Source organism: Chrysemys picta, chromosome 15 (assembly GCF_011386835.1).
Source record: "Chrysemys picta bellii isolate R12L10 chromosome 15, ASM1138683v2, whole genome shotgun sequence".
Classification (NCBI taxonomy): Eukaryota; Metazoa; Chordata; order Testudines; family Emydidae; genus Chrysemys; species Chrysemys picta.
In genome coordinates, this window is record NC_088805.1 from 3858352 (window position 1) to 3928542 (window position 70191).

Sequence of the window (70191 nt, forward strand, 5' to 3'; positions counted from 1 at the left end):
AATTTGCAAATGAACTGAAGCTCAGCAGTTTCTCTTTGAATTCAATGAGAATTCAGTTCATTTGGAAATTTGACACCATCAGCTCAGGATTAAACAAAGACTGTGAATGGCTAGCCAACTACAAAAGCCATTTCTCCTCCTGTGGTGTTCATACCTCAACTGCTAGAAGAGGGCCTCACCCTCCCTGATTATCTCCAGACTGATTCTTGCCTGCATATTTATACCTGCCTCTGGAAATTTCCATTAGATGCATCTGACGAAATGGGTATTCACCCACGAAAGCATATGCTCCAATGCGTCTGTTTAGTCTTTAAGGTGCCACAGGACTCTTTGTTGCTTTTTACAGATCCAGACTAACACAGCTACCCATCTGATACATATTTACCAGGACACCTGGTAAAATTACTTGTACTCAAACGAGTTCAATGGCAATCAGTCAGAACTATGCAGTACAAACGTTTATATTTTTGTACAGCAAGCACTTGATTTCTCCAGGTTTAACCTTAAAAATCTTGATTTGTACAAAGGCTCCACATGGGCAGGTAGCATTTTGCCCAGTAAGTCTAACTTCCGCAGGTCCCTTTGAATTATTTCTCTTTCTTCGCGGCTCCTACCAATTTCATACCATCTCCATATTTAATGCCCATGGTATGTCTACACTATGAAATTAGTTCCAATTTATAGAAGCCGGTTTTATTGAAATCGGTTGTATACAGCCGATTGTGTGTGTCCCCACATAAAATGCTCTAGGTGCTCTAGTCGGCGGACCGCGTCCACAGTACGAGGCTAGCGTCAACTTCCGGAGCATTGCACTATGGGTAGCTATCCCACAGCTATCCCACAGTTCCCGCAGTCTCCGCCGCCCCTTGGAATTCTGGGTTGAGATCCCAATGCCCGGATGATGCAAAACAGTGTCGCGGGCGGTTCTGGGTACATGTCGTCAGGCCTCTCCCCCCCCCCCCCCGTCACAGCAACGGCAGACAATAGATTCGCGCCTTTTTACCTGGGTTACCTGTGCAGACAACATACTACGGCAAGCATGGAGCCCGCTCAGCTAAGCTGAGCTCACCGTCACCATATGTCCTCTGGGTGCTGGCAGACGTGGGACTGCATTGCTACACAGCAGCAGCTGCTAACTGCCTTTTGGCGGTAGACGGTGCAGTAGACTGGTAGCCTTCATCGGCGATCTGGATGCTGGCAGCCGTGGGGCTTGCCTTTTGGCAGTAGATGGTGTATTACGACTGTTAACCGTCCTATTACAAGTTGGCTCATCACACATTAGCAGAGTCTTTCCCGAGCAGCCGATCGTGCAATAGGCCTGAAGACCATCGTCATACACTAACTGCCAAGCGCCCAGTATTTGCTGCCAAGCACCCAGAAAGATGCCGAGGGCTATCAGTCACGCTGCACCGTTGTCTTAAGATGTAAAAAATAGATTTGCTCTGTATTCATTTGCTTCCCCCTCCCTCCGTCAAATCAACGGCCTGCTAAGCCCAGGGTTTTCAGTTTAATCTTTGGGGGGACCATTCTGTGTGACAGTTGTTTGTGTTTCTCCCTGATGCACAGCCACCGTTCTTGATTTTAATTCCCTGTACCTGTACGCCATGTCGTCACTCGGCCCGCCCTCCCTCCTTCCCCTAGTCCGTCAGATACTACTTTCGCGCCTTTTCTTTGAATTCTGTGTTGAGATCCCAATGCCCGGATGATGCAAAACAGTGTCGCGGGCGGTTCTGGGTACGTGTCGTCAGGCCCCTCCCCCCTCGTCACAGCAACGGCAGACAATAGATTCGCGCCTTTTTACCTGGGTTACCTGTGCAGACAACATACCACGGCAAGCATGGAGCCCGCTCAGCTCAGCTGAGCTCACCGTCACCATATGTCCTCTGGGTGCCGGCAGACGTGGGACTGCATTGCTACACAGCAGCAGCTGCTAACTGCCTTTTGGCGGTAGACGGTGTAGCATGAGTGATAGCCGTGGGGCTGGCAGCCGTAGGGCTGCATTGCACCAGCCCCTTGCCCTTTGGTAGGCGATGGTATATTATGACTGGTACCCATCGTCGTCGTACTGGAGTGGCTGTCAATCATGGCCACCTGGGCAGACATGCTACTGTTTCGATGATGATGGCTACCAGTCGTAGTATACTATTTTCTGCCAATTGCCCAGTATTGTCTGCTAAGCACCCAGAAGAGGCCGAGGGCGATGCTGGGTGCTGGCGGACGTGGGGCTGGCAGACGTGGGGCTGCATTGCTACACAGCAGCAGCCCCTTGCAGACGATGGTATATTATGATTGGTATCCGTCATCATCACACTGGAGAGGCTATCACTCATGCTGCACCATCGGCTGCCAGCTTAAGATGTAAAAAATAGATTTGTTCTGTATTCATTTGCTTCCCCTTCCTCCGTGAAATCAACGGCCTGCTAAGCCCAGGGTTTTCAGTTTAATCTTTGGGGGGACCATTCTGTGTGACAGTTGTTTGTGTTTCTCCCTGATGCACAGCCACCTTCCTTGATTTTAATTCCCTGTACCTGTACGCCATGTCGTCACTCGGGCTCCCACCTTCCCTCCTTCTCCTGGTCCATCAGATACTAGTTTCGCGCCTTTTTTCTGACCAGGCGCCATAGCTAGCACTGGGATCATGGAGCCCGCTCAGATCACCGCGGCAATTATGAGCACTATGAACACCACGTGCATTGTCCTGGGGTATATGCAGAGCCAGGACATGCCAAGGCGAAACCCGGACCAGCCGAGGAGGCGATTGCAGCGCGGCGAAGAGAGTGATGAGGAAATTGACATGGACATAGACCTCTCACAAGGCACAGGCCCCAGCAATGTGGAAATCATGGTGTCACTGGGGCAGGTTCATGCCGTGGAACGCCGATTCTGGGCCCGGGAAACAAGCACAGACTGGTGGGACCGCATCGTGCTGCAGGTATGGGACGATTCCCAGTGGCTGCGAAACTTTCGCATGCGTAAGGGCACTTTCATGGAACTTTGTGACTTGCTTTCCCCTGCCCTGAAACGCCAGGATACCAAGATGAGAGCAGCCCTCACAGTTGAGAAGCGAGTGGCGATAGCCCTGTGGAAGCTTGCAACGCCAGACAGCTACCGGTCAGTCGGGAATCAATTTGGAGTGGGCAAATCTATGGTGGGGGCTGCTGTGATCCAATTTGCCAGGGCAATGAAAGACCTGGTGATATCAAGGGTAGTGACTCTGGGCAACATGCAGTCAATAGTGGATGGTTTTGCTGAAATGGGATTCCCAAACTGTGGCGGGGCCATAGACGGAACCCATATCCCTATCTTGTCACCGGAGCACCAAGCCACCGAGTATGTAAACCGCAAGGGGTACTTTTCAATGCTGCTGCAAGCCCTGGTGGATCACAAGGGACGTTTCACCAACATCAACGTGGGATGGCCGGGAAAGGTACATGATGCTCGCGTCTTCAGGAACTCTGCTCTGTTTCGAAAGCTGGAGGAAGGGACTTTCTTCCCGGACCAGAAAGTAACCGTTGGGGATGTTGAAATGCCTATCGTGATCCTTGGGGACCCAGTCTACCCCTTAATGCCATGGCTCATGAAGCCGTACACAGGCAGCCTGGACAGGAGTCAGGACCTGTTCAACTACAGGTTGAGCAAGTGCCGAATGGTGGTGGAATGTGCATTTGGACGTTTAAAAGCGCGCTGGCGCAGCTTACTGACTCGCTCAGACCTCAGCGAAAAGAATATCCCCATTGTTATTGCTGCTTGCTGTGCGCTCCACAATCTCTGTGAGAGTAAGGGGGAGACCTTTATGGCGGGGTGGGAGGTTGAGGCAACTCGCCTGGCCGCTGATTACGCGCAGCCAGACACCAGGGCGGTTAGAGGAGCACAGCAGGGCGCGGTGCGCATCAGAGAAGCTTTGAAAACGAGTTTTGTGACTGGCCAGGCTACTGTGTGAAACTTCTGTTTGTTTCTCCTTGATGAACCCTCCAAACCACCACCTCCCCCGACCCGGTTCACTCTACTTCCCTGTAAACCAACCACCCCACCCCACCCTCCCCAATTCGAGCACCGCTTGCAGAGGCAATAAAGTCATTGTTTTTTCACATTCATGCATTCTTTATTAGTTCCTCACAGAAGTAGGGGGATAATTGCCAAGGTAGCCTGGGATGGGTGGGGGAGGAGGGATGGAAAAGGACACACTGCATTTTAAAACTTTAAGTCTTATTGAAGGCCAGCCTTCTGATGCTTGGGCGATCATCTGGGGTGGAGTGACTGGGTGGACGGAGGCCCCCCCACCGTGTTCTTGGGCGTCTTGGTGAGGAGGCTATGGAACTTGGGGAGGAGGGCTGTTGGTTACACAGGGGCTGTAGCGGCGGTCTCTGCTCCTGCTGCCTTTCCTGCAGCTCAACCATACGCTCGAGCATATCAGTTTGATGCTCCAGCAGATGGAGTATTGACTCTTGCCGTCTGTCTGCAAGCTGACGCCACCTATCGTCTTCAGCCCGCCACTTGCTCTTTTCATCCCACCATTCAGCCCGCCACCTCTCCTCTCGTTCATATTGTGCTTTTCTCATGTCCGACATTGACTGCCTCCACGCATTCTGCTGTGCTCTATCAGCATGGGAGGACATCTGCAGCTCCGTGAACATATCGTCCCTCGTCCTACGTTTTCTCTTTCTAATGTTCACTAGCCTCTGCGAAGGAGAAACATTTGCAGCTGGTGGAGGAGAAGGGAGAGGTGGTTAAAAAAGACACATTTTAGAGAACGATGGGTACACTCTTTCATTACAAGGTCGCATATTTCGGCTTGCAGGCAGCCATCGTAGGCCACAGTGTTTTGGCTTTTTTAACCTTCTTAACATGCGGGAAAGGTTGCAAACAGCAGCGCATTTCCCATATCAAGGATGAATTGGGTTGTCCATTTAAAATGGGTTTTCAATGTAAAAGGAGGGGCTGCGGTTTCCCGGTTAACATGCGGCACAAACACAAGTAAACCACCCCCCCACACACACACACACACGATTCTCTGGGATGATCACTTCACCCCTCCCCTCCACCGCGTGGTTAACAGCAGGGAACATTTCTGTTCAGAAGAGCAGGAACGGGTGCCTCTGAATGTCCCCTTAATAAAATCACCCCATTTCAACCAGGTGACCGTGAATGATATCACTCTCCTGAGGATAACAAAGAGAGATAAGGAATGGATATTGTCTGCATGCCAGCAAACACCGGGACCATATGCTGCCATGCTTTGTTATGCAATGATTCCAGACTACGTGCTACTGGCCTGGCGTGGTAAAGTGTCCTACCATGGCGGACGGGATAAGGCAGCCCTCCCCAGAAACCTTTTGCAAACGCTTTGGGAGTACATAAAGGAGAGCTTTCTGGAGATGTCCCTGGAGGATTTCCGCTCCATCCCCATACACGTTAACAGACTTTTCCAGTAGATGTACTGGCCGCGATTGCCAGGGCAAATTAATCATTAAACACGCGTGCTTTTAAACCATGTGTAATGTTTACAAATATTTACAAAGGTACACTCACCAGAGGTCTCCTGTGTGCCCTGAGGGTCTTGGGTGAGTTCGGGGATTACTGGTTCCAGGTCCAGGGTCACAAACATATCCTGGCTGTTGGGGAAACCGGTTTCTCCGCTTCCTTGCTGCTGTGAGCTACCTACAGTACCTCCATCGTCATCTTCCTCGTTCCCCGAACCGTCTTCCCTGTGTGTTTCTCCAGTGAGAGAGTCATAGCACACGGTTGGGGTAGTGGTGGCTGCACCCCCTAGGATCGCATGCAGCTCCACGTAGTAGCGGCAAGTTTGCGGCTCTGCCCCGGACCTTCCGTTTGCTTCTCTGGCTTTGTGGTAAGTTTGCCGTAGCTCCTTAATTTTCACGCGGCACTGCTGTGTGTCCCTGTTATGGCCTCGGTCCTTAATGGCCTTGGAGATCTTTTCTAATACTTTGCCATTTCTTTTACTGCTACGGAGTAGGCCGGTTTTATCGCTAATCCCCTCGTCGGAGGTGGTGTAAAGAAACCGGTTTAAAGGACCCTTTAAGTCGAAAGAAAGGGCTTCGTCGTGTGGACGTGTCCAGGCTTAATTCGATTTAACGCTGCTAAAGTCGACCTAAACCCGTAGTGTAGACCAGGCCTACTTAGTCATTTCTTCTTCCAGACTAAACCACTAAACTCAAGACAGATGAGTGAAGATGACTTGAAAAGCATAAGTTAAATAATCCCCTCCACTCATCTCTTGTAATCAGGGAGTCTAGTGTTTCTCTGCACATGGACAGGTATCAAGTTTCAGAGTTTCCCATTTTTAGGGGATCTTGACTCTTCACTTCAGGCAGACAAGGTTTGGTACTTATTGATTGTGTTGGGGTAAATTTATACTCAGACCAGGTCTACATGTGGAAGACTTTGGCAGTATAGCTATACCAATATACTATCCCAGCAAAGAGCTGCGAGCGTGGACACAGCTTAGATGAGCAAAATGGCACTTGTGCCAGTTTAGTATATTCCAGCCCCTCCCCTAAGCAAAATAAACTAGACTGGTAAGGGTGCGGTTTTTCCTGTATAATCTCACATGCACTCATGGCTTTTGCCTGCAGGTTGGTCACAAATCATACCTTATCACCTGCTAACAGACAGCTGTGCTGGCAAAAACACAAGCATAGACATTTATACTGCAAAAGACTCCGCTTGTTGGTGTAGATTATACCAGTTCCCCCCAAAAAATAAGCTATCATTTTTAACCCTTCAAAGGTAATTTGGTACTATTCCTTCACGTTCTAGGTTGCCTTTACTGCTGGCTGTTACCAGCTGGTAAACTTTGCTGGGCCGGAGACGGGAGCAACGAGCTTCTCTATTCCGTTGGATTGGCTGGAATAGATTTATGTAATTCTTTAGTGCCTAGTATATTGGCAGCGACTTTGCCACGTTCATGTACTGGACAGTGAGCTTATAAGCATCTGCTTTAATCCATGGCCTGACTTTGGTTCAGACTCTAGTTCAGGCCTTAACTCTTGTACCAGGCCCAGTGCTCCAGGCCCCCTCTCCCTACTACAAGGGGTAGAGACCATGTGACCTTTTAGGGCCTTTCCTTCTCTATGTTCTATCAATCTCTCATTTCATTATAATTACTTAAACCTCTAATCAGCAGTTCATATTTTATACCGTTGCATTTGAAGTTTTGTTCAGTGCTGATAAGGATTGTAATTTATTTGGGGGCTATTTTGTACTGACTTTTTGCTATAAGTTTCTGTTTCTAGCAGCAGATTGTGGAAGAAGGTTATAGTAGTTCACTAGAATCAGGAAGCAGAGTGTCTCATTAGAGCACATGGGATTTTGGTTTTTTTTAGGTATTGATGAAATAGCCTTTTTTCTTGTCCATGGAGGCTTTGTTCATCTGTAATTGGTGGTGCTGGAACTGATCATTTGTCCCTGGAGATCTCAACTAACTACACAGTCCCAGGGAATCTACAACGCTGAGAAATCGGTCTGAGGAAAGCTTCCTTTGGTGTTCGTTCAGCAGGAAAGTTGGAGAACCCACAAGATAGGAGTACCTGGGGTAAGCTGATCAAACAATGCAGGAGAAAGATCCATGTGCAGTCAGCCAGGTCCTCCTCCTCTAGGATCCGTCTGGAGTTAATCTCTGTGTATGACCCTTGGGTGTGGAGCCCAGCCTTCCCAAATGCATTTTCCACTCTTCCTGTCTCCCAAGAAGCCAGTCTTACAGCCCCTTCTCTGAACACCTGGGCAGCAGGAAGGGGAAGCTGAGGCCAAGTTAACCATTGTTTTACTTGGGAGCAGGTAAGGCCCCTGCACCTTGTCACACCCTGTAACTAGGCTAACTGCTGAGTTGGACTAGAAATCCCAAATCAGTGGGGGCTGAGCTGGAAACCTCTCAGACTATTTTGGGGTTTGCAGAGTTCACAAAGCTAATTTCCCCTAGAAATTGAAGATTCCTTGTCTGTAGAAAAAGCCAGTCTGAGCCTGTATACCCTGTCCATTCTGTATATTGGGATTGGTTTCTTACTGGGCATTCTCTGTAACCCCCTCTTTTTAGTCTTCCTCTATGAGGGGAGCATTGAACCCTATAACATTGTTGGCCTCTTTTAACCCCAGCAGCTAGTCAAAGTTTGGGGCCTTGGGGATGTTCCAGCTGGGAATAGAAACTGATGGAATCTGGTATTTTCTTTGATGCCGTCTTGTTTGTTTACAAGGAATGTGTACAAAGTCCTGCTTCTCCAAAGGCAGGAGGAACCAAAAGAGAGGGTGGCTTCTTTGCTTATAGCCCGAAGCCTCTTTAGTCAGTACCAGACTCAAAAGCTTGTTCTCTCTAGCTTCTTCCTGGGTCACATCATGCTTACAGGCTTCTGCTTGGACTTCTCTCGTTATGTCCTTATATTTCAGAATATTCCTTTTCCTTCCTTGTGCTATGCTAGATTGAGAGAAAAATGGCAAACATTTCCCTTACTTACCCCTTAGCATGAGTTATGCCTGCTCCGTGATGTACGCCCTGTCACCCATCAGTTCTGAACTTTGTCCTCTTAGTCTATAAGGGCCTGTTTTCATTGCAAAGTTAGCCCAGGTACTTACTCAGATGTAGCCCCAACTCCCCACTCGTCCACACAATTCTCTCACCCTGGGTTTAGAGTGCCACCAAACTCCGTTACCTGGCGCTGCCGGGTTGCGGGCTAGAGCCAGGATGCTGCTTTACGCTCAGTCTGGAGCTCCTCTACTTTGCAGCGTGGACACAGGCTAACCCACTCGCGTGCTGATGGCTAAGGCTATGGTTTTGGCGTGGAAATTTTTAGTAGATTTCACAGCAGAGGTGCAGGAAAAACATCCAACGTCACAGCGATCACCAAACAATGAAGTTTTTGATGCATCAATGTACACAAGAGCTTTTAAGTAGTAAAAGTGTCTGATATTAACACACTGATCAATGATAATTTACTCCTGGAGGAATTCTGCAATAAAAAATTCTACACACCATATTTTAAAATTCTGTATATTTTATTTGTCAAAATACCCCACTATAATCACAACAGTTTCAATTATTTTTGATCATTTATTTCAAAATACCTGTCAGCAAGTATGTCTGTAACAAAAAAGATTCAGGAACTGTATTTTAACAAATAGCTTCCTTACTAGGCATATTAGTACAGACCTGAGTAATAATTCCTTTAAACCCTGGCTGACCGCTGTTAGGAAAATGTGAAGTAAATAGGGTAAAAACTAAACAATAATAACCTTGCTTCTGGCCTTGCTTTTAATTTAAACAAGCTCAATAAGCAAGCAGGAGAACGTGTGTGCAGCCTTGTGCTTTCACTTACACACACTGCCCGCGGAGCTGCTAGCCTTGCCTTTCAGTAACAAGAGAAGATAAGGGGACCTAATCAAGCAAGGGGTTGCTATGGTAATGAAGCAGCTGGAGTGGAGGGAAAGGTGTAAGGAAGAGACATGGAGTCAGCAAGAAAGTGAGGATGGCCAAAAGTAACACCGCTCCTTACCCCTCCCATCAAGTACAGAAGAGGTGGTCTTCCTGACCCAAGACCCCCCAGAAGGGAACATGACCATATATTGGAGGGGGCGGCATGAGGGAAGGGGCACTACATTCAGTCTCTGCCCCAGTCTGTCCTCCCCCACTAGCTCTTATGAGCTCCTGTCTGACCCTCTTCTCCCCCCACACAGACACCTTATGCTGTCTGTTTCCCCATAGCCCCTGTTTCCTGACCTGGTCTGGCAGGTGCTATTAAGAAGGTAGGCTCTTTCTCTTCCCTAGTTGGCCAGGAGCTGCTGCTGTGTTCTATGACCACAGCACCCTCTGGTGGGCAAAAGGTGGAACTGCACTAACATTTTGGCAGAAGCTTTTTTTCTGCGCAAAAAAATAAAAATATGCATGGCTCACTAATTATACACATGCACAGTATCACAGAATTCCCCAGGAGTAAATAATATAAAGACGACTGCCAAGTTTAACTGTTACTTTAGAGTACATCATGGTGGTTGTACTGAGTTTTCCACAACTGTGAAATAGAATGTTGTACACTGAGATGGGCCCCCTTGATTCCACATTTGCCATCTTGCAAGACAAGCAGAGAACAAAGGTAAAGGGCTCTACACCTTTCATCACCATATACATTTTGACCAGTTTCCAGGCCCCATTTTTAGTTTATGGCCCACTCCGATCTCCGTTTTGAACGTGTAAGCTTTTGGCAGTGTGGCCATTTTGGATTTTTTTTTTTTCCATTGGGCACATTACTGCTGCTTGTGGGGTTTGGTTGGTTTTCACATTTACAGCCATTTAAAAAAATGTAGGGTTAGAAATAACATTTTTCAGAAGAAAATCGGCTTTTTAAACATTTAGGGCCTTTTAAATAAAGTTTAGTAAACAGAGAAATAAAGTGTTAAGGCATAAATATTTTTAAATGAAAAAATACATTATGCATTTTTTTAAAATAAAGACATTAAATATTAGTAACAGAGCACAGGCTTTGAGAGAAAAGAAAGAAGGGAGCGGTTGTTTCTCTCTCCCACAGCTTTGAGTGTGAGAATGCAGAAGTTTCTATGAGCGTATGCTGCTCCGAGATTATCTCCAATGACCTGTGCCATCCACAGGAGCTGGCAGGAATGCCGAGGACAAAGCCAGCAGCGAGCCAGCTATGCTAGCCAGGTGGATTCTCGCCGTCCGCATCTCCTGGATGATGCTGCCCAATTCCTGCTCCAGACTGTTCGCAGAGGCAGGTTTCTGCTCAGTTACAGGCTGCTCAGTTCTCTGTGCTCTGAACACAGGTGTGTTGTTCTCAGAGCCGCGATGTGTGTGAGAAGCACATTCAGACGTCTGGACTTGCCCAGGTACGTAGATCTGCTCAGAAGGTGGATGTAGGCCAGGTGAGGCTGGAGGTGAGCAAAACATTCTGTCCGGTGCTTTCTCCTCACTCTCCACTTGGCCATGGATTGCCCCACTGAGTACACATGGAGACCTACTGCTGGGCCTCTCTATGCATTCGGCAATGCCCATGCTGTTCTCTCCCTGGTCTGTGTGCCCTAGGTGTGCCTCCCAAACACACAGGCTGGTGGAATGCACAGGGGATGGAGAGAGGTCCACTTTGTGGGAGGAGGGATCAGACGATGGGGGTGCAGAAGAGAGCCCGCATGGTGAGGATGGGAAGGCCGTATTCAGAACTGTGTCAGCAGATGATGGATCTGTGTAGGCACAAAACCGTGTTAAACTTAGCAGATACTCTTGGAGCATGCTCCAACAGTAACTCCAAGTGCACATCTGAAAATCTAGCTGGTGAGGCCAGAATTTCAAAAGAACTTAGGTTCCATTCCAGCACTCAAAAGGGTCAGAGATTCCAAAGTACTCAGCAGCTCCAACTGTGATACTTATGGTCAGATTTTCAAAACACCCCAGCACCAATCATGCTGGGACTTCTGAAAATCTGATCTGTTGTGTCCCAAGGAGCAGAGCAATAGCTTGAAAAATCACCCGTAACTTTATGTGAACAACTAGGAACTGCAGTAAGTCAAGGCCAAAGTCTGAAACATCAGTGTGTCTGGGGGAGAGCAGGAGGAGCTCAGAAACCCTGCCCCTTAGGGCGATTCATTCAGAATAAGTCTTGATCTTCTCGGGGAAGTGGAAATTGCTGTATTCTGAGACCTTCACGTGGGGTAGATGGATGAGTACATAAAAAATACCCCAGGAGCCGTTTCTACCTTCTAGCTCAGTCATTCGCAAACTGTGGGCTGTAGAATGTTTAATTTGAGAACCAAAGAGGGGAGAGCTGGGGGTTGGGAGGTGAAATGGGTCCATGAAAGACTCTCTTACAAAGTGGTCCATGTAGGATAGGAAAGTAGGAGACCCTTGTGAATCCGCCACCTCCAGGGAAGTTCTCTCTCTGGGGCAAAGTATCTGTGAGCCCTCCAGAGAAGAGAGATGAAGATACCAATTCAATTGCAACATCCGAACGCTCACAAAATAGCTGGACAAAAAGCAGAGGGTCAGGGAGAGTGGAAAGAGATGATTGATGTCTGCCAATAAAATAGGACATCTGCTAGATACCAACTTCGTGCATGGAGCTATAGGTGCACATTGGGGCGGGGGGTCATTCTGGATACATTATACTATTTATCGATTTGTATGCAGGAGCCCTAGTCATGGGCTATGGGGCAAGAAGCTGTACAAGCACATAACAGAGATGGTCCCTTCCTGTGATGGGGTGAAACTCCATCGTGGCCTAGAACGGGTTAAAAGCCAGTTAGTCGCAGCTACTGCACCTGTGTCATAATTAAATGGTTGCTTCTCAGCCAGAGGGGGTGGGACTAAGAGGTGTCAGGTGATAACTTAAAGCACACCTGAGAGCGTTCAGTCAGGGTGGGGGCAGGGTAGAGGGGGGCCCAAAATGGACTCTTGTGAAGGGGCCTGAGCCAGAGACTGCAGGAGAACAGACACCTCAGGAAGGCTCAGTACTGGAGCTGGGCAAAGACTCCAGAGTGACCCCAGAAAGGGACAGAGCCCAGAGGACAGGCAGATTTGCTGAGGCAGCTGGGGTGTTAGATGGACTTTCTGAACCTGAAAGGGCTCTGAATTAGCTGTTCCTTTGTGGGAGGGCTGACTGTGCAGAAAGGCAGATGGCCTACGGAAGGCTCTAGCGGTGAAGACCCCTGTAATGAGAGGCCCTGATGATAGGGGGAGCTATGGTGGTGACAATGACCACTCCCACTGCCCCAGAGAGCTTCCGACTCACTTGCGGAGGTGCGTCTGTCCCTGGAGTCCTGGTGAGCGCTGATACACGGCTCTTCCCCTTGCTCCAGCTGGGAGATGATGTCAGGTTTGGCAGCAGCACCGCCTGCATGGGGAGAACGGTGATTACACACTGACGGTGATATCCAGGGAACGTGGCCGGGTTACTAATGTGCTAGATCTCTGTGTTCCCAAAATGGGAAGGATCTTCCTGTAAGCGCTGCCCTGCCAGTGCTCCGTGAAACACACCGTTGTGCTGGTACTGTGCTCCTGGCCAGGAGCATTGTGGGAAAATCTGATGCCCTGGCCTGTGTTGCTATTGTTTTCAGTTCCGTAAGACATCTCTGTCTGGGTGTGCTGGGGGCCCAGACTTTATCCCCAGGATCTCGAGAAGGGAAGTTTATCAAATAACTCAAGTGAAGGTGGGGGTCAGGGCACATTCCCTGTAAAAACTGAGGGAGCTAAAGACTAAGCCCTATAGTATGATCATCTCCTGTGTACCCGCTCAGTTCCACAGCTGACCTCCTGGCTACTCCGCTGAGGAAAGGCAGAAGGTGACTATAATTCTGCTAGAATCTCTCTTCATGAAGTAGGTTTTGCATCAATGCCACTCCACTACAGTAGTCTGCAGCATCTCAGGATCAGTGCGGATCATTCCTCTGCAACCACTCTACAGGGGGTGAGAGCAAACCCAGTGTGGCGTTTACCTTCAGTGGAGTTTTGCTTGAGTGCGCAATATAGGGTTTGGCCCACAGAACACAGAGCTAGAATGATTAAAACCACCACAGTAGTTTGTAATTCTTCTAAGCATTTTAAAGGGGGATGGACCTAAACGCATGAGAGCAAATCTGAGCTGAAGCTAACTCAGGCCCTTCGAAGTTCATGCAGCTTCTAGAAATAGGTGAACGATCATTGTTACCCAGTGAGATCACAGCCTCGTAGTTGTCCCTCATCACGTCCTTGTACAGCTCCTTCTGCCATTCCGCGAGCTCCTCCCACTCCTCCGCGGAGAAATACACAGCGACGTCGTCAAACGTGACTGGAGCCTGAAACAGTGAATAAACAGTGATCAGCAGCCTCTACTTCAGTCACACCCTGACAGCAGCAGCCCTGGGTCCCGGCAGGGCAGGGAGAGCGTTTCCTGAACAAGTAACTTGCATGAGTAACACACGCACAGCACAGCCTGTCCATCTGGAGTGTGATTCCCACCCTATCAGCTCACGCCTGCCACTCCAGGGCTCTGATGGAAGGAAATCAGTTTCCAAGGGGATGCTGAGTAGTAACCCAGCCATTGTCACAGTGGCGGCACCAGTCCCTTCCCCCCACCCCACCTATTTGCAGTGAAATCTAACTGGGGGTTGTGTTGTCCATGAAACACAAAAATGTAAACACTGGCATGGCTAGAGAGGACACGAAGGCAAACCCTATACTGAGCACACCTGCATTTCAGAGCCCGGAATGCACTGCCCCACTCAGTGGTATCCTTTGAATTGAGATGGATAAGGCATCGGTTCAAAATTGTCCCCCGAGGAAGTTCGTTTCTCCCCAGCTTTCTAGCCAGCTCCTCCCCTGCCCATTTGCCCTGCCCTGCGTGTGTGTTCCCAACTCCTGGGAAGAGTTCTTCCCTTTTTTGTTTCCTGATAGAATGTTGTTAGGAGCTTTCTCTGAGCCAGGTGCCAGGTGAAGCTCTGGGGGAGGAGCCACAAAACCACATGTCCCAACCCCCCAAGAGATCCCCCAACTCTGGATGAACTAGAATTGGACTGGTTTGCACAGCTCCACTGTGGGGCGCAGTAATGGTTCTAAAATCACATGGGCCAAGGAAACAGTCATAGAATATCAGGGTTGGAAGGGACCTCAGGAGGTCATCTAGTCCAACCCACCAATCCCCAGACAGATTTTTGCCCCAGATCCCTAAACAGTCCCCTCAAGGATTGAGCTCACAACGCTGCATTTAGCAAGCCAATGCTCAAACCACTGAACTATGGCTCCCTGCTCCGGTAAACACAGCTCCTTCCCCAGAGTCCTTACAGTTCACAGGAAAAAGTCGAGTTCAGGGACAAAGTCCTACCTGAGCGGAGCCCCCGCCAGCCATTCCCCATCCCACGGGACACGGATGTTTGCTCCCAGGTTCAGCAGCTGGTGGGGAATCCAGGCTTCCTGCTGGGACTGCCACAGGCTTCCTGCTGCTCTAGGCCCTCCTTCCCAGAGCAGCTGCTGCTCTAGTGGAGACAGGCGCACAGGAGATGGGGTGTGAGTAGCGCAGGAGTGTCCCAGGAGAGGCCAGCGGGAGGCTTAGCGTCAGATTCAGATTGAAGAGCTATACACCATGCAGGGTTGGGTACTTCCTTATTGCACATCAGTATTGGGCCAATCTGGATTTGGTAGTTAAACTGCTGGGAAAACGTAACAGAGAGAATGGCTGGGGGATGGGGGAGGCCAGGGTAACAATCCTGTGTCCAGATCTCAAGAGTGGGGCCAGAGAAGCCTCTGCTCACCTCCCGGAGCATCGAGAAATGACACACAATTCCCCAGCCTAGATGGGAGGGTTTTGCTTTCTCCCCTTCCCAGCTTTCTCTCTCCTTTTTCTGTTCCTGAGCTGGTGTGTTTCCTCCTTGTGAGTCCATCTCCTCCCGCTGCTGGCCTTTCTCGCCGCCTCCGCAAGGCAGCATCTCTCTCTTCTCATCCTTTGTCTCGCCCGTATCCCTCTCCCTGCTTTAATGTCCATCTTGCCGCTTCTCTTCTCCGCAGTCATCCCTTCCCCTTAGCTCGCCCGCTGGGCTCTGGTCCCCCAGGCTCCTCCACCCTCCCTAGCTTGGCGCCTTTCCTCACCCGCCTGTCTCAAGTCTCCTTTCTCTGCAGTGGTTAAAACAGATGGAAACAACGCACTGCCCCAGGTGGAGGGGAAGCAATCCCTGTGCTCACTGCACCAGCCGAGGGGAAGGGGGCACCGGCCACGTGTTCATTGCACACTGCACCTAGGTGATCAGATGTCCTGAATTTATAGGGACAGTCCCCATATTTGGGGCTTTGTCTTAGGCACTTATTGCCCCCTGCCCCCTGTCCCGATTGTCCATACTTGCTATCTGGTCACCCTAACTGCACAGGCCAAGGAGAGCGCCTGATGCTCACTGCTGTGTACGTGCACTGTACTGCCCAGAGAGCATAGAGACCGCTCCGCCCCTAGGCTTGCCCCCTTGTGGACAAAATTTACACTTGCAACTTCACAAATAAACCAGCTGCAACAGGACAGCAGCTGGCAGGGGCTGCGGATTAGTCAGGGCCCCCCCCGAGAAAGTCAGGCCTTGCAGACGGAGCCGTTGCTGGCATAGACGGAGGAGCCTAGGGGCATGGAATGTTTTCTAAAACTCTGCTCTAGGAATTACTTTGGGGCAGTTCTCTGGCTATACGGGGGTCAGACTTAGATGATCACAATGGTCCCTTCTGGCCTTGGACTCTATGAACCTATACCCTGCCCTACAGTGTGCGACGGCTGCTGTGATGATTGAACTCGTTAGCCCACCTGCAATTAGATCCCCGCTCACGCTCTCTGCAGGGCCCGGCCTCCTCAGGAACAACACAGCTACAGGGACTCGGGTGACCAGATGTCCTGATTTTATAGGGACAGTCCCGATTTTTGGGTCTTTTTCTTATATAGGCTCCTATTACCTCCCCACCCCCGTCCCGATTTTTCACACTTGCTGTCTGGTCACCCTAACAGGGATGCTTCTTTTCCTAAACTCCATTTGTCTCATTTTCCATTTAACTGGCACTCCTCCCCAGAGATCAGAGGGGGGAGAGCAGGGGCAGGAACCAACCTCCCAGTATCAGGGGGTAGCCGTGTTAGTCTGTATCTACAAAAACAACAAGGAGTCTGGTGGCACCTTAAAGACTAACAGATTTATTTGGGCATAACCTCCCAGTGAGGATCATGGACAGGAAAATGAGCTAAATATGAAAAGTTTCTCTGTGGGGGAATAAAATGGAGGACTCTGCTCTGCGTAGCCTGCACAATGCTGCATGTTAACTCTCTGCCCCTGGAGCCGGGCCTCTTTGGAACAGCTCTCAGCACAGAGCGGATATTTCCTCCGTTTGCACAGCCCGGATGTGGAGGCCCCTACACCCCCCAGAACCAAATCTGTACAACTGCCAGGCAAGCTGTTTGCAGCCCCCCCAAAGGCTAAGGCTGGAAAGAGGAGAAAAACCCACAGCCTCCTTACCTGCAGCCTGTCTCTGTGTCACTGATGGCAGTCCCCAGCGCAAAGCTTAACGCCATGGAAAGCAGGCGATAACCCTTTCGTGCCCAAATAACCCTTTCATGCCCAAATCAAAGTTTGCCCCAATACAGGCGTGCGTGCGTGTGGCGTTTCAGGGTTTCTGTCACACGCCAGACACTGCCCCTCCACACAAAAAGCAGACTGTGGTAAGCAGACATTTTAAAATGGCCACAGTGGAGGAGTGGGGGGCAGCTTTGGAAAGGGGAAGAACATTTCCAAAAAATCCCATAGTTTCTTGGAGCTAATTTCTGCACATTATTGCTGGGGCCTGGGAATTTTATAACTTTCCTCCATCGTTACATTTTAAAGAATGCTTAAAACTTTTCATTTTATGTCCATCATCTGGGCTGCCCCGGAAAGGGACATTGTGTGCAGGGGACTGGATGAGGCCCCCAGTCCTGAGATCCTCTGAGTCTACAAAATCTGCCGTTAGCGTTTCCAGGTTCATCCCAAGAGTGGCCACCTATAGTTAGACCCTATCAAATTCACGGTCCATTTTGGTCAATTTCATGGTCAAAGGAATTTAAAATAGTAAATTTCATAATTTCAGCTATTTAAATCTGAAATGTCATGGTGGTGTAATTTTAGGGGGCCTGGCCCATAAAGGAGTTGTGGGGGGGTCACAAGGTTATTGCAGGGGGGGTTGTGGTACCTCTACCCTCACTTCTGTGCTGTTGCTGGCAGCGCTGCTGCCTTCAGAGCTGGGCAGCTGGAGAGCGGCGGCTGCTGGCTGGGAGCCCAGCTCTGAAGGCAGCGTCACCGCCAGCAGCAGCGCAGAAGTAAGGATGGTACGGGATGGTATTGCCACCCTTACTTCTGCGCTGCTGCTGGCAGGGCGCTGCCTTCAGAGATGGGCACCTGGCTGACAGCCGCCACTCTCCAGATGCCCAGATCCGAAGGCAGCGCAGAAGTAAGAGTGGCAATACCGCACCTACCCTCCCTCCAAATAACCTTGTGACCCCCTGCAACTCCCTTTTGGGCCAGAATCCCCAATTTGAGAAACGCTGGTTTCCCCTGTGAAATCTGTGTAGTATAGGGTAAAAGCACACAACAGACCAGATTTCATGGCCGCGAATTTGGTAGAGCCCTACCTATAGTCTCAGCCCTATGCTCAACTCTCCACAGTTGAGGCCAGTGTCACTCAGCAGCAGCTGGCACTGAAGTCAATTGTGTTACACTGACATAAAACTGGGGTGACCAGATGGCCCGATATTAGGGGCGACTATACCCATCCCCCGAAAAAAAGTATCCTGATTTTTCACCCTTGCTGGCTGGTAACCAGCACAAATCAGAGCGGACTCAGGCCCTTTCTCTGGGGGTTACACTAGATGACCCTGGCGGTCCCATCTAACTATGATTCTGACAGCCCCTCTGAGAGACATTGACGAGTTAACATGTTATAACCTGATTGCACTATTTCACAAACCTATCTAGTGGTGGCGGCTACAGAGGAGACGTGTGGGTAGGGGGCACTTTACACTGACTTACCGGCATTATTTTATATTTATTCCACCTTGACTATGCAACCCACAACCAGGGCTTCTCTAATGTATTTATTCACACCGTGCCTTGTGCTGGTAGCGTCCCAGATAGACATGACCTAAACTTGAAAATGTTTAGGTACCGGGTGTGCAGTGTCCTCTGGCTCTCATGCTGTTCAGTATTGTCTCATTGGTTCCTTGTGCCCCGCATCTGTCATGTTGTATATCCTGGAAGCTGTGTGGGGCAGGGACTGTTGGTTTGTACAGTGCCTGGCGCAGTGAGGTCCTGGGCCATGAGGAGGCTCCGGTCACTACTGCAATACAAATAAATGATAATGTTTTGATTGATCATTAGACACAAACAGGTGCTTGCCTGGAAATTCCAGCTGCCTCTGACATGTGTTAACAAAACCACCTGATCAAACCCAACAGCCTCCAGTAAAACACCCAACCCTCAGCATCCCGGCTTAGCTAAAGCACCCCACTCTCGGGGCCCCATTCAGCATTGCCTGCAACTTGCAGTCAGAGCTCCAGGAGGAATTCTCACTGACTCATTTATTGCTGTAGAAATACTCTTCTCCATAAAACTCTCTTAGCATTTGGGGTGCTCCAGATTATGACTGACTTGAGACCAGTTTAAGGGAACCGGACACCTCAGTTTGGGGGGCTGCCCTCTTTCAGCCAATGCTTACATGGAGACGTGCTCTGGAGCCCATTCTGTAACTGGCTAATCGGCCGACTTCGCCCGTCCCCCAGCACGGTCTCTGTGCTGAGCCCCAGTGCAAACTGGCGCCAGCTGGGCTGCTCCAGGAACTGGAATTTGGAATCCACTGCATGCTAATGACTGCAATGGGGAGCCCTGTGCTCAGCATGAATGACCAGAATGGAGTGTGTTACTGACCTTACCAGGAGCAGCATCTCTGCCTGAGGTGGGCAGTGGCAGGGGTGGGAGGCTGGGAGTGGGAATACAGAGGCCATTGTCACCCTGACGATGTGACCTTGTTGGGGCAGGTTTGGGGCTCTGGGTTTGGTTCCCACTATACAATGACTTGAGGTTTTAAATAATTACCAAAAAAAAAAAAATGTCTGGCAAGATCCATAGCAAGCTGCTATGCCCAGAGATATTCAGTAGTGTGCCCCTTATTGGAACCTCCAAAGCCTGGCGTCAGTCCTGGCCTAGCCTGCTCAAAGAGTGCTTCCTGCAAAGCTCAGAGCTGATCGCACCTTTCTTAGCGTCTGAGTCTGTTCCCATCTGGGGGATTGGTTGAAGAATCTCTCTAGGGCCTCGCTATGGCCAAACACTTTAGCATGTGCTTACTTTTAAGCACAAGAGTGAGCCAATTGACTGCACTATTGCCAATCCCAAATGTTCAAAAATCACGAGATTGGCTTTAAAATCTCAAGATTATATAAAATACTAGATTTAGGGTTCTTTTTATTTGCCTTCTGCTTTTGGGGCCTTTAGGGTGCACTGGGGTCACATTTGGAAGCTTTCTCCACAGTCATGAGGGCTAGAAACTTACTTTTTCTTTAAGAATGAAGGCTGAAATCATCACATCTCCACCTGACTCCAGGAGCTGGGGCTTTAAGGAAAACAATAATTATCCTGACACTCATGACAAAAGTCATGAGAGTTGGCAACACTGTGACTGGACCGGAGCTACTCCCAACATGCTTCAAATTAATAATATTTCACTTTTATAGAGCGAGCACTTTTCACTAAGCAGATGCTGAAGTGCTTTGCTGGATGGGGAGGCGTCTCTGTTTGGAACGTTCTAACTGGCACAATTTGTTCTGGGAATGAAGGGATTACAGTGTGTTCTCCCCAGCAGACATTTTGTTGGGTTTTTGCCTCTGAATTGCTGTCAGTTTAACAGAGGCTTCCTGGGTTTGTTTTTCCTTCTGTGCTTTCAGATCCAGCTGCTCTCTGAGGCTGGAACCAGACCGTTAAATGCATCAAGCTGTGAAACAGTCTTTGCTCTGCTGAAGTGGGTGCATGGTATAACTGCATCTGCTTTGTCTGAAAGGGATACGCCACAGCTGCTTTGCCGAACAGAAAAATGCTGCACCATGAACAGTTAAAATGCAAAATTGGGCTGCGACCTTTCAACTGGACCTGCATGGGTGAACCCAGTGGGGCTCTGCAGGGGCACAGGGGTCCCGCTGCATGATTGGGGGTCTCTCTTTAGTTAGGTTTTGCTGCTAGCTGAGACGTATGCATTTAAGATCATGTATATTCTGCCCTCACCTGGGGTTGAATGGAACTTGTCTATTGATGCTTGTAGAATTCACATCATTTTATAGTAAATGAAACGTACAATGATTAACAAATTGATTTGGGGCAGTGACATTTTCAGAAACTTTCATCAAAGCCTGAGCATTTTGGGGGCATCAACCTGAGCTGGGTTTAAAAGATTGAATGTGTTATACTTAGAAAATGAAAACCAGCAGGATCTTATTCAGGGGATAAGGCAATACGCCGTGTTACTGTGAATACAGAAAGAATCAGAGTAAGCAATCGGTTATAGCTAGAACATTCCATTCACTCCCACAGTCATTCCACACACACACACAAGTTCTGCAAGGTTGTTATTATAATTACCAGCCTAGAAGTTGCTCGTGCCAAGTCACTTGCCAGGTGGCCTGGACACGAGGATGGAGCAGGGCCTTGTCAGATGCGCATCCAATGCGCCTGAAAGTTGGTTGCACACCCAGACCCAAAGTCCTCAGACTTTAGGGTCTATCTTTATAGGGATCCATCCTCATACAAGTCTATGGGGTTTGCCTTGTCATGCTGTTTTCACATTTGAAGTGATAATCAGTCATGCAAATAGCACAGCAATGACAGTTTGTTGTTATCTTGTTCTTCGGTCCCCTTGGGGCGGTTCGGGGTGGAGTCCAGTGTGCCCTCAGGGGTATTGGGTTATCTCACCCAAACAGTCCTGTCGGAGGTTCGTCGTTTTTCTTCCTCCAGATGTGGTGTCGTTTATTATGATTCTAAGGCTGGCGCCTCAACCTTTTATTACCCATCCAAACATACAACCGCAATCACACTCTATTTTACTTAACATATTTTTTATTACATTTACATTTTATTACCTACTCATTCGTTACCAGAACCATTTTAAAATCACTGGGGCATGACAGACTCCAATAGACCTATTCATAGATTCATAGATTCTAGGACTGGAAGGGACCTCGAGAGGTCATCAAGTCCAGTCCCCTACCCTCATGGCAGGACCAAATACTGTCTAGACCATCCCTGACAGACATTTATCTAACCTACTCTTAAATATCTCCAGAGATGGAGATTTCACAACCTCCCTCCGCAATTTATTCCAGTGTTTAACCACCCTGACAGTTAGGAACTTTTTCCTAATGTCCAACCTAGACCTCCCTTGCTGCAGTTTAAGCCCATTGCTTCTGGTTCTATCCTTAGAGGCTAAGGTGAACAAGTTTTCTCCCTCCTCCTTATGACACCCTTTTAGATACCTGAAAACTGCTATCATGTCCCCTCTCAGTCTTCTCTTTTCCAAACTAAACAAACCCAGTTCTTTCAGCCTTCCTTCATAGGTCATGTTCTCAAGACCTTTAATCATTCTTGTTGCTCTTCTCTGGATCCTCTCCAATTTCGCCACATCTTTTTTGAAATGCGGTGCCCAGAACTGGACACAATACTCCAGCTGAGGCCTAACCAGAGCAGAGTAGAGCGGAAGAATGACTTCTCGTGTCTTGCTCACAACACACCTGTTAATACAACCCAGAAACATGTTTGCTTTTTTTGCAACAGCATCACACTGTTGACTCATATTTAGCTTGTGGTCCACTATAACCCCTAGATCCCTTTCTGCCGTACTCCTTCCTAGACAGTCTCTTCCCATTCTGTATGTGTGAAACTGATTGTTCCTTCCTAAGTGGAGCACTTTGCATTTGTCTTTGTTAAACTTCATCCTGTTTACCTCAGACCATTTCTCCAATTTGTCCAGATCATTTTCAATTATGACCCTGTCCTCCAAAGCAGTTGCAATCCCTCCCAGTTTGGTATCATCTGCAAACTTAATAAGTGTATTTTCTATGCCAATATCTAAGTCATTGATGAAGATATTGAAAGGAGCCGGTCCCAAAACAGACCCCTGCGGAACCCCACTTGTTATACCTTTCCAGCAGGATTGGGAACCATTAATAACTACTCTCTGAGTACGGTTATCCAGCCAGTTATGTACCCACTTATAGTAGACCCATCTAAATTGTATTTGCCTAGTTTATCGATAAGAATATCATGCGAGACCGTATCAAATGCCTTACTAAAGTCTAGGGATACCACATCCACTGCTTCTCCCTTATCCACAGGGCTCGTTATCCTATCAAAGAAAGCTATCAGATTGGTTTGACATGATTTGTTCTTTACAAATCCATGCTGGCTATTCCCTATCACCTTACCACCTTCCAAGTGTTTGCAGATGATTTCCTTAATAACTTGCTCCATTATCTTCCCTGGCACAGAAGTTAAACTAACTGGTCTGTAGTTTCCTGGGTTGTTTTTATTTCCTTTTTTATAGATGGGCACTATATTTGCCCTTTTCCAGTCTTCTGGAATCTCTCCCATCTGCCATGATTTTCCAAAGATAATAGCTAGAGGCTCAGATACCTCCTCTATTAGCTCCTTGAGTATTCTAGGATGCATTCCATCAGGCCCTGGTGACTTGCAGGCATCTAACTTTTCTAAGTGATTTTTAACTTGTTCTTTTTTTATTTTATCTGCTAAACCTACTCCCTTCCCATTAGCATTCACTAAGTTAGGCATTCCTTCAGACTTCTCGGTGAAGACCGAAACAAAGAAGTCATTAAGCATCTCTGCCATTTCCAAGTTTCCTGTTACTGTTTCTCCCTCCTCATTGAGCAGTGGGCCTACCCTGTCCTTGGTCTTCCTCTTGCTTCTAATGTATTGATAAAAAGTCTTCTTGTTTCCCTTTATTCCTGTAGCTAGTTTGAGCTCATTTTGTGCCTTTGCCTTTCTAATCTTGCCCCTGCATTCCTGTGTTGTTTGCCTATATTCATCCTTTGTAATCTGTCCTAGTTTCCATTTTTTATATGACTCCTTGGATATCAGTAAGTGGAAACTGCAAGTTACAGTCTCTGCAAAACCACACCAGGATCTGGGTAGAAGCATCCATGCTCAGGCGCTCTGTCTGGCTACAGGCACAGGTGGAGGAGACAGAAGCAGTGCTGGCACAGGTGTTACGGGTCTTCCTAACCATCGTAAGCCTCCCTCTGTCAAACTCCCTCTCAAACTCCCCTTTCTGCAACCCCCTGGTCGCTCTGCCTCTGGCTTTTAAAGCCTGTTTGCCTAGGTCAGTCCCACCCCCTCGTGAGTCACACTGGGGAAGGCCAATCAAAGGCAATCAAGGGAACAAGGTCAGGCACTCAGTCCCAACTGCCACAGCAGCTGTAACTGAAACTGAAGTCACCTGAAATCAGAATCACAATTAAAATTCAAACAGTCGAGCAAACTCACTCCAACAGCTAGTACTCTCACTCTCACCTGGTAGCCTGTTCGGCAGCGGGATCTCTTGCTCTCCCTCTCGAACTCCCCTGTTTGCAGCCCCCTGTCCGCCACTTGTTACATATGAAAAGGAAACAAGCAAGATAAGAATGCAAGCGTGGGAGTTAACAAATCTTATTCCTGAGTTCAGGAAAACAGTTGTAACAGCAGCTGTCCTTTATAGTAATCTTATCACTTTTGTCTCGGGATGTGCTTCTACAGACCTTGTAAACTGACCGGCATATTTCAATTCGTACAGACTCAGCAGGCTAAGAGGCATATTTCTTTCTAATGGTCAGGCCAATTCCGGGGTCTGTTCTAGGCCATTCTTTCTCACCCTTTCCCATAACATAAATGTATTCACTATTACTTATACCCAACCAATGCTGGGTTAGCCTGGTATTTGAGCTTGGGTTGAGTTTGTGTTTTAATTCCCTCACTGCTTGGGCCTGGTGCACAGCTCCGGTCTCCTGTACAAACTCTCTGAAGCCTGGGGGAGGGCACTGGTGTCAGGACTGTGGGAAATCCGCACTGCTCAGAGGCCAGGCTGCTCCCATGACCCCCATGTCCGTCCAATGGAGCCCTGCAGTCACAGGTGTGAGCTGAGGGGAGGGAGTCACACCTCCAGGGTGAGCTCCACTCAACACAGAGATCTGTTTGTGAGCAGCCCGTAGGTGAGAACTGATTCCGTGTAAGAATAATGAACAGACTCATAGGGAATCGCCGCAGGTTGGGGGACGACTTAGCGGACAGGGCTAAATTCACAACAAATAACGTTCTCAGCAAATAATTCCACCAGGAGTTTACAGGCGGAAAGAGAGACCCCACCCTGTGACACATGGGGCAGGGCTCACAATAACGTTCTCTGCCGGCGTTAACTCCATTGGCTTCGACCAGGGCCCCAGAGCTATAACTGTGCCTCCAAAGGGTGCGTCATTGACGACATGGTATGAAACTCATGTCAGTGCTTAGAAGTGAAAAGAACTTGTTGTGACTGATATTGCCATGCTTGGAAGAGAATCCCTATAATCAGCCTTGCAAACTACACTGCCTGAGCCTTTGACAGCTGAGATGGAGATATGATGTTTGCACAATAGGAAAAAACCCAGCTACCGCACTGCAAACCTCAATTTGCCTTTCATTTGATAAAGGCACGTTGACTGCTGGTTTATACAGTGTTCCGGGCTGCTATATGCAGATAATGTTTTGTAATTTTATCTTGCAAAGTAACTGTGGAGTGCACAGCCTGCAGCCTCATGGATGCCCCAGTCCAACAAAGCACTTAAGCGCATGCTTAACTTTAAGCACAAGTCATTTCGATGAGATTGATCCAATGTGTAAAAGTTAGGCATGTCTTTAAGTGCTGCACTGGATTGGGGTCTGAGACGGAGGGTCTGCTAATTAGTAGAGCCCTGCAAATCTGCGGATATCTGCCTTATATCCCCGGACCATGTTTGCAGCTCGAATGGGCTCTATGAATAAGGAGTATTTATTTGGGCAGGCGCTGAGAGATTGCGCTACTAAAACAGTGAGTTGGTCTTGATGAATAAAGACAAAAACGGAGGGTGGAGGATATGTTTGACTGGAAACGTGCCATGACGCCAGCCCCAGAGGATCTGCGATAGCTGCCATAGAATAAGAGTCAATGGGAGCGCTAGTAACGGCGACAGCTGGGTGGATAACGGCGGAGCATTTTCACAGACAGCCTCCCATCTACAGAGAGAGACATTTATCCTGACAAAAACGGCATCAACATTTGGAATTTTCAAAGAAGTGTCGGACAGTTGTAATAATGAGAATGTAGCGCAGTTCTTCTTTTCTGATGCAAAGTGCCTTGTGTGTAGGAAATAATTCACCTCCTTCCCATGGGTGTTTTTTTGTTCTCTGTTTGTTTTTATTTTGGAATTTAGAAATGCAGCTCTCCCCTACCCTGCCACTCCATGATGGCTGGAGGACGAACGAAATTACAAGAGGCAAGAGAGCAAAGGTGAGCGGTGCAGAGGGGGGAGGGGATCTTTAGTCAGATTGTTTCAAATTGTCAACATCTATTTAATCCTGACTCTAATGAGCCTCTGGGAGAAAGGTAGTCTCTGTTCGGCTTTCTCAGCACACCGTTACTGAAGGAGGGGGAGTTACAGTCAACATTTGCCACCTCCAGAAGGGTCTTCTGGCAAAATCAGGAGAAACCAGATTTGTACAATGCCTTGTAGAACAGGGTCTTGCTCTAAGATGGGCTCCTAGATGTTATGCCAAATAATAAGCAACATTATAATCATAATTGTCGCAGGGTGGCTGGCCCCTATAAGTGAAGCGGCGTCAGCCCCCCCATACCAGCACAAGTTGACCTCATTAAGAGGGGAGGATGACATCTGGGACTAATAAATGAGAGGAGGACTATGGTGATCAGGGAGGAGGTCTCTGGAGGAAGTCCCCGGGAAAAGGGATAGGAGACCAACGGAAGGATTAGCTTGCTGGTCTTTCCCAGGCAGAGGCTTGGGAACCAGGAAGAAACTTGGGAAGGACTCCAGCCAGGAGGGCTAGGGTGGCTGTTTAATAAAACAGGTGGTCTCCAAAGGAAAGCCGAGGTGTGTCATTTGGCTGCATTTCAGGACATTTATGGACTATATGCCCCGTGTGTGAGATAAATGGTCTGTGTCTTGGGCCTTTTGAAGATTGTTTGCACTGTCGGGATAATAAACCAGCCCTGGGTAGGGGTAATATCAAACCCAGGAGATGTTGTGGTGAGTCCTTAAGGAGCCTGAGAGGGGAAACTGAGGTGGCAATCCTTGTGTTACTGCGCCCACCCACAAGGGGGTGCTTGGGGTCGAGGGGGAATAATGACAATCAGCCTGCCACTTCAGAACAAAAAAGAAGTAAAGAAAAAACACCTCGGCTTATTTGCAGGCCTCTTTCTCCATCAGGAAGATGCAAAGCCCGGTTTTTACTAATCCAATCTAGGGCAGGAGGAGTGGAGCTGGGATTCTTTCCCAAATGTTCTGGGGACTGTACATGCAAAACCATCAGAAATCAGAAAACATGAGAACAATCCTAAGCTAAAGCAAGTGTGTGCTTCAAATTCCTGCAGCGCCTAATAAACGAGAAAACAATAGTCATTACCCAGCGAGAGCAAAGCCTCACGATTGTTCTTCTTCGCGTCCTTGGACAGCTCCTTCTGCCATTCGGCTAGGTCCTGCCACTCCTCCGCAGAGAAATAAACGGTGATGTGACCATACATGACCGGGGCCTGAAATGACAAATAAACCATGATCAGCAACGTCTGCTGCAGTCTCACCCTGAGAGCGGCAGCTCTGGGTCCCAGCAGGGCAGTGAGAGCGTTTCCTGTGCGTGTAGCCCACACCCAGAACAGAGTCCAGCTGGTGCATCCAGGGTGGAAATCCCATCCTGACAGCTCACCCGTCACCACAAGGCAAACATAATTTGGGATGTCCCTGGAGATTTCCCACCTAGATGACACCAGTCCCATCCCCAGCCTCTTTACATGAACAATGTCTAAGTGGTTTGAATATTGTCTGAAAGGTGAGGAGCCCCAGCCATTGAGCGGGACCTCACTGTGCAAGGTGCTGTACAAACACAGAACAAAGAGATGGGTCCCCGCCCCCTAGATGTACACTCATTCGTGCCCTGATCCAGGCCTTAATACAAGAGTATATGTTTACTACCTTTTTATTCCCACTATGACACAGCGCTGAGAGAGAGCTGCTTTCTACTGCTGTTCAAGCGTCATCAGTAGAATTGTTAAGTAAGTTCCAAGTGCATTACCGGGGATCACGTACAAGTCATAAAGAGCCCAGCCTGACGCTCAGCTCCCAGGCAGTGTCTGCAGGCAGGCACACAACATCTTTGTTCCATGTCAGCTGAGTGCAGGGGGGGGGGTCATTACGGGCCAACACAGATGGACACCCCGATGCAGAGAGGAATGGACCTTGAACGGCATTTGTGTGAGAGAGGAAAACTCTGCTTAGAGGCCCCGGAAAGGACCCATTCCTTCCCCCTCCTGCTCCTCATCAATAGGATCCCTGCCTCTCTCTCTACTCCTGATCCCCGCATCCCCCCTGCAGCATCATGGGACCCCTCTCATCTCCCAGAGCCAGCTCCCCATCATCCAGGTGGTCTGATGGTCCCTGTCCTCCAGACCTGCCTCACGGTTAACTGGACTTGTTTACAGCAGGTTTAACTAATAAAGTGGTCAAAATGGAGCCTCAGCTGAACCTACAATAGACCACTTTGTAAATTCCTCAGGCCCGAAATGAATATTTATACTGGCACACGACATATGTTCAAAGTGTATCTTACAAGAACGTGTCAGATCCTGGCAGAAATATGAATCCAGAAGCTCAAATGACCTTTAAAATAATGTTTGCCCAATTTCTATCCCAAGCAGCATGCATCTGTGCCTCAGTTTCCCCATCTAACAAAAGGGAATAATGGCACTGACTTCCTTTATAAAGCACTTGTGGATCCACTGATGAACAGTGCTATGAAACAAGTGGGTATTATTATTAGGTGACTGACACCCACAAGCCAGTCTCCTGGTTCTCCAGGTGGCTTAGACCTGACTTGGATTGGAAGGATCATTTTATGATCCTCCAGTCAAGATGCTACAGCCAGTGAACTGACCTATAGGAAGCCAGTAGGTGTTTATGGTTCAGCTGACAAAATTCCCTATTCAGAGGGGGAGGGATAGCTCAGTGGTTTGAGCATTGGCCTGCTAAGCCCAGAGTTGTGAGTTTAATCCTTAAGGGGGCCACTTAGGGATCTGGGGCAAAATCGGTACTTGGTCCTGCTAGTGAAGGCAGGGGGCTGGACTTGATGACCTTTCAAGGTCCCTTCCAGTTCTAGGAGATGGGATGTCTCCATTAATTTATTTAATTCCTGAGCCCAGCAGGACTTTATTCAGCATCTCACAGAAGCTTGCTCTCCCTAGATTGCAGGTTGGAGACTCTTACACTCTCTATAGCTGAAATCCCACTAGATCAGCAGTATGGAAAATGGCCTTTGTTTATCAGGCAGCCATTGAAATGATCGAATGTCCTGCTAGCTCTTCCGCCACAAGGTTTAGTACTTTTGTCATTTGGGCGAGGCATCAAACCAAGGAACCAGCCACTATGGTCCTTATAAAATCCCACTGCACTTTTCACAAGAAGGGGGAGTGTTAACCCTTGCGACCAATTCCAAGCACCCTACAATAGAATCAAACATAGAATAGAATCTCAGGGTTAGAAGGGACCTCAGGAGATCATCTAGTCCCACCCCCTGCTCAAAGCAGGACCAACCCCCAGACAGATTTTTGCCCCAAATGGCCCCCTCAAGGATTGAACTCATAACACTGGGCTTAGTAGGCCAATGCTCAAACCACTGAGCTATCCCCCCCCACAATGTCAGTTGGACATGGTATCATCACTCCCTGTTGCCTACTGTAAATGTAAGCCATTAAGTAGCTATTGTATTTCATTCCAGTGGCTGGTGAAAGTGATTCCTGTACAATTTGTAGTTTGTTGGTCAAATGAGTTTGCTGTCCATGTGGATGAAAGGAACTCTCTCTAGAAATGCTCGATCATTACATAGTTACAGACCTACTGGATCTTCCAGAGACAGGGCCTTACTCCTATGCATTCTCCTCCCTCCAGAAGCTGGATCCTGCCACCAAGTGCAAGGGCTGGAATGAGGAAGAGAGGGACACAAAGAAGCAGTGCCAGGATCTATGTAGCATGAAGAATCCCAGGCTCTTTTCTGCTCAAGTAGCATGACAGAAAAATGCTGCAGGCCCAGTCCCATTGAGACGTGGGAACAGCAAAACGTTCTGCGGTAACTTGTTCTGCTTAATATCATCAGCTTTCCCCTTCTCTTCCCTGGGCTCAAAGCTCAGTTTTTACTGGGAATGGAGGCGAGTGCGGGACAGACATCCACTAAGGACACCGGTTAGTGGAAGACAAGTTCCAGCAGGGCTCTATTGTGCATCGCTTTGCAGGTTTCATTGCAACCCAAAGGGTTAGGAAACAGATTTCCATTTTAAATGAGAGTTCTGCAAAATCTGGTGGAAAAGATTCTACAACTCTGCAGTCTGTGGTTGTTGCCTTCTAATCTAGCAGCAGAATACACAGTACGGGAGCTAGTCATGTTTAACTCTTATTGAACATGACAAAGTTATTCTCTGTCTGGTTTACTGATCAGTATAACTAGCAACGATTTCACACAATAGATCGATCCTGTGTGATGTATATACACCTTTGCATATGTTTGTATAAAGAATTCTCTGTGTGTGCTTGTAAAGACATATTAAAGACTATCACCCAGCTGTACAATTTGTCTCTGGCAAACAAACAATTCATTGAACTCTCTGCTCTCGCACACACCACCAAATTATTGCTCATCCTGCACTCAGAACAGTTTTTCTCCCAACAAAGCAGTGCAGCTATTTTATGGCCCCTTTAAAAGAGCAGATGCTATTTCACCCTTGAATGCACTGCCCCTGTTCCACCCAGGATCCCTCCCATTCTGCCCCCCGCATTGCAGCCCCCAAACCCATTTGCTCACCCCACTGTGGCCCCAAGACCGGAGAAGCTCTCCCCTCCCCGCCCCCCAGCTCTGGGGCTGCAGCAGGGAGCGAGAGCTCCTCCAGTCCCAGGGCTGCAATGGGGGTCCAGGTGCTGGGGCTTCCCCTGCCACCCTCAGCACTTCTGCAGGGGACCAGGGTCAGGGAGATAGGGCTTTCCCTGCCCTGCCTGCCCAGCACTTCTGCTGGAAAGTGGGGTCAGGCACGGGGAGGGCCAGCTCTACTGTTTTTGCTGCCCCAAGCAGCGCGCCGAATTGCCGCCGCTGCGGAAATGCATGTGCCGCCCTAACCACACACGGACTGCCCCCGCCGTCTGCGGGGGCAATTCGGCGCGCGTCTTGGGGCAGCAAAAACACACGGACTGCCGCCCCAAGCACCTGCTTGGAATGCTGGTGCCTGGAGCCGGCCCTGGGCACGGGGGCTTCCCCTGCAGCCCCATGGCTTCTGCCACGGACTGGGTTGGGGCACTGGCTGGGGACATCCCCTGCCACCCCATGGCTTCTGCCGGGGACAGGGAGGGGGAATGGCTGGGCACTTCTCCTGCCTCCCTGCGGCTTCTGCCGGGGACGGGGTTGGGGGGTGCTGGGCTGGGGCTTCCCCCGTCTTGTGGTTTCTGCCAGGGATGGAGTTGGAGGGTGCTGGGGCTTCCCGACCTGCCTTGCCCACCCGGCACTGCTACCTGGGAGTGGGGTTGGGGTGTGGGGGCTTCCCTCGCCCCACCCATTGTTATATTTTTTTTACAGAGGCTCCCAGTTGGCCGGGGCCCCTGGATTCTGTTGGCCCGGTGGCTAATCCGCCACTGTGCGAAGCACTGGAGATACCAGCCCATGGCTCCGGCCTCACTCTGGCTCCACTGAGATCAATGGCAACACTCCCCCGTGGGGCCAGGATTTCACCCTATGCACGAGCAGGACTGAGGGAGACCAGCTCAGAATGTCTTGTTTGGGTGGTGGCCCAGTGCTGCCCTGCTGCATTAAACCTGCTCCTCTCCCTCGCCAGCATCACTAGGCCATGGGCTGCCCTCCCGAGTGCCGCTCCCCGGCCCTAAGACCCGTGCTAGGCCAGCTGAGCTGCTGGGGCAATGCCCCCCATCGCTCACTAGCCAGAGCGCCGGGAGAGAGGGAGGCAGGGGCCCCAGAGGGCTCTGAGCTCAGCATCAACTCCTGGCCGTCAGAAGGGCTGGAAGGCCCAGTGCTTAGAGTGGTCTGAAGAAAGTGGGGAGCTCTCAATCAGTGCGGGGCGGCTTTGCTAGGAGGGTGCTGACAGTTCTGCCCTCAGTGACCCAGGTCAGAATGTGGGTGTTTATTTATTGCCAGGTCTGCACACACACACCCCCCAGCACTGAGAAGGCCCCGGAGCAGAGCTGTGCTCGGGGGAATGAGCAACCCCCCAGCAGCAGGTCCCCAGCCCTGCCCAGCGCCACTAGCCCCTGTGCCCCCAGCCCCTTTCTCAGCTATCGGCTCTGGGCTCCGCAGCCCCTGTGCCCCCGTGAGCAAAGCCAGTCCTGCTGTTCGGCTCCCCGGGGCCACTGGACTGTCCGGGACTTGCCCCCAGGCCAGATCCGAGCCCAACACACCCAGCAGCAGCTGCCCCGGCCCGGCTTCCCGCGGGGGCTGGGCCCGCAGAGCCGGAGGGCGGCGCATCCCAGCGGGGAAGGGGTCTCGGCTGGGCGGCCCGCGGGCGGCAGGTTTGAGAAACCCCTTCCCCGGCCGGGGGCTGCTCCGGCCGCCGGCGCGCAGGGCCGGGCAGCGGCTGGGCGCGGAGAGCGGGGCCCCGACGCGGCGCTTGCGGGGCTGGGCTCGGCTGGGCTGGGCTCGGCTGCCGGCGGAGGGGCGGGCGGGGTCCCGGGGAGACGCGCGGCCCGCGGAGGGCTGAACGGCCTCGGGAACCTCCAGCGCGGCGGCTGCAAACGCGTCTCGCTCGCCCCGAGCCCCGGGGCAGCTGCTGCCTTTGTGCGTCTGCAGCGGGCTCGGCCCGTCCCTCCTGCCCGGCGAGTGCGCGGCGGCCGGGCCGGGCTCCGTGGCGTGGGGCCCCGTCAGCGGGGAAGCTGCAGCCGAGAGACCGAACCTGCCGCTGCCCGAGGAGAGGAGCCTCCGGCCGGCCGGGGCATGGCTGGGGCGCGCTCCGCTCAGGTAGGGCTTTGCCATGGGGCCTGCAGCGGGGCCGGGGCTGCGCGCCTCGGGGGGTTGCCGCCGCTAACCCAGGGGGTAATTGCCCCCTGCCACCGACTTTCCGGGGGACCTTGGGCCGAGTCAGTGTCTCTCTGGGCCTCGGTTGTTATCTGTACAATGGGATCATCGCCGCCCCGCCCCGCCCGCGGGCTCAGGGGCGGGGCTGGCTTGTCAGGGTAATACACTAACGTAGTGACCCCTTTCACACAGCAAGCCATTGAGTCCAAACCCCCCCTTCTACATTAAAAACACTATTAAATATATTTAACACTGTTATAAATGCTGGATGCAAAGCGGGGTCTGGGTGGGGGCTGACAGCTCCCGACCCCCCCATGTGATAACCTCACCACCCCCTGAGGGGTCCTGACCCCCAGTTTGAGAACCCCTGCACTAATGGTTGGGAAGCACGTGGAGGTCTCCTTTTGAAAAGTGCTGTACAGGAGCGAGGTGTTATTAGTTATTATTATGTGTTGTTCCCCATGTAGCAAAGACTCCTATGCCAATGTTCCTTCTGTAAGTGCCCTCTGATCCCCACACCAGTCTTCCCCATCCCACCCCAGCTCATTCAAGGCATTATTCGGTGCTGGCTAAAATGCTCCCCTCTTCCTCTCCCCCCCCCAAAAAATACTGGAGGGTAGGTTGCACCTGAGTAGGGAGGGAAATAGACTTCTAGGATGGAGGCTGGCACAACCGATTAAGAGAGCTTTAGACTAGGAATTTGGTGGAAGATGTCCAGGTAATCTCCACGCAGGATTTTAACATTGAGAGGGAAGAAAACGAAGTAAGAAAGGATACAGCCGTGGGTAGGAGAAAGGACATCAGGAGGAAGGGTAGTGTAGATACCAGTCTAATAGGTGATACTGGTGGTAGAATGTCTGGGCCTAATCGGGTAAAGAATGTGAGCAAAGCCAAACAGCAAAAATTAAGATGTTTGTACCCTAATGCGAGGAGCCTAAGTAACAAGATGGAGGAACTAGAGCTACTGGTGCAGGAAGTGAAACCAGATATTATAGGGATAACAGAAACATGGTGGAATAGTAGTCATGACTGGAGTACAGGTATTGAAGGGTATGTGCTGTGTAGGAAAGACAGAAATAAAGGCAAGGGTGGTGGAGTAGCATTGTATATCAATGATGAGGTAAACTGTAAAGATATAAGAAGTAATGGAATGGATAAGACAGAGTCTGTCTGGGCAAAAATCACATTGGGAAAGAAAGCTACTAGAGCCTCCCCTGGGATACTGCTTGGGGTGTGCTACAGACCGCCGGGATCCGATTTGGATATGGTTAGAGGCCTCTTTAATGTTTTTAATTAAGTAAACATTAATGGGAAGAAGACTAACTTCCCAGATATAGACTGGAGGACAAGTGCTAGTAATAATAATAGGGCTCAGATTTTCCTGGATGCGATAGCTGATGGATTCCTTCACCAAGTACTTGCTGAACCAACAAGAGGGGATGCCATTTTAGATTTAGTTTGGTGAGTAGTGAAGACCTCATAGAAGAAATGGTTGTAGGGGACAACCTTGGTTCGAGTGATCATGAGCTAAGTTCACTTCAAACAAAATGGAAAGATAAAGAAAAATAGATCTGTGACTAGGGTTTTTGATTTCAAAAGGGCTAACTTTAAAAAATTAAGGAAATTAGTTAGGGGAGTGGATTGGACTGAAGAACTTGTGGATCTAAAGGCAGAGGTGGCCTGGAATTACTTCAAGTCAAAGTTGCAGAAACTATCAGAAGCCTGAATCCCAAGAAAGAGGAAAAAATTCATAGGCAGCAGTTGTAGACCGAGCTGGATGAGCAAGCATCTCAGAGAGGTGATTAAGAAAAAGCAGAAAGCCTACAAGGAGTGGAAGATGGGAGGGATCAGCAAGGAAAGCTACCTTATTGAGGTCAGAAAATGTAGGGATAAAGTGAGAAAGGCCAAAAGCCGTGTAGAGTTGGACCTTGCAAAGGGAATTAAAACCAATAGTTCTATAGCCATATAAATAAGCAAAAAACAAAGAAAGAAAAATGGGGCCGCTAAACACTGAGGATGGAGTGGGGGTTAAGGATAATCTAGGCATAGCCCAGTATCTAAACAAATACTTTGCCTCAGTCTTTAATGAGAAGCTTAGGGATAATGGCAGGATGACAAAAGGCAATGAGGATATGGAGGTAGATATTACCATATCTGAGGTAGAAGCCAAACTCGAACAGCTTAATGGGACTAAATCAGGGGGCCCAGGTAATCTTCATCCAAGAATATTAAAGGAACTGGCACATGAAATTGCAAGCCCATTAGCAAGATTTTTTAATGAATCTGTAAACTCAGGGGTTGTACTGTATGACTGGAGAATTGCTAACATAATTCCTATTTTTAAGAAAGAAAAAAAAGTGATTTAGGGATTAATAACAAGAATTTTGGTTATAAATTGGGGACACATCAGTTGGAAGCAACAGAGGAGGAGAAGGACCTCGGAGTATTGGTTGATCGCAGGATGACTATGAGCTGCCAATGTGATATGGCCATTAAAAAAGCTAGTGCGGTCTTGGGATGCATCAGGCGAGGTATTTCCAGTAAAGATAAAGAGGTGTTAGTACAGTTATACAAGGCACTGGGTGAGACCTCATCTGGAATATCGTGTGCAGTTCTTGTCTCCCATGTTTAAGAAGGATGAATTCAAACTGGAACAGGTACAGAGAAGGGCCACTAGGATGATCCGAGGAATGGAAAACCTGTCTTATGAAAGGAGACTCAAAGAGCTCCGCTTGTTTAGCCTAACCAAAAGAAGGCTGAGGGGAGATATGTTCGCTCTCTACAAATGTATCAGAGGGATAAATACCAGAGAGGGAGAGGAATTATTTCAGCTCAGTACCAATGTGGACACAAGAACAAATGGATATAAACTGGCCATCAGGGAGTTTAGACTTGAAATTAGATGAAGGTTTCTAACCATCAGAGGAGTGAAGTTCTGGAAGAGCCTTCCAAGGGGAGTAGTGGGGGCAAAGGACATATGTGGCTTCAAGACTAAGCTTGATAAGTTTATGGAGGGGATGGTATGATGGGATAGCCTCATTTTGACAATTAATTGATCTTTGACTATTAGTGGTAAATATGCCCAATGGCCTGTGATGGGATATTAGATGAGGTTGGATCTGAGTTACTACAGAGAATTCTTTCCTGGATGCTGGCTGGTGAGTCTTGCCCACATGCTCAGGGTTTAGCTGATCGCCATATTTGGGGTCGGGAAGGAATTTTCCTCCACTGCAGATTGGCAGAGGCCCTGGAGTTTTTTTGCCTTCCTCTGCAGCGTGGGGCATGGGTCACTTGCTGGAAGATTCTCTACACCTTGAAGTCTTTAAACCGTGATTTGAGGACTTCAATGGCTCAGCCATAGGTTAGGGGTTTGATACAGGAGTGGGTGTGTGAGATTCTGCAGCCTGTGTTGTGCAGGAGGTCAGACTAGATGATCATATTGGTCCCTTCTGACCTGAAAGTCTATTTATCTATGAAAATGCGCTGAAGACTGAATTATAATGCAGCCTGCATGTATCATGAATGTCCTACACCTGCGTTAATGAATCACAGCATCTTTCATGTAAATAGCTCCCTGCCTGGTGGCTGTGAGGAGCTGTTAATGGGTGTTTCCTAGCCAGAACCTCATCCCATGAGTCACAGTGAAATGTTCCATCTTGGCCCTGACAAACGATGGGCCAGACCCAGCCGTATGCAGCTTGCATTTGCCAGCGGAGTCTCTGGGACAAGATCGGGAGTGACGTAAACGCTGGTGTGAGTGACAGGTTGGATTTGCTAGTCAGTGGGGCCTAATAAACAGCTGACGTCTCTAGTCCAAACACATGGTTCCTGCAGCTAGGCGGGGAGGCATTGGGTGCTGCTTCAGCAGGAGATTGCCACCGAGACAAAGGCCAGGCTGCTGCTCCCCGTCCCTGCATCAGAGCCCTGCGGTGACAGGTGTGAGCTGTCCCGGGGGATTCACATCCTGGAGGCACCAGCAGCAACGTGTGTTGTCAGCGTGTGTTACACACGCAGGAAACGCTCTCCCTGCCCTGCCGGGACCCAGGGCTGCTGCTCTCAGGGTGTGACTGAAGTAGAGGCTGCTGATCACGGTTTATTTGCTCTTTCAGGCTCCAGTCACGTTTGACGACGTCGCTGTGTATTTCTCCGCGGAGGAGTGGGAGGAGCTCGCGGAATGGCAGAAGGAGCTGTACAAGGACGTGATGAGGGACAACTACAAGGCTTTGATCTCCCTGGGTAACGATTAGTGGTCACTCATTCATTAGAAGATGCAGCCCCCAAATAAGAGAGCTTAAGTCATGCTCTGTAGTGTGATTACATGAAACAAAGAGAACTGCCTTAAGCACCACCCAGAGAACTCCCTGACCGGGCGGTCCTTCCATTTATTAAACTCCCCCTGCAACACATCCTGGTCCTCGCTGGTGCCTATAACCACTGCACATGCTGTACAAACTCTGCCCAAGGCAGGGCTCCATAGAGAGCGCTCCCTGCACGCTGTGTGGTACCATTGTGGGAGCAGAATGGAGACGTTCCTGTGTCTGGGGAGAAGTTCGGATGTAAGTGGGCTAGTGGCTGAGGCCAAGGAGGGCACTGTGTATCGTTCATGCCTCGACAGGAAGTGCAGGTACCTGAGTCTCGCATGAGTTGTTCAGCTCATCTCAATCCACAAGGCTTTTTTGCCTCTGGATCTTCACTCTCTTCCCGGGTAGTTCATACACTGGGCTGGGGTTAAATCAGGAGTGTCATTTTAAAACGCTGACAGGACAGTGAGTAATTGCTGAGCTACACATTAGGTGGGATGGACAGTCCAGTGGTCAGAGCGCTCGTCTAGAACTTGAGAGTCTTGAGTTCAGTTCCCTGCTCCACCACAGACTGTCTGGGGACCTTAGGCAAGTCACCGGGTTCTCTGGGCCTCAGTTCCCCATCTATAAAATGGGGATAACTGCCTTGCCCGGCTGCACAGGGGCTTGTGAGGATAAACACATTAGCGATTGTGAGGGGCCAGCTAAGTACCTAGGCTCGATAGATAATTCTCTTCTCCCATCACCAGGTCATGCTGCCATTAAACCTGACATTATCTGGCTGATTGAACGTGGGGAAGAGCCGTATGTCAAGGGTCACAAGGACTCTGGGAATGGAAAAGCTTTTAACTTCTTCTGTGAGTAACGATTTCCAAACCGTTCGGAAACAACGTGCCCCTTCCTGCGTGCTGGCAATTACCTCTTTGCTCCCAGGAACAAATGCAGTAACTGTTGTTACTGGCGCATCATTTTGGCAGGTGTCAGCCAGGCATCCCCACCGCTATATTTCCACTCCCATTGGAAATAGCAACGGGGGTCTTCATTTTCCCTTGCTCGTGGGTGAACGGCTCTGGGGAGCAAAGCAGAGGCTGCTAAAGTGGAATTTGAGTGGAGTGGAGAGGGCATTCTCTTGCTGGGAGCAAAAGAAGGTCACAGAGAACAGCCACTCCTTCTTTCCCAAGCTGATCTAGAATTGACCAAATCGCCAAATTGGTAGTTTGAGAGCTCCTCCCCTTCCTAGCAGAGGACAGAGGCTGTCAATCAATGCCCTGTCTGACTGCTATTTATTCGCTGCAAGCAAATGGAAACCCTTTAACAAACCTCTGTCTGTCTCTCTCCACTTTGTTACACTGGATTGACTTTCTGATTAGCTATGACATAATATCAGAGGAATCCAATTAACAGGTCAGAAATGATCTCTCCTGGCCTCACTGCAGTCCATAGCAAAACTCCTCTTGACTTCCAAAGGGCCAGGACTTCACCCTTAAAGCTTAGTGAGCGACTTCAGAAACATTTGTGAGACGTATTGACCCAGGAAGGCCAAAGGCAGACCTTGCGTACGCAGCTGGAGCTGCATTCATGTTAATGAAGTTGACCCACGTCCAGTAGATCTGATTTGGGCCCTCTGCATGCAGATTGCCAAGTAGGATGTAGTTCTGGGGTGAGATCCTGACCCCACTGAAGTCAATGGCAAAATTCTCATTGACTTTAACGGAACCAGGATTTTGCTCATAATTTCTACATAAAACTGGGCAGGAGTTTTCCAGCTGGTGCATGGCTGAAAGTCCAATCTCATGGGAATGCTATAGAAACAAAATGTTAATGTCATTGAAATAAACTAGGGCTGTCAAGCGATTAAAAAAATTAATCACGATAAATTGCGCAATTAAAAAAATTAATTGGGATTAATCATGCTATTAAACAACAATAGAATACTTAAATATTTAAATATTTTGGATGTTTTTTACATTTTCAAATATATTGATTTCAATTATAACAATACAAAGTGTACAGTGCTCACTTTATATTATATTTTATTACAAATATTTGCACTGTAAAAACCAAGAAATACTATTTTTCAATTCACCTAATACAAGTACTGTAGTGCAATCTCTTTATCATGAAAGTTAAACTTACAAATGTAGAATTATGTAAAAAAACCAACAACCTGCCTTCAACAATAAAACAATATAAAACTTTAGAGCCTACAAGTCCACTCAGTCCTACTTCTTGTTCAGCCAGCTGCTCAGACAAACAAGTTCATTTACATTTGCAGGAGATAATGCTTCCACTTCTTGTTCACAGTGTCACCTGAAAGTGAGAACAGATGTTTGCATGGCACTTTTGTAGTCAGCGCTGCAAGATATTTACATGCCAGATGCGTTAAAGATTCATATGTCCCTTCATGCTTCAACCACCATTCCAGAGGACGTGCTTCCATGCTGATGATGGTTTCTGCTCGATAACCATCCAAAGCAGTGCGGACCGAGCCATGTTCATTTTCATCAGCTGAGTCAGATGCCACCAGCAGAAGATTGATTTTCTTTTTTGGTGGTTCGGGTTCTGTAGTTTCTGCATAAGAGTGTTGCTCTTTTAAGACTTCTGAAAGCCTGCTCCACACCTCATCCCTCTCAGATTTTGGAAGGCACTTCAGATTCTTAAATCTTCATTCTAGAGTTGTAGCTATTTTTAGAAATCTCACATTGGTACCTTCTTTGCAGCTTTGTCAAATCTGCAATGAAAGTGTTCTTAAAATAAACATGTGCTGGGTCATCATCTGAGACTGCTGTGACATGAACTGTAGGGCAGAATGCGGGTAAAACAGAGCAGGAGACATACAGTTCTCCCCCAAGGAGTTTAGCCACAAATGTAATTAACACATAATTTTTTTAATGAGCGTCATCAACATGGAAGCATGTCCTCTGGAATGGTGGCCGACGCATGAAGGGGCATACGAATGTTTAGCATATCTGGCATATAGATACCTTGCAATGACGGCTAGAAAAGTCCCATGCGAACGCCTGTTCTCACTGTCTGGTGACATTGTAAATAAGAAGTGGGCAGCATTATCTCCCATAAATGTAAACAAACTTGTTTGTGTTAGTGATTGGCTGAACGAGAAGTAGGACTGAGTGGACTTGTAGGCTCTAACATTTTACATTGTTTTGTTTTTGAGTGCAGTTATGTAACAAAAAAAATCTACATTAGTAAGTTGCATTTTCATGATAAAGAGATTGCTCTATAGTACTTGTATGAGGTGAACTGAAAAATCCAATTTCTTTTGTTTATCATTTTTACAGTGCAAATATTTGTAATCAAAAGTAATAATGTAAAGTGAGCACTGTACACTTTGTATTCCGTGTTGTAATTGAAATCAGTATATCTGAAAATGTAGAAAAACATCCAAAATATTGAATACATTTACTTGGTATTCTCTTGTTGAACAGTGCAATTAAAACTGCGATTAATCACAATTAATTTTTTGAGTTAATCGCGTGAGTTAACTGTGATTAATTGACAGCCCTAAAATAAACCCAGGATGTCACTGACTGCTGCTCTATAATTATGTTAACTGCACTATAGGCTGAACGTATTCAAAGGAGCTTTCCGTTCTCTCCAGCCCATGCAATAAATAACAGCTGGATTCTCTCTCCATTGCAGCAGTTGCCGAGATCAGGGGGAAGAAGGAGACTCATCCGCAGGAGACTCTCAGGGAATTGGAAGGGCCCAGGCTGTTAGAACGTGGCCTCCAGAGCTCGGACAGGGAATTAGTCTGTCAGGCTCAGTCCAGCTCAGAAGATCATCAGGGAAACTCTGCCAGAAGTGGAGTGGAGCCACCCCCTCCTTGGCAAAGCGGGCTCACTGCAGCCACCTGGCAACGCTGCTCCCTGGGATGTGAGCAGGCGGCTCCCTTTGAACTCTCTGGGGGATGCCTGCGTGTGGTTGAGGACAGGTTCTGGCCCTTGGACGTCCTTGCTCCCCAGCCATTCACTCCTGCAGAGACTCTGTATAAATGCATCCAGTGTGAGAAATGGTTCACTCCCCCGCCAGCTGCTGGCGGTCACGGCGGGACGCCCCTGGGAGCAGAGCCCTCCATTTGCCCCAAATGCAAGGGGAGCCGTGGGGAGAGCTCTCATCTTAATGCATGTCAGAGAATCCCCCCAGGAGAGACCCCCTGTCTGCGCGCTCGCCGTGAGCACAGCCCAGCCCAGCCCCTGCCCCAGAGAATCCCCCCAGGAGAGACCCCCTGTCTGCGCGCTCGCTGTGAGCACAGCCCAGCCCAGCCCCTGCCCCAGAGACTCCCCCCAGGAGAGACCCCCTGTCTGCGCGCTCGCTGTGAGCACAGCCCAACCCAGCCTGTGCCCCAGAGAATCCCCCCAGGAGAGACCCCCTGTCTGCGCACTCGCTGTGAGCAAAGCCCAGCCCAGCCCCTGCCCCTGCCCCAGAGAATCCCCCCAGGAGAGACCCCCTGTCTGCGCACTCGCTGTGAGCAAAGCCCAGCCCAGCCCCTGCCCCTGCCCCAGAGAATCCCCCCAGGAGAGACCCCCTGTCTGCGCGCTCGCTGTGAGCAAAGCCCAGCCCAGTCCCTGCCCCAGAGAATCCCCCCAGAAGAGCGACTATATAGATGCCCCGAGTGCGAGAAAAGCTTCTGCTACAAGCAGGAATACACGTGGCACCAGAGAGCCCACCTCAGCGATAGGCTCTATAAATGTAGCGGGTGCGAGAAAAGCTTCCGCTCCAAGCAGGAGCTGGTCTGGCACCAGCGGGCCCACGCAGCAGAGAGGCCGTACAAGTGCAGCGAGTGCGAGAAGAGCTTCCGCTACCCGCAAGAATTCACCTGGCACCAGAGAGCCCACGTGGGCGACAGGCCGTACAAATGCCCCACCTGCGATAAGCACTTCCGCTACCAGCAAGAGTTCACGTGGCACCAGCGGAGCCACGCCGGGGAGAAGAGCTACAAGTGCCTGGGCTGTGAGAAGAGCTTCCGCTACAAGCAGGAATTCATGTGGCACCAGAGGATCCACGTGGGGGAGAACCCCTACCGATGCCCCACGTGCCAAAGGACCTTCCGCTGCAAGCAGCAGTATACGAGCCACCAGAGAGTCCACAGCGCGGAGAGGCCCCATAGATGCTCTGCGTGTGATAAGAGCTTCAGCCGGAACTCAGCCCTTCTTAAGCACCAGCGACTCCACACCGGGGAGGGACCTTACCACTGTCCTGACTGCGAGACAAGCTTCAGCCAGAGCACAAACCTTCTCCAACACCAGCGATCCCACGCACGCAAGAGAGCCCGGCTGGATGGGCAGAAGCCTTCCGAGAGGAGGCAACCCCAGCAAGGCCCTCGCAAGGCTGCGGGCAGAGAGCCCCTGTAAACCCCCCGAGCCTGTAGAATGTTTCAGGGGGAGCACTCGCTTTCGTGAGCATCTGGGAGCCCGAAGCAGGAGAGGAGCTCAGCTGATGAACCCAGCATGTGAGAGCCTCACGCACAAGCTGAAGTTGCAGTGCCCCACGGGAAAGGCCTGGGAAGGGGCTGAACGGGTGGAAAGGGCTGTAGAGTCAGAGTCCCTCGGGGAGCCCGGGAAAGACACACATATGGCAACGAGTTGGCAGTAGGTCCAGTAGAACTTCTCTTCCTGAAGGTGCTCAGATACTTCGGTGATGGGCAGCAGGCGAGAACCCTGGAATCCAGTGCCCCGTCCGGCTCCTGACTCTGTGCCTTATCATTGCTAAATGAGTAGCTGCTCCGGTGCCCCTGTGACTAAGGTGCTCACCTGCTCCCGTCCTGCTCCCCTCATGCTGCATTGTCAGCCTTAAATATGCCAGGAGATCTCCATTGCCAGGGGGAAACCAACACGTTCATGCAACGTTGTGGTGGAGGATGTCAGCGCCAAGGAGTCAGGACGGTCGAAGTGCTGGGACTCACAACAACCCTTTAGCTGAGCCCTCTGGATAGCGATAACTCACAGCGGTAGGCAGGGTACTGGAGCGATGACGCCCTGCTGGCTCCACCCCTGCCCCAGGTCCTCAGATCAAACCGTTTTGCTGCATCACCCGTCAGAGTAAAGGAGGAGCTATGTGGGTGCCTCGCTTACTGTTACTTTGCTCAAATGATGCACAAGCAAGGTAACAGCGCCACCTCTAGAGGGCGATCTCATACTGACATCATGGGGCATTTCTGGTACTTGCCGTTATTTGAAAATCAAGGTGACCGTGACCCACCTGTACCCACTGCTGCAAAGATCCCTCTGCAGGAGGTCCTGCTGTGAGAGCTCAAAGCACAGCTTCCCATGTACCTCCAAGTACAACTGCCTTTCTCACCAGCTCTCTGCCGCTTCGGCCCCGTGTTACTGTGCAGACTGTGATATGGGAGCTGTATTTCTCTAAGCGCCAGCGCTGCATGCACACATTGTGCACCTCTCTGCTAGCTGATGGGGGCTCGGCTGTGATCCCTCCCTCGCCCAGCCTTTGGGGAATCGAGTGCTTGGAGCTAGATTCACACCATCCATCAGCTCCTTCCTGGAAGTGCGGCTGGCGCTGTGCAGAGGCGTTTTGGCTCCCTCTCCCCATGCAAAGCCAGCCCCAGCAGACGTTTTTCTCTACGACATCTCAAACCCTCTTTTCATGCCGTAGTCAGAACTTTTCCTGGGGCTAAATTCTGTTACACTGATGTAAATCCAGAGCAACTCCACTGAATTCAGTGGTGTTTACGCTGCTGTAACTGGGAGCAGAATCTGGCACTTGACCTAAGATCTTGTTCCTCCCTAGTGTTGCTCCAGGGCAGTGTGGTCAGTGGGAGCGGTAGCCACCTCCACCCTTTGTCCTGTCTCCACCATCTTGTGGAGCATGAGAAATACCTGTAGGGAATGGGATCTGCCACATGTGTGTGTGTGTGTGTGTGGGGGGGGGTTGGATTGTCCCTTGTCCTGATATGGGCTGAAATCCATTGGATGCATCCAAATCACTGACCCAGTGTCTCCAGCTGGCCCATTGTGTGTTTCCTCCACGCCCAGGCTCTAGAAGAGTGCTCCTCTCTCTGGCTTTATTAATTGGAGGATTGTGGGACGGTGAGTGTGTGTATATGTGTGGGGGGTCAAGGCACTGGTGTGGGGGTCCAGGAGACCAGGACTCAATCCCCAGCTCTGCTGTAGACTCTGTGTGGGCCCTTGGGCCAGTCTCTCTGGCTGTAGGTCTCAGCTGCATAGTGGGGATAAGAGCAGGGCCCTGCTGTGGGGGGGTGGTTGTGAGGCCGAATCTGCGCACCGTTCTGAGGTACTTCGATTCTGCAGGGATGGCAGGTCAGTACCTAGCCAGATATTCTCCGCGGCTTGCTAGGCTGCTCCACCGGGCTCGCAGCGCCCCCGCCACGGGACCCGCTGACTTTAGAGCAGTTCATCTCCCCATGCTCGGTAGGGTCTGCTGAATGGGGTCGCTCAGTGCAGATGCCGGTCCGCTGGGTGGAGCAAACACTGGGGTTACCTCAGGTATAAATACATGCGACAAGCATCCCTAATGCCACTTCTCTCACTGAAAGCATCGGTCCATTCTTAATGGCTCCCTCCACGCTGCTCCTCTTGGAGCTGGCAGTGTCTGTCCTCCCCCCCACCCCCCCGCACCCTCCAAAAAGACAGCTGGACTTCAGGAGTGCTTGACCCTGCTCCACTGCACCCACCAGCTGGCTGCGTCATGCTGTTGCTGCTGCCATGAGCAGGGGTGAAAGTAACTTAAAGGACTTGCCGGTACTCCGGAGTCCTTAGGAGGGGCGGAGCCTCAACCGGAAGAGGGGGGTGGCTCCGCTGCAGTAGCGGCAGCAGGGGGCCCCTGGCCCTTTAAATCACTGCCAGAGCCCTGCCGCAGCTACCCCAGGGCTCCAGCAGCGGGGCTCGGGTGGCAATTTAAAGGGCCCTGGAGGGTAGCGGCAGTGGGAGCCCCGAGCTGCGCTGCTGGAGCCCCGGGGTAGCAGCAGCAGCCGGGGGCTCGGGCGGTGATTTAAAGGGCCTGGGGCTCTGGCAGCCGCTACCACCCTGGACCCTTTAAATCATCCCCAGAGCCCTGCTGCCGGAGCCCTGGGGTAGCGGCGGCAGGGCTCCGGCAGCTATTTATGTACAGGTGTGACTACCTGCCCTTTCCTGGTTACTCTAAGCGGCCAGTCCGCATCCAAATCCAGTAAAAAATAAAATAATCATTTAAAATAGGATATAATCCATTTATTAAGTATTTATAATAAGTATTTAAAACCATTCTCAATTCCTAATATTTTCAACAGATCATTGTTTCCATCACTCCACGCGCCCCAAGCACGAGGCCAAAGAAGTGGATATTTTTGCCACCCATTAAGTTTTTGATCTCTTCCTCTAATTCGAGGTAATAAGCCACCTTCTCTCTATGGGCTTGCTGCAAACTCCTGGCATTATCTTCCCAGCGCACTGTGACATCCACCACCACCGCCATATCACCCTTAGTAAATATAATATCTGGTTTTCTCAGCTCTCCCCTGCTATTTCTTAAATGGGGTTCTGCTAATGCCTTCCATCCTAATTTAACAGCCTTATCTATAACTGCAGATACTACTCTATTATGTCTTTTAATTCTTTCATCCTTGGTTTTATAACATTGACCAGATATGTGGGGTATCGTCTCTCGCACCTTACCACACCACCTACAAAAAGCATTTACTCCCCCTCTTCCTCTCGCTAACGTCTCCCTAGTGGGGTAAATATTTGCTCTGAGTTGAAGTGCTGCAATATATGAAGAAGACTTAATCTTACTAGAATTTTAAAAAATTGAATTGCTAATTGTATCATTTTTAAATACTTTATTCCTATTCCCTGACACCTCAACTCACACATCTTAAAAATTCTTCTTCTCTTCATTTTCTAAGATGGAGTGTTGCTGCATTAAACATCTTATCAATTAGATTTTCTCCGGCATATAAATCAGATCGATCTATCCAATTATCTTTGGAGACAATATGTCTCCTCCATTTTCGAATTAACATATTTGGAATCTGTATACTAAACTTCGTGAGTGCAAGACCTCCATCCCTCCCTCTTGAATAAAATAATCCATCAGTGGTGCATTGCGGTAGATGTAAAATTTGTTTGGCTATTTTTCTGATTGAAATATCCAAATCATTTAAAAGATAAAAAGGGAGTTCTATTAAAAGTAGATTATAAAATAGCCTTGGTAAAATGAATGTTTGTAAAATCAATAATTTCTGAGCCGGTTTCAAGGGGGCCTTAATCAAACTCTCACTCCATTCATTCAATTTCTCCCTGAGTGACAACCCTCCTATCCCTATCCATGGATCTATTCTTGCACCTAGATATTATTCAAATTTCCCCGGTTGAATGTACTCAATTTTCTCAGTCCCTATATTCCAATTATCTTTTGGATTCACTATATACGTTTTGTATTTTGATAAAATGTGAAAACCTTTCGTCATCTTCACATTAATACGAAGATTAGTATTGCTACAGAAGCACTCGAAAATACCCAAATTTTTAACCATTATAATTCGGGCTAATCTTCTCCTATCCTTACCAAATAACTGTTGATAAAACTTAAATTTTGCCTTCTTGGTGGCATATTTTGTAATAGCACTGGACTGTTTCTCTCTTCCCTCTCTTCCCCTTATTTCTCAGCTCTAGTTGTTCCTCATTCCTGTTAACATTTTCCCCCACTAATGAATTACAGAACTTTTCTAACGTAGCCCATCCAAGTGCTTTTGTTAGATTCTCCTTTAATAGCATTTCAATCTCCCCTAGGCTATTTACTATCTCCCATCCCTCTCTACTTTGTTTCCCCTGCTTACAGATTTTCTTTTCCACTTGATCCATATTTGGGTGTCCTTTCAATGGTAAGATCCTTTCTCTCGGGGGAGGAGCTTCTAATATATTTTCTTTAAATTTCTCTACCTCTCTCACTTCGTCCTTACATCCAACTATCACCACTTTCTTCTTTGTCAATTCTCGGCTTTTATCTGACATCTGTTTGTTAGTTTTAGTCCTTAACTCACTTTCTATACATTTATTTATATTCCTTTTCCCTAAGTATTTATTTTCTAATTGTATAAGCTGCTCGATCTCCTCATTAGTCCAGATACGAGATCGAGAAGATACCTCTCTACTCTTACTTTTTGCTGCTATATTTTTCTTTCTTTGTTCGTTCCTAATGGCGGGGTGCCTGTGTCGGCAGTGTTGGCTTCATCCCGATTTGGTATGGAATGCCAGCCCACAGATAGAGCAGGTATGGCTTTTTGCCGGGGTATCCACCTCCCTGGGCTCGCACTTGGGGGAGTGGGAAGCTATGTTATGATACTGAGAGGACTTTCCGCACTTTTGACATATTGCTCTTATGGCCTTACTTTTATGAACAACATGAATATGTTTTGCCCATTTACCAAATGCTGGTAAGATCTGAGGGCAAATGGGACAATTAAAATTATCAACCGGGTATTCCAAATAGAAAACCCCATCTTTCCATAAACTACTTTTTGATATATTTGAGTTATTTCCAGTACGGTCATTAAAAGCCATATTGGAGTTAAGAGAAATTGATGAATCAATAATATTAAAATTAAAAACATTTGATGAATTAATATTAAAATGCCCAGGTTCTTTAAAATACGGATTGTCAAATGTACTTAAATACTCAAAATCTGGATTTAAATTGTCCATAGATAAATTATTAAAAGTGTCCTTTGTAAAAACCATAGGTAAAATAGATAAAATCTCTTCACCTTGGTCCTTACCTATAATCTCATCTTCCTCAACTCCCTTTTTCTTTTCCATTGGGAGGTCTCAAATCCCATTCTCCTGAGGTATTCTCTCATTCCAAACAGTCTTATCCATGGGTCTAGCAACCCTAATCATACCCCTAATATAATTAACACTGTCAGCCGGGGCATCGAAGCCGACAGCCAGGGTGTTGTTAACCCGGTCCAGCGCCACTTCAGTATAAAAATATAAATTACTTTTTTCCATATTTAAAAGATATACCCTTACCAGGGGCAAGCTAACCCATACCTGGGGAAGTCAACCTTACCAGGGGGCAGCTATATTGGGGCTGCCCAACCCCATCCCCCACCCCAAAAGGGACAGGGGTTTGTCCTCCACAATCCGCCTGGCTATCCAAGCCAGTTACCGACTCTCACCATGAGGAGGTAAGAGTTGGACTTGCATCCAGAGGCTTTCCTCAATGAGGGGTCCCAAACAGCATAAATTCGAGCCCTAGCGGGTGTGTGAGAAAAGGCTCAGATCTTGGTGGGGATTGCCCGTACTGGCTGGGCTCGCGCCCTCCACGCCTCACTGATAACCCATTCCCTCACTACCCTCGGGCAATGGAACCGGCTGGGCTCGACAACGGAGAGGGTCCAGAGACGCACGGATAGCCATTAAGAGAGTTGGGGCGGTAGCGACTGCCACAGCCCCAGACCCTTTAAATAGCTGCCTGAGCCCTGCCGCCACAGGCTCTGGGGACAATTTAAAGGGCCCGGGGCTGTAGCAGCTGCCAGAGCCCTGGGGAGGCGGCAGTGGGGCTCCGGCAGCTATTTTAAGGGCTGGGCAATAGCGGCTGCCGCAGCCCCTGATCCTTTAAATTGCCACCCGAGCCCCACCGCCGCTTCCCCAGAGCTCCTGCAGCTGGGCTCTGGCGGCAATTTAAAGGGCCCGGGGCTCCAGCCGCTGCTGGGAGCCCCAGGCCCTTTAAATTGCTGCCAGGGGAAGCCAATCCGCCTTGGTACGGCTCTTGCCAGTACACTGTCCCAGGGCGTACCGGCTTACTTTCACCTCTGGCCATGAGCTACTAGGGGCCTCCCACTTAGGTATCATAGCAACTCTTAATGAACGAGTGCCACAAAGCCTGGTGTGCCTGCCCCAGTGACAGGCAGAAGAGGGTTATGCACAGGCCTTTCCCCAAGCATCGTGTACTGCGGACTCCTCTCAGTGGTAGAGCTGTGGCCTCTGCTGTGTGTTAGATGGTACGCTCGTGGGAGCAGGGGCCTTATCTTCATGTTTGCCTGTAAAGTGCCTAGCACGGTGTTGAAGCTACAAAAATAAATTGTAATATGTAAAAAACGTGCCCATGGTATGAAATGTACTTGGGCCCAAAGCTACATATCTCTGTCTCTTTAGCTAGCGCGCTGTCACGGCAGGAGGAGTGGCAGGAGCGTTTCCCTCTGTATGCAGCATTGGTGAGGCCATGGCGGAGTACTGTGTCCGTACTTTCCCAGAGATGTTGGAAAATTGGAAAGGGTTGAGAGATGAGGCACTAGAATGATCCGAAGTCTGGAAATCCTGCTTTATAGTGAAAGATTTAAGGAGCTTAATCAACGTAGTTTATTACTGAAGAGATTATTAAAGGTTAAGAGGTGACTTGATCGTGGTCAGTAAGCAGGGTCAGGATCAGTAAGCGGGGGGAGGGGGGCGCGAAAGTGATGAACCCATCATTTCCGGGACCGACCACGCCAGCCAATCGGTCTGGCCTGCGGGTTCCTGAGCAGTGGCCCCAATTCGCCGTACCCAGGGGACAGTTCTGTTAGTAGGTACCTACGTGGGGAGCAGATATCAGATTTTAGGGGGCTCTTTATTCTAGCAAGCAAAGGCCGAATGAGATCCACTGGCTGGAAGTTGTAGATAGTGTGACAAAGTTCTTCCTCTATCTTGGTGGGTCCTGCGCTTATTACTGGATTTGTTCGCCTCAGAGATTCACCATGTGGGTCAGGGAACTGCCCAGAGACCACCTCCTCTGGTAGAACCCACAGTCCAGGTCAATTCCTCCTGTGTCTGCTCAGGAGTTGGGAGGTTTGGGGGGAACCTGGGCCCGCCCTCTACTCCGGGTTCCAGCCCAGGGCCCTGTGGACTGCAGCTGTCTATAGTGCCTCCTGGAACAGCTGCATGACAGCTACAACTCCCTGGGCTACTTCCCCATGGCCTCCTCCAAACACCTCCCTTATTCTTACCACAGGACCTTCCTCCTGGTGTCTGATAATGCTTGTACTCTTCAATCCTCCAACAATACACCTTCCCACTCTCAGCTCTCTTGCTCCCAGCTCCTTGCATGCACGCTACAAACTGAAGTGAGGTTCTTTTTAAACTCAGGTGCCCTGATTAGCCAGCCTGTCCTAATTGATTCTAGCAGTTTCTTCTTAATTGGATCCAGGTGTCCTAATTAGCCTGCCTGCCTTAATTGCCTCCAGCAAGTTCCTGCTTGTTCTGGAACTGCCCCTATTACCTTACCCAGGGAAAAGAGATCTACTTAATCTGGGACTAATATATCTGCCTTCTAACACTCTCCTGTAGCCATCTGGCTTGACCCTGTCACATATCCCCCCCTCTGCTCAACACCACGGGGTTGGGCAACTTGGGACGTCAGGCAGTGTATCCATGACAAGCCCTCTGCATTGCCATGGTGGCTTCCAGCCCAGTGTTGTATGGTGAATTGAAAAGGTTGTAGGGACAGGAACCATCTGGTCACCCTTGTGTTCTTCTCTTTATTTTGCTGCATCCACTGGAAGAGTGCATGGTCGGTCATAAGGGTAAACCGTCGTCCCAGAAGGTAATAACAGTGTTTTCATGGCCCATGTCACAGCTAGGCACTCACTCTCAACCCCGGCATACTTCTGCTCTCTCGGGAGAAGTTTCCTGCTGCGGTAGAGGATTGGGTGTTCTTCATCTCCGACCGTCTGCAATAGGACAGCTCCCAATCCTACTTCAGATGCATCTGTTTGTAAAATGAATTCTTTGTTGAAGTCTGGGGCTACAAGCACGGGGTTACTGCAGAGGGCTGTCCGTAGATCCGTGAATGCGTTCTCCGCAGCATCAGTCCACTTCACCATGTCTGGACCCCGGGCTTTTATCAGGTCTGTCAGGGGACTCGCTCTGGTAGCGAAATGGGGAATAAATCGCCGGTAGTACCCCACCACACCCAGGAATGCCCGGACTTGCTTTTTCCGATTTGGCCGGGGCCAATTTTGGATAGCCTCTAGTTTGTTCAGTTGGGGCTTGACCATTCCCCTTCCTACAATGTAGCCAAGGTATTTAGCCTCAGCTAACCCTATAGCACACTTGGCTGGGTTGGCTGTGAGGCCGGCCCGTCTTAGCATGTCCAGAACCGCTTCCACCTTTTTCAAGTAGGTCTCCCAGTCAGGGGTATGAATAATCACGTCGTCCAGGTACGCAGCTGCATAACCGTTATGGGGCCACAGAAGCTTGTCCATGAGATGCTGGAAGGTGGCAGGTGCCCCCTGCAGTCCAAAAGGAAGAACGGTATATTGAAACAGACCCTCTGGTGTAGAGAATGCCATCTTTTCTTTTGCATCTTTGTCAAGGGGAATCTGCCAGTATCTCTTTGTTAAATCAAGGGTTGTCAAAAATCGGGCATTGCTCATGCGGTCAACTAACTCATCGATGCGGGGTATGGGGTATGCATCAAATTTGGATATCTCGTTCAGCCGGCGAAAGTCATTACAAAATCTAGTGGTGCCATCGGGTTTTGGCACCAACACAATCGTGCTCGACCATTGACTGTGGGGGTTCTTCAATGACTCCTAGTTCCAACATCTTTTTTACCTCTGCCTTGATCTCCTCTCTTTTTGCCGCTGGGACCCAGTAGGGCCTTAAAGTTACCTTTGCCCCAGGGTCTGTGATAATGTGGTGATATGCTTCGGTGGTTCGGCCTGATTTGGTTGAAAACACGTCCTGGTACCCATTGATCATCTCAGTACCTCCCTCTTCTGGTTTGGTGTCAGATCAGGGGATATCCTGATCTGCTCACGTAGGTTATTTCCCTGGATCAGGGTCTCTTGGGCCACCACACATGCCTCTTGCTGGTGCCAAGGTTTCAAGAGGTTAATGTGATAAATCTGTTCTTGTTTCCGGCGTCCTGGCTGCCGCACCTTGTAGGTTACTTCCCCCACGGGTTCAACCACCTCATAGGGCCCCTGCCCTGGGGCAAGAAGCTTGCTTTCTGCTGTGGGTACCAACACCATAACCCGATCCCCTGGTTGGAACTGTCGCACTTTTGCCTGGCGATTGTAATGGGTTCGATGGGCCTCCTGGGCCTTCTCCAAATGTTCCCATACAGGGGTAACCCGGGCTATCCGGTCTCGCATCTGCAATACATGTTCTATTATATTTCTCCCCTCATTGGGTTCCTCTTCCCAGATCTCTTTGGTCCCTGGGTTTTCCCTTCCACGGGGACCCCATCTATTTCAGTCACCTCCTTCCTAATGTTGTCATACCTAATGTTGTCATACCTCCTTCTGCCTGGTCCCATCCAAAATTTCCTCTCCCGGGGCTAATCTGCATGAGATCTAGGGGCCCAGTCTCTGTTGCCTCTACTGGTTCAGAGGCGCTAGGGTGGGGGTCAGACTCGGGTGCTTCTCCCTCCTGCATGGCCTCCTTTTCAGCTGCGCGAGTCCACCTACCTACAAGAACGACCCTCTGGCTTTGGGTCAGTATTTGGGTTCCCAAGGCCTTAGCTGCCCTTCTTTCCTCTTTCTACCCTGTCTGGGAGTGGGGAACAAATCTGGGGATATTTCAGAGAAGATTGGGGGTTGACAGTCTGCTGTGGATGCCTCACTAATTTCAGGGTTCCCATCTTTCTCCAATCCCCCTACTGGGAGTAAGTTTCCAAACGCTGGGAAGTCCCTCCCTATGAGCACCAGGAGTTTAGGGACTACACCTGCTGCTACCTCAGTAGTGTTCCCTTGGATCTCGATTTTTACTGGGATGGTGGGGTAGTAACTAACTGTCCCATGGACACAGGTTATCCCCGTACATTTAGCCTGCAGCTGACTACGCTTCACGAGCTTCCCTGAGATAAGCGTGATAGCACTCCCCGAATCAACCAGTGCCGTGGTCTCTACGCCATTTAGCTTTACTGGTCTGGTGTACATTTGTGGGGTTAGCAAGACCCTACAAGGTGGATTAGGGAGCATGGGTCTGCCCAGTTCCCCAGGTTACACTGCATAGGCTCCTCGGCATTGGGACACCGTGCAGCTATGTGTCCCCACTCCCCGCAGGTATAACATCTGTATGGAGCCCTAGGCGTTCCCCCGTCTATTGGCTTGGGCAGTCTAACATCCCGATCCTCTTCTCCCTCAGTGCTCCGACTCTTTGTGGCCTCTGATGGGCCTTCAGCCTCTCTCTTTTTCCACCTGGGCCCTCCTGGGGCTTGGTGCTGCTAGTTTAACCCGGGATGCCTCTTCCTTAACTGGTCGGGTCAGCTCCCTCGCTGTCCTTCGCCTCTCTACCAGGGCGACAACCTCGTCATAGGTGGAGGGTTCGTTCTGGCTTACCCAGGCGTGAAGGTCTGGTGGTAGTCCCCTTATGTATCGGTCAATGACCAGAACCTCTAGTATCTCTTCTGGACTCTGGGACTCAATTCACAACCACTTTCATGCGAGATGGATGAGGTCATACAATTGGGACCATGGGGTTTTGTCTTCCTGGTACCTCCACTCATGATACCGCTGGGCCCGCACTGCTGTCGTTACCCCAGATCTGGCCAGGATCTCTGCTTTCAGCTGGGGGTAGTCTGCCGCAGCCTCTTCAGGCAGATCATGGTAGGCCTTCTGGGCCTCCCCACACAGGAATGGGGCAAGGATGCCAGACCACTGATCTCGAGGCCAGGCCTCCCGTAGGGCTGTCCTCTCAAAGGCCAGAAGGTATGCCTCTACATCATCCTCCTGCGTCATTTTCTGCAGCCAATAGCTGGCCCGTATGATCTGCGTCCCATCATGGCCGCGATTCAGCTCTGTAAGAGACTTTACCTGGTTTACCAGTACCCGCAACATAGCTCGGTCTTGAGCAGCCTGGTCCATCAGCAGGCGATTAGTCTCTTGCTGCAGCCGCACTGCCTCCTGTTGGGCGGCTGCCTGGACTCGGGGAGCCTCCTGCTGGGCCGCTGTAGCATGTATCAGAGCCCACACTATGTCATCCAGTGTGGTGAAAAAAAATAAACCCTCTCCCTTTTTGTTTTTTTGTTTTTTAAATCACCCTCCTTCTTCCGCCGCGCTGTGCACACCAAATCCCACCTCTAACACCAGTGTGATAAAGTTCCTCCTCTATCTTGGTGGGTCCTGCGCTTATTGGCAGATTTGTTCGCCTCAGAGATTCACCATGTGGGTCAGGGAACAGCCCAGACACCTTCTCCTCTGGTAGAACCCACAGTCCAGGTCAATTCCTCCTGTGTCTGCTCAGGAGTTGGGAGGTTTGGGAGGAACCTGGGCCCGCCCTCTACTCCGGGTTCCAGCCCAGGGCCCTGTGGACTGCAGCTGTCCAGAGTGCCTCCTGGAACAACTGCGCGACAGCTACAACTCCCTGGGCTACTTCCCATGGCCTTCTCCCAACACCTCCTTTATCCTCACCACAGGACCTTTCTCCTGGTGTCTGATAATGCTTGTACTCTTCAATCCTCCAACAATACATCTTCCCACTCTCAGCTCCTAGTGCCTCTTGCTCCCAGCTCCTTGCATGCACGCTACAAACTGAAGTGAGGTTCTTTTTAAACTCACGTGCCCTGATTAGCCAGCCTGTCCTAATTGATTCTAGCAGTTTCTTCTTAATTGGATCCAGGTGTCCTAATTAGCCTGCCTGCCTTAATTGCTTCCAGCAAGTTCCTGCTTGTTCTGGAACTGCCCCTGTTACCTTACCCAGGGAAAAGAGATCTACTTAATCTGGGACTAATATATCTGCCTTCTAACACTCTCCTGTAGCCATCTGGCCTGACCCTGTCACAATAGAAAACTTCAAATGGGAACTAAGATGCAGCTTTTTGACAGTGAGGGGAATTAACCTTTGGAATTGCTTAACCTGAAAGGTGGTAAAATTCTCCATCACTTGGAGACTTTCAATCAAGACGGCGTGACTCTAAGAGAGGTGCTGGGGTTTGACCATGACTCATTGGGTGCAATCCAGTCACTTACAGAGTAAGGAAAAATAATTCCCTCAACTGCAGGATTCCTTGGGTAAGAGTCTCCGGCTTGTGTATACAGAAAGTCAGACTAGAAAGATGATCATAATGGTGCCTTCTGGCCTTAAAATCTGTCTAATCTAGCGTCTTCCCCCCTCATTAGCCAGTGACTGTGGTGTTTAGGTGCCAAGCACAGGAACGTTAACTCCAGTTTAGTTTTGGCAGGATTGTAGACTCTGCTCTCCCCTATGCATTTCATAAGCTGACTTTCTTCATTAGAAGTTAAGGGAAAATTCAAGGGGGAAGGAGGGCTCCGAAGCCAAAATGTCATTGCCTTCATTGAGGCAAAGAGATGTTCTTAAGAAGGCAAGACATGGTTTCCTTCTGATTTCATGTGGTAAGGCGTTCTACAGCCAGAAATAGCGAGAGGTAGTGGCACTCACCTTATCTACACAATTTCCTTTAATCTCATAAGTATTGCAAGATACTTACAGAACTGATCTCTTGGAACAAGATAGAATACATTGTTTCACTGCTGCAGTTCAGACATCTACCATTTTACCTGATCTATCAGCTCCAACTTCTCTTAACGTCAGTAACAAGCCTCTCATCAATTCCAACACAGATGAGATTAGGCCCTGTATAAATACAGCAGTAAGAGTGCAGAGTGAGTGATCGGAAAAGCCAGATCAAAGAGAGACCTTTAAAAGAAAGAGAACGGGAGATTATTGCCTAAACTGTAACTAGGAAGTTGCAGCAGCAAAGAAAGAACTTGGAAAAGTCCATCAGGAAAACTCTTGACGTGCCATTTCCAGCCAGTTCCCAGAAAGAAAAAAGCAAAATCAATTGGCAAAGTTCCAGGGACTCTGGTCAAATGGAAGTTTCAAATGCTACAGTGGGGTAAAAAGATGCACATCTATGTGTGATGCTTAGTATGATACATATTGGAAGGGATTGTCAGAAGAGCCTCAGGAAGTTAGCTGCCCATCTCCCATTGAATTGGTGTGACCCTAAACAAGAGCTGAGGGCTGAACCTATGGTGATTTCTTTGTTCATTTCACTTCACCACCTGCCAGGTGCTTTGGACACCTGGTATATAGTATATACCTGGAGTATAAAAAAATGCATGAACCAAACTATAGCAACATGCCTGCAGTGTTCAAAGAATAACCCTAGCATTCTCCCAACCCTCCCGGGATGGCTTTCCAGGAAAACTCCTTGATTGCTGGTTATCTACTGGTCCGTTTACCTCCAACCCCACCTGCGGGAGAAATATGGACCTTGTAGCACTGATAGATCACTGTGACCTTGGTGGGTCAGATTTCAGTCGTGACGGAAGGGTTGGAGCTAGGTAAGATTGAGTTGTTGTTCAGGACTTTTCAAAATCTTATTTCGGTGCCTAAATATGGATTTAAGAGCCTAGTTTAGGCCTCCATTTTTTCTTGCACTCTGAGCATATCTGTGTGTATTTGCACATCTAGTAGATTAATACAACCACCTGGGTGAAATCAGCTACACACATTTGCATGCACCAGTATAATTGGAATTTAATTTCCAGCAGCTCTCAGGTCCCACCAGCAGATGGTGGCCAAACACTCTCGGACAGCAGAATCGGCTCCTTCCCATATCTGCTTCTTCACAATTTAACAACCAGGCCTTGGCTTCAACACCCAAAGCGGTAGCAGCAGCTGCTTCCTGGGGTGGGGTGACCAGATGTCCTGATTTTATAGGGACAGTCCCGATATTTGGAGCTTTTTCTTCTATAGGCTCCTATATAAGAAACCCCTGTCCCGATTTTTCACACTTGCTGTCTGGCCACCCGAGCCTGGGTGGCCGGGAAGGCCTCACCCCACAGCTTGTGAGGCCCTTTCATCTCCTCCCTTCCCAGAGGAAGAGAGCCGCCAAACGCTGGAAGAGCACAGCTGTTCTTGGTTTGTGGACTAAAGGCTCATGGTCTTCTCAGGGCTGGTTGGTGGCTAAACACGAAGCTAATAAACTACCTAGCACCTTCCCCTCATTTGTGTCACCTTACAGGCTCCAGGGGAGGCCGGCGGATATTAGCGGACACATGACGATTGTTCTCTTCGCCAGGGGGTGGCCACACTTGGTCTCCCCATCTGGGGGCCTCATTGAAATGAGCTGTGACTACAGACATGCAGCCGGCACCAAAACCACAGCCCGCCACTGCCGGAGCTAAAGGCACAACCCTTCCCAGTGTGAGCAAGCAGCAGGCTGGTATTTATTTGGTGGATGCAAACTGGTCAAGCCAAGCCACAGCGTTCTTATCAACAACGTTCACGACACAAAGACCTCCAGGAAGTTGTCATTTTGCCACAGCCAGCCAGTAGGGGGAGCCATAGCCACATGCACTAAGCCAATGTATTCTGTCCCCAGCTACCCATCACCCTAGTAGGTCCATGTCGTTCAAAGCAAAGCTCTGTGATTTCCACAGTAACTTGTACCTAAATTCTGCTGTTTGGCCCCTGGGTTCTGCCGCGCTCCCTGTGGGGATTCTGGCCAGTCTGCTTAAAAGTCTATCTAAAACATGAAGTTCGTATTTAATTAAAACGATAACGAATACTCCAAACCGTAGAGTTGTCCACAGGGACTGAGGAGTTTGAAGCATAGCTGCTGGAGAGTGGAAATAGTTCTCAGTGTTGCCGCTGAAATTAGGTTTCAGAGTTGACTACCCATTGAGATGAATGGGAAGGTCCCAGCTCTTAGCTATTGTCTCAGCTGGCCGCAGACTCAGGTAGACACCGATTTATCGATTAGCAGTTGGGTCCCATTTTGAAAGCTCTCCTTGCTACCATAAGGGCTAGGTCTGCTTAGCTCCTAGAGCACACTTCAGCTGCCTCTGGTGTGTGCAGAGTTGAGTGTATGGCTGGCACTTAACTAATCATAACACATCTACAGTGGCTATCAGGGGCGGGGGGGGTCACCTCATGCTGAAGAAAATGTGTTAATCAAAAAGAAAATACAACAGCTGTTCCCAGGATTGTTTATTTGCCCAATTAACTAGCAACATTATCAGTGCTATTAAAACCCTAGGGCAGGACCCAGAGCACTTCCTCTGGTCTTGCATTTTGCTGCTGCCGGTGGCCTCCTGGCTCTGCTGACGGCAGCTGGTCTGCCAGCATTAAGGATGTTACTTAGCCAGGCGGGCTCACGGTAACGCGAGCTAATGATACTGCAATACAATTTTGTTACCCAGGCACTTGGTTCTAATCAGAAAAGAGACGCCTTAAAAACAAGCCCATCTCACTCAGAACCTGTGTATCTTATTGTTACTGCAGTAGCTTCAGTCATGGCCCAGGACTCTGTAGTGCTAGATGCTGTACATTATTGATTAGGTTCATTACGGTTGTGCAGAGGAGCCCCAGTCGTGGCCCACAACCCCCTGGTGCTAGGAGCATAGGCGCCGACTCCGTGGGGTCGAGATTTGGGGAAGGGATCCAATAGGGGCAGGGAGGGGGTGGAGTTAGGGCGGGGACTTTGGGGATGGGGTTGGAATGGGGGTAGGGCCAGGGGTGGGGATGGGTGGAGTCGGGGTGGGGCCAGAGGCGGGGAAAGGGGTGGGGGGGCACGGGCACCCATCAGCGCCGAGAAAGTTGGCGCCTATGGGTAGGGGCTGTACAAACAGAACAAAGACAGTCCCTGCCCCAGTGTCAATACAGTGTTGTCAACTCTCTTGTCATGAATGCAAGTCTCACAATATTTGGTGTGTCTCTTCAAACCCCAGCTCCTGGAGTCATGTGAAGAGCTGAGAATCTCAGCTTTTGTTAAGGAAATACATTTCTAGCCCTCATAATTATGGAGAAAAGCCTGAAAATATGACCCTTAATGGCTCAGAAACCAATTACACTGATCATTGTCTTTAAATCTCATGATTTTAAAGCCAATCTCATGATTTGGGGCAGGGGTGCTGACTCATGATTTCTGAACACTTGGCTTTAGCCAACTGCAAATCTAGTTGTTTGTAAAAAGAACAGGAGTACTTGTGGCACCTTAGAGACTAACAGGCTGGTATGGCATCTTCTCTGTATGTATATATATATAGATACACTTATTATATGTTCCATTCAATGCATCCAATGAAGTGGGCTGTAGCCCATGAAAGCTTATGCTCAAATAAATGTGTTAGTCTCTAAGGTGCCACAAGTACTCCTGTTCTTTTTATGGATACAGATTAACAGGGCTGCTACTCTGAAATCTAGTTGTTTGTGGTACTGACAAACCCAAATTTTTATTCTTTCTGCCCTGCAGCCCTAGGCGTGCGCATGGGATGTGCCGGGTGTGCCCGGGCACACCCTAATGCAGGGGTGGGCAAATGGCCCCCCTCTCCAGGCACGGTAAGCCATGGGGTCTGCGCTCCCCGGCCAGAGCGCCCGGCCGAGCGCAGCAAGCTGCTGGCCCCTCCCCCGCCTCTCTCCCTCCCCATGAGTCCTGCCGCCGCGCGTGCAGCGCTCTGGGGGCTGGGGCTGCACGCTCCCGTGGGGCAAGGTTTGGCTCCGCGGGGAGACAGACACCTCCCCCCTCCCCTGGAGCCATGCTGCCCCGTGTGCAGTGCTCTGGGGGCCGGGGCTGCGTGCGCTCCTGCGAGGCAGCGTTTGGCTCCACGGGGAGGCGAGGAGCCTCGTCTCATGCCATGGTAAGGAGTCCGGGGCCAGGGGGGTTGGATAAGGGCAGGGCCGGCTCCAGCATTTCTGCTGCCCCAAGCCAAAAAAAAAAAAAGCTGCGATCGCGATCGGCGGCGGTAATTGGAAAAAAAAAAAAAGCCGCGAGCGGCGGCGGCAGTTCAGCGGCGGGTCCTTCGCTCCTAGAGGATGTGAGAGACCTGCCGCCCCCGAATTGCTGCAAGTGCCGCCCCTCTCCCTGGGCCGCCCCAAGCACCTGCTTGTTAAGCTGGTGCCTGGAGCTGGCCCTGGATAAGGGGTGGGGGGAGTCAGGGGACAGGGAGCAGGGTGGGTTGGATGGGGGTGGGATCCCAGGCGGGGGTGTTAGGGGCGGGGAGTCTCTGGAGGGGGCAATCAGGGAACGGGGGGGTTGGATGGAGCATGGGAGTCCCGGGGTCTCTCAGGGGGTGGGGGGTAGATAGGGGTCAGGGGACAGGGAGCAAGGAGGGTCCTGGGGGGGCAGTTAGGGTGGGGGGGCCTCTGGAGGGGGTGGTCAGGGGAAAAGGAGCTGGGGGGTATTGGATGAGTTGGGAGTTCTGGGGGGGGCTGTCAGGAGGCAGGGGTGTGGAGAGGGGTTGGGGGAGGCAGGGAGCAGAGGGGGTTGGATGGGTCGGGAGTTCTGGGGGTCTTGTCAGGGGACGGGGAGCGGTTGGATAGGCATGGGAGTGGATAAGGGTCGGGGCAGTCAGGGGACAGGTGGGGGTAGAGTCCTAGGGGGGCAGTCAGGGGACAAGGAGCAGGGAGGCTTAGATAGGGGTGGGATCCTGGGGGGCAGTTAGGGGCAGGGGTCCCAGTAGGAGCTAGTCAGGGGACAAGGAGCGGGGGGGTTGGGGGTTCTGAGGGTGGCAGTCAGGGGGCCGGAAGTAGGAGGGAGTGGATGGGGCGGGGCTAGGGCGGGGCTCCCTGGGTGCACACCCTAATGAAATGGGCTGCGCACACCTATGCCTGCAGCGTCAATACAGCGATGGGAAAGGGAGCAGAAACCTGTTCATTGGATCCTGTTTGCAGACTCTGCGCCTGGAGGTGGCGTTGTTAGAGCCCAGCTAGATTTGCAGAGCCCAGGTTAGCTTGCAGGGCTGGGATTTCACAGTCCCTTTGAGTTTCTAACTGAACCAGTCTGACTGGCAGCGGATCACATCACTTGCAGATGGTTTTCATTGTGGAATCTATGAGTTCCTGAGCGGTACCATCTCATGGATGTTAAGGCAGGAAGGGACTGGCATGATCAGCCGGACAAGACCCAGGACACACGCTAAACGTAATGCCAACAAATACAAAGCAATGCACATTGGAAGAGGAGGGAAAGCTATAAATTGCTTGTGCACCGTACGGGGTTCTAAACTGTTCACAGCTCCATGCAAACCTCTGCTCAATGCGCAGCTGCTGTTGAAAAGGCTAAGGAGGTGCTTGGATGTACAAGGAATGGGCGGGAGAATAATATGGAGAACAGTGCCAGGCCTTAATAAAAAACACTGCAGTGGCCACTCCTGGATGCTTTGTGCAGTACTAGCCACCCCAGCTCAAGAAGGATAGTGCAGATCTGGAGGGAGTTCAGGGAAAAGTGATGAAAATTATCAAAGGCCTGGAAAAGCTCTCCTCTGAAGAGAGCTTGCCAAGACTGGGATTGGTTACCCTGCAGAGGAGACAGATAAGAAGGGACGTGATGAAAACTCTATGAAGTAATGAATTGAATAGAGATGATAGATCGGGAGCGTCTGTTTTCTCATAATACAAGAACAAGGGGACATTCAATGAAGTTAAACTGCGTAAGATTCCAACTGGCTAAAGGAAATACTTCGTCACACAATGGGTAATTAGCCCATGGACCTCATTGCCACAGGAAGTCATTGAGACCAAGAGCATAGCAAGGTTCACAGAGGGACCGAACATTTATATAGCTATCAAGAATATCCAAAGTTGCCATAATTACTGATAACACATTTCAGAAGGGATCTTAAACCTCCTGTTTCAGGGCTTCAGCCAATCTCTGACTAATCGAGGTCAGGGTGAGAACTAAAATGGGGGCAGATTGTCCTACATCTGCTGCTGCAGGGTTCTCACCCCTACCTCGGAAACATCTGGCACCCGTTACTGTCAGAGCCAGGACGCTGGGCTATGTGGGCCTTGACTCTGCCTGGCAATTCCTATGTTCCTGTGCCAGAGGAGTTCACGCAGCGAACCCTGCACCATGCCTGCGGCGTCTGCTTGAGCTGGCTGATGGACTACCTCATTAGCCCCATTTTACAGATGAGGCAATTGAGACACACAGGGATGAAGCAGGAGGGATAGCTCAGTGGTTTGAGTATTGGCCTGCTAAACCCAGAGTTATGAGTTCAATCCTTGAGGGAGCCATTTAGGGATATAAGGCAAAAATCTGTTGGATGATTTCATTGAGGATTGGTCCTGCTTTGAGTAGGGAGTTGGCCTAGATGACCTCCTGAGGTCCCTTCCAACCCTGATATTCTATGATCTTGCCCAAGGTTGCACAGCAGATCAATGAGTAACCCAATGAGCTGTTGCCACACCCACAGGTCTACCTGCCTCCCTCCAGTTTTCACAAGCGCACTGAGGGCTTGGGCGGGATTTGAACCTGTGTCCGCTCCTGCTTGAAGTGGGCTCCATGCCCGTGGGCCAACAAGAATGCCGGCAGCAGCACCTGTTCCATGTCCACAGGAGCCGTATTTGGCCTATGTGTTTGCTAAGCCACGGTAACTAACGCAGGTGAAATCCTCGTGGTGATGTTGTCGTTTTAACACGTGAACGAGCAGAGGTATAAACCCCAGTGGGGCACCTCAGGTTCACCTCGGTCAGCTCACACTTGCTTAAACTACAGTTAGTCTCATCCACACTAGGATTTTAACACCTGCTAGTTACCTGTAAACATCCCAGTTTCTTACTGAGAGGCTCTTGCTTTACGTCCCTTTATTATTTTTTATTCTCTTGATTAATGTGTCCCTCCCGCCCCTTTGCCCCCTTCAGTTTCATCTCAAAATGAATTTCCTTCGGCGTGTGACCCCTGAAGCCTGGGCAACCCACAGAACAATGGGGCCATTTATAACACAAACACTTCACTGAACTTAGAAATCATTTGTTACAAAACAAAACCCGAGGCCGGGTCAACAGCAAGTTCTGAGCCAGAGAGCTGCTCTGATAAGACACTTTGCTGGCTATTGGCGGCGTGAAATGCCAAGAGCCACAGAATTGAGCCATCCTGAGCCATACTGAGCACCCCTCCGCTCCCACTGAGGCACTTGGGGGTGAGGGACACTCACAGCAGCAGGCCCATAGGCTTCGTATAGGGCTGATCCAAACCCCACTGGGGTCAATGGGAATCGGCCCCAGAGGGCGGTAGGCTTGTGTCCGAAGGAAGGGCCAGTGTTTGAGGCAGGCAGGAAATCCTTTGCGTTACGATGGGGGCAGGGAGCACCAGCGATAGTTGTAATAATACGTTAACATTCTCTCCATATCTCCTATGTTCCAAAGGGTTCCAGGCTGGTTAAGTGACGTCCCCCAGTGCAAATCCTACAAAGCAAGAAAAGGCCAAGCGATGGGATTTCCCCGCATCGGCGACAGGCCCCACATCATCATGAGGCCCTGCCCTGCCCTCTGCTGCCAGCTGATGAGGACACACAAGGCACACAGCGGCTGAATCTCCCATATGGAGTATGGCAACCCCGCAATCAGGGTGCTCCCCCCGCAGCCAACTGGCGCCCGCCACCTGGGTCCGCCCGGCCGAGTCGCTGGGGCTGAGGTGGTTTTCCATTGTGCTGCGTGTCACGGAGTATTGGGGAACTCAGGGCCCTGCACCCCCGGCTTCCTGCGATTCACCATGACTCTCAGCCAGCCAGTAAAGCAGAAGGTTTATTTGGATGACAGGAATACAGTCCAAGACAGGTCTTGCAGGCACAGACAACAGGGCCCCCCTCAGTTAGGTCCAGCTTGGGGTCCCAGGGCATCCCAGCCCCCCCCTTTGGGGGGTCAGAGCCATCTCTGCCTCCCAGCCATCTCTCCAGCCTCCTTCCAGCCTGCTTCCAGCACTCTGCCTTCAGCGACCCCTCCCACAGCCTTTGTTCAGTTTCCCGGGCCCCGGAGTCATCTGACCTCCAACCCCCTCCTGGGTTCTCATGTTACAAGCTCAGGTATGTTCCCTTGGGCCGGCTCCCATCCCCCGATGCAGACCATCCTAGTCACACTCCCCTGTCAGCATTCCCACACCCCAGCAAGAACAGTCCCAGTTCGTCACATCTCTCCCCCCTTCGAGACCGAACTGAGCAGGGTCACTTTAGCCAGTGACCCGGGGAAGTTCGAACCTACCCCCGTTCCCATGGATGCCCCCGCATCCCTCCAGTTCCTTGGTGAGAATTACACCAGGCCCCTTCCGTTCCACGCCCCCCCTTAGGTCGGGGGTGCTTGATGGCCCTCGCAGTTCGCATGTGGGAAGGTTTATGCGGCCTGTGCCCTTTTCCCACCCCCATACCTCTGGGGTTCCAACTGGGCTGTGGTCTTCTCCCAGCGCTCCAGTCTGGAGGTCTGTGCTTTGGGCTCTCTTGGTTTAGAGCCGCCCTTTTAACCTTGGCCACCCTCTGGAAAGGATCCTTTATGCTGGGCAAGGGTCCTAAAGCTGTTTTCCCCTTGTCCCAGGCCTTCCTGCCCCTCTGACAGGGGTCACAGGATCCGCAGTACTGTCGGACAGTAACAAAGACCCCAGGCCAGTAAAAGCTCCGTAGCAGCCTCTGCTGGGTACGCCAGGTTCCCTGGTGCCCTGAGAGGGGAATGTCATGGGCCCGGCACAGCAGCTGGCGGCGATACTTCTGGGGTACCACCAGCTGCCTCCTGATCCCCCCTGACTCCATTTTCCCTGGGGGAGCCCATTCTCGGTACAGGAACCCCTTCTCCCACAGGAACCTTTTCCGGCCACCTCGTTCCATGGTCTGTACCGCATTGAGGTCGGCCAGGTCCCTTATCTTCCGCAAGGAGGGGTCTCTCTGTAACTCGGCCTGGAACTCAGCAGCTGGGACAGGGATGGCCACCTGCTCTTTCTCGCCCGCTGGGTCCGAAGCTGCAGCCTCCCTGAGCCGCGTCCCTGGGCGTTCCCTCCCCACCAGGTTAGGGTCCTGCGCCTCAGGCAAGGCACCCCCCCCAAGGCCAGGGCGCAGGGCCCCTCGCCGGCTCTGACTGCGGGTCACAACCAGTGCCTTTTGGGGGTTGCCTGGCCAGTTCTCCAGGTCCCCCCCCATCAATACCTCAGTGGGCAGATACGGGTGTACCCCCACATCCTTGGGGCCCTCCTTGGCCCCCCACTTCAGGTGTACCCTTGCCACGGGCACTTTGACTGGTGTTCCGCCCACCCCCGTCAGGGTCAGGTAGGAGTTGGGCACCACCTGATCTGGGGCCACCACCTCGGGCCGGGCCAGCGTCACCTCTGCGCCCGTATCCCAGTATCCATTGACCTTCCTCCCATCCACCTCCAGGGGAACAAGGTACTCTCTCCGGAGGGACAGCCCCGCGCCCACCGTATAAACCAAAAACCCTGAGTCTGGGGCATCCAGCCCCCTAGAGGAGCTGGCCTGGGGCCCTTCTCTCTCTTGAGCAGTTGATAAGCTGCCAGCCCCTCTTGCGTGAGAAGCCTGCCCCTCGTCCGTCTGGGCCTCTACCAAGTTAACCCTATGCGGGTTCGGTCTGCTCAGTCTGTCCTTGAGCTTGGGGCACTGGGCCCGAACGTGGCCTCTTCGGCCGCAGTAATAGCAGCTCATGTCCTGTGGGTCCCCTCGAGCCGGTCGGTTGTCCCTGACGCTGGGCATTCCCCGTGGGAGGGGATTCCCCATACTCCCTCTTTGGGAGGTCCCAGGGTGACTCTCTCTCTGCATCACGGCGGGCCTGTTCCTTTGGGGCTCCTCCCTGCCACCCCCTGACCGGCTCTTTACAAACTCATCAGCCAGCCGCCCGGCGTGTCGCGGGTTCTCTGGCTTTCTGTCCACCAACCACAGCCTCAGGTCGGATGGGCACCGCTCATACAGTTGCTCCAGTACCAGCAGTTTAATCAGGTCCTCCTTCGTCTGGGCCCCACCAGCCCACTTGCTGGCGTATCTTTCCATGCGGGCGGCTAGTTGCAGATATGAGATCTCAGGGGTTTTATCCTGACTCCGGAACCTTTCCCGGTACATCTCAGGAGTCAGCCCAAACTCTCGTAGCAGGGCCTTTTTGAATAGTTCGTAGTCCCCTTTCTCTGCCTCTCCCAGTTGGCGGTACAATGCCACGGATTTGGGGTCCAGTAAGGGGGTAAGGACCCGGAGTCTGTCCGCGGGATCCACCCGGTGCAGCTCGCAGGCCGTCTCAAAGGCCTCCAGGAAGTCATCCATGTCCTCCCCCTCCTTGTATGGGGCCATGATGCACTTATCAAAGCCCCGTGCAGTCCTGGGTCCCCCCTCACTCACCGCAGCCGGGGGTTCGCTGCCCTTCAATCTCGCCAGTTCCAGGTCATGCTGACGCTGTCTCTCATTCTCCTGTCTCTGTCTCTCTTTCTCCTCCCGTTCACGCTGATGCTGTCTCTCATTCTCCTCCCGTTCATGCTGTCTCTGTCTCTCTTCACGCTGATGCTGTCTCTCTTTCTCCTCCCGTTCACGCTGATGCTGTCTCTCATTCTCCTCCCGTTCATGCTGTCTCTGTTGTTCACGATCCTCCAGCTCCCTCAGTTTTAGCTCTTTCTCCCATTCCAGCCAATTCCGCTCCCCGGATGCCGAACGTCGCCGGGAGGATCCTCTGCTGGCCGGCGAGCTTCGCCGGGGGGACCCCCTGCTGGCCGGGGGGGTCACGGCGCCTTCGGTATTTGCTGGGCTCCTCCCCACCCTTCCCCTAGGCATAGGAAGGAGGGGTCTCGGGAAGCCCTCAGCAGCGGGCTGACCACTCCCAGCTGGGACAGACACTGGTGCCTGCGCTGCATTTGCCAGGCTGCTTCCCTGAGACACAGGGATCAGTTCATTCGCGCGATCTTCCGCCTCCAGCTGGGCAATGAGCTGTTCTTTGGTGAGCCTCCCAATGCGCAGCCGCCTCTGCTTGCACAGCTCCACCAGGTCGCTCTTAAGCCGCTTGGCATACATCTTCCTGCTGGCCACTCACCGGCCTGTGTGCTCACAGCTCCCCACAGTTCCCAGGGGGCCCCCTAGTGTGCCAGCCCTTCTCGAGGTCACCGCCTCTCCGCCAGGGTCGAGCTGCAGACTCCTCCGCCCCTGGGACCACTCGCTGCGATCCCCCCGGGGGACCCTGTTACTGCAAAAGTCCTTCTCGCTGGTCACACACTCCCAGGGGTAATAACCGTCTCTCTCCCACTCTTCAGCAGGCCTGGTTCCCGTCCATCCCCCTTCGTTTTACTGCTCCCCAGTCACTTACTGCAGGAAGCGCCGTCCACGGGGTGCAGTAGATCCCACCGCTGCCACCAGTTGTCACGGAGTATTGGGGAACTCAGGGCCCTGCACCCCCGGCTTCCTGCGATTCACCATGACTCTCAGCCAGCCAGTAAAGCAGAAGGTTTATTTGGATGACAGGAATACAGTCCAAGACAGGTCTTGCAGGCACAGACAACAGGGCCCCCCTCAGTTAGGTCCAGCTTGGGGTCCCAGGGCATCCCAGCCCCCCCCTTTGGGGGGTCAGAGCCATCTCTGCCTCCCAGCCATCTCTCCAGCCTCCTTCCAGCCTGCTTCCAGCACTCTGCCTTCAGCGACCCCTCCCACAGCCTTTGTTCAGTTTCCCGGGCCCCGGAGTCATCTGACCTCCAACCCCCTCCTGGGTTCTCATGTTACAAGCTCAGGTATGTTCCCTTGGGCCGGCTCCCATCCCCCGATGCAGACCATCCTAGTCACACTCCCCTGTCAGCATTCCCACACCCCAGCAAGAACAGTCCCAGTTCGTCACACTGCGCATGGGGACTGTGCTGCTTTCCGATTTGCAGGGAATCCCCCCTCCCCTTGGGATCAGCCCCGGGACCGGGGGTGGTGCTGACCTGCAGGAGGGGAGGGCACCTCTTCACCCGAGCAGCCTCCCAGCTGCAGTAAACGCTGCCAGGCAGCAGACAGGAGGTGGGAGGCGAAGGGGAAAGTGAGACTAAGCGAGGGGAGCAGAGGAGAAGAACCACAACGGTGTAGGAACAGGAGCCCCTTGGCCTGCTTTGGGGCTAGCCCCTCTAAATGACATGCAATAGACCAATGCACAGGGCCCTGGCATACTGGATACCTGTATTCTCGTCCCGCTCAGCGGCTGGCCTTCCCCCCTGGGCTCTTTGCACTGCAAGATCTCTGGGGCAGAGACCATCCCTGGCTACACAGCTGGGAGGTGGAATTCCCAGATCTGGCAGCCAATCAGAAGCTAGCTCTGCCTGGGCCAATGGGCTAAAAATAGTGTGGCTGCGGCATCACAGGTGGTAGCTCTGGCTAGCTCCCCGGGGCAAACCTCCCCGCTCCCCCCCCACCCCCCGCCCAGGGGGCGTACTCAGACATTAGCCACCTGCTGCCCGCCCCACCGTGGCCACGCTGCTAGTTTTAACACACTAGCTTGAGCAGAGCTAGTGCATGTCTGTCTGCCCGAGCCGGGAACCACCCACACCTCCCAGCTGCCGTGTAGACAAACCGGCAGGGTCAATGTACATCTACACTGCACACAGCACAATGGGCCCCTGGTCTGCACCGACGCCTCTGAATGCTACTGAACGACAGATCATCGGTTTCCAACTCCTATGCGGCTGCCCTGGTCCATGTGGTATCCGCACATTGATCGATTCGGTGAGGCATTTTCCCATGTGATTCGGAACGGTCCCAGGCCTCTGTGGCCTGTGTTTGCTGGGGATCTGTCTGGATTTCCCTGGAAGCGAGGTTGAGTAGATGTGATCACAGCTCAGGGTTCAGCTGGTGTCACTGGAGATGGGATGGGAGAACGCAGGCTCCGCTGTGGGGGGGTCGGGACACTTCTCTGAGGCACGTTGCTGCCTGGGCAGTTCTGGGGGCACAGATATTGCTCTTCAGAGGTATTTTTACAAGCCCTGGGGATAAGTCATCTCTGGCGGGCATGAGCTAGCAAGCTCCAGAGACAGGGTGGGGGTTGTTATCAGGGAATTACCCTCCCCCCGTCCTCCTCCCTAATTGCAGTGCAATGTAGCCCTCTCCCGCGCAGTGGGCTGAAGGACACTGGCTAACACTGTAACAAGCTCTCTCTGCTTTTTGGCCCTTTGTGGGAAGCTGAAGCTGTGGGCTTTGCAGAGGCACAAGTGGGTTTCAGGATCCAGCCAGGCCCAGCAGCCACCCAGCCCAGCGCTCACACCTCTCCAAGGCATGTTCCCACCCAGCGGGGCCCTGCACTGACTAGCCAAGACCCTCCCCTGGGAATCCCAGGAATGTGCCGCTCTGCTTCGTAATCTGCTGGCTTCGGAATGCGGCCCCCGGGAGGGGCTCTTCCCCCTTTGCAATGGGAGGGGTCCCCTGTGGCTTACGGGTCTCCCAGGACCCAGGGTCTCCCCTAAGAACAATACTCCTCCCCGACCGATCCCAAAGCACTTTACAGAGCACCATCCTCAGGTTCCAGCTGGGGAAACTGAGGCAAAAGGATTTACCCACACAGCAGGAAGGTGCTCCCATTGCAGAATCCTCCATCTCCCCAGGGTTAACTGGGAGCTCATCAGAGAAACCGCAGACTGTCTGCGCCATGGGGCCAGATTCCTCTCTGAGCCCTGAGACACGTGGGCAGGAGCAGTGGGGGTGGGAAGTTTGTACCGTGCTGTCCCTGCTCTGTACCTCCAGCTCCAGGGCCCCGGCCCCCAGCACTAGATAAACTTGAAAGCCCAGAAAATAGAAACCTGGGGGAGCTGCCGTCCCGTGGACTCCGACCGGGTGCTGCTGGCCTGTATCGTTCTAGCTCCTGGGCTGATTACGTGTGGCAGCTCCCTGGCCCTGGCTGAGCAGAGCCCGCAGGCCAGATCCCGCTAAGCCCCCTGCCAGGGGATGGCCTGGGAGGCAGCGATCCCTTGGTTTATCTTCAGTAAATAAACCTTCTCTTCCAGGAATTGTTTTTTGCGAGCCCCCTCGAGCTCCCCCTCCCAGAGCCAAGGCTCCTCCAGCCCCTGTTTATAAACAGCCGGCTTCCCAGCCCCCACTCTCCCTGAGCGGAGCAGGGGAAAGCTTGCTTTCGGACTCCCTTAAATAGCTACGGTGGACCCCGGGAGCCAGGGTTATTCCTCCTCATCCTCTGTTTAACTGACACTTTCCTCCCTCTGCTTCACCCGCCAGTCAGTCATCAAGCTGGCCAGCTCCATAGGCCTGGGAGAGAGGGTGGAGCACAGGGGGATGGGGGCTGAATGAGGGAGCAGCCATGGGCGGGGGGGGGGGGGGGGAGTGCTGCGAATGGGGGACCTGGAGCAGGCTGAAGAGGACTGGGGAGGGGGGAGTGCAGGGATGTTAAACCACAGAGACCGTGCGGTGTTAAACTACAGGGGCCTGGCGCTGTTAAACCAAGGAAGGTGT

The 70191-nt window shown here is 50.8% G+C and overlaps 2 protein-coding genes across 13 annotated transcripts; one reads left to right on the plus strand and one right to left on the minus strand.

The window, feature by feature from the left end:
- Positions 1-4067: 4067 nt before the first annotated feature.
- LOC101932626 (zinc finger protein 777-like) lies at positions 4068-31913 on the minus strand. Of its 11 annotated transcripts, XM_065568660.1 has the most exons (9): positions 27154-31913; positions 24037-24110; positions 21987-22241; positions 20018-20895; positions 18638-18808; positions 14808-15132; positions 13656-13782; positions 12741-12842; positions 4068-4702 (listed from the first exon to the last, which is right to left on the minus strand). In XM_065568660.1, exons 6-9 carry the CDS (start codon positions 14829-14831, stop codon positions 4200-4202), a joined length of 756 nt encoding a protein of 251 aa, XP_065424732.1. In that variant the 5' UTR covers positions 14832-15132; positions 18638-18808; positions 20018-20895; positions 21987-22241; positions 24037-24110; positions 27154-31913; the 3' UTR covers positions 4068-4199. The 11 variants fall into 11 exon arrangements, with proteins under 11 accessions (XP_065424732.1, XP_065424726.1, XP_065424728.1 ...); XM_065568654.1 differs by lacking the exons at positions 4068-4702; positions 21987-22241 and adding an exon at positions 8985-11196 and having other exon boundaries at positions 14808-15129; positions 18502-18808; positions 20018-20077; XM_065568656.1 differs by lacking the exons at positions 4068-4702; positions 21987-22241; positions 24037-24110; positions 27154-31913 and adding exons at positions 8985-11196; positions 21097-21945 and having other exon boundaries at positions 20018-20077.
- A 359-nt stretch (positions 31914-32272) lies between these two features.
- Positions 32273-44708, plus strand: ZNF605 (zinc finger protein 605). Of its 2 annotated transcripts, none has more exons than XM_065568649.1 (4): positions 32273-32742; positions 36909-37035; positions 37850-37957; positions 40764-44708. In XM_065568649.1, exons 1-4 carry the CDS (start codon positions 32719-32721, stop codon positions 42470-42472), a joined length of 1968 nt encoding a protein of 655 aa, XP_065424721.1. In that variant the 5' UTR covers positions 32273-32718; the 3' UTR covers positions 42473-44708. The 2 variants fall into 2 exon arrangements, with proteins under 2 accessions (XP_065424721.1, XP_023965291.2); XM_024109523.3 differs by having other exon boundaries at positions 32279-32742; positions 40761-44708.
- The last annotated feature ends 25483 nt before the right edge of the window (positions 44709-70191 follow it).

Coding starts and splice junctions, on each gene's coding strand:
- LOC101932626 (XM_065568654.1), bottom strand. CDS start 14,831: ATGGCTGGCGGGGGCTCCGCTCAG. Junction 12,843..13,655: donor CGAGGCTGTGATCTCACTGG/GTAACAATGATC, acceptor CTCCCCATGCAG/GCGGTGCTGCTGCCAAACCT. Junction 11,197..12,740: donor GGACAGACGCACCTCCGCAA/GTGAGTCGGAAG, acceptor GTGCCTACACAG/ATCCATCATCTGCTGACACA.
- ZNF605 (XM_024109523.3), top strand. CDS start 32,719: ATGGCTGGGGCGCGCTCCGCTCAG. Junction 32,743..36,908: donor CTGGGGCGCGCTCCGCTCAG/GTAGGGCTTTGC, acceptor TTGCTCTTTCAG/GCTCCAGTCACGTTTGACGA. Junction 37,958..40,760: donor AAAAGCTTTTAACTTCTTCT/GTGAGTAACGAT, acceptor TCTCCATTGCAG/CAGTTGCCGAGATCAGGGGG.